General features: G+C 40.9%; 1 protein-coding gene across 2 annotated transcripts; it reads right to left on the reverse strand.

Moving 5' to 3' along the window:
* Window positions 1-5290: 5290 nt before the first annotated feature.
* LOC148039929 (P-loop containing nucleoside triphosphate hydrolases superfamily protein) lies at window positions 5291-38449 on the reverse strand. Of its 2 annotated transcripts, XM_087695312.1 has the most exons (5): window positions 38189-38449; window positions 37684-37772; window positions 6164-6295; window positions 5821-6012; window positions 5291-5737 (listed from the first exon to the last, which is right to left on the reverse strand). In XM_087695312.1, exons 2-5 carry the CDS (start codon window positions 37723-37725, stop codon window positions 5399-5401), a joined length of 705 nt encoding a protein of 234 aa, XP_087551438.1. In that variant the 5' UTR covers window positions 37726-37772; window positions 38189-38449; the 3' UTR covers window positions 5291-5398. The 2 variants fall into 2 exon arrangements, with proteins under 2 accessions (XP_087551438.1, XP_087551436.1); XM_087695310.1 differs by having other exon boundaries at window positions 37684-38449.
* Window positions 38450-72089: the final 33640 nt, after the last annotated feature.

A 72089-nucleotide genomic window follows, 5' to 3' on the forward strand; every position in this document is an offset into this window, starting at 1 on the left:
CATTTCTCACTTCCATCTCCACTTGACCTTGTGGCAGCCATAGCCAAAACAATACCTACCTACATTGGAGCTCCTGGATCTCTCAAGGTAAGCCATATGAGCTCACGATTTCTTATGTGGATCTCTTCATTACTTTAGGGCGCTCCTCCTTGGTACGTCACAGTATGACATTGAGCCTCCCTAACTCCAACATTGCATGGATTGTCTGTCACTGTCTGAAGTGCGCCTACTAACGTTCATACCATCGATTCTCTCCCTACATGGTGCAATTCACTCTGCTTAGGGATTTGGAAGGCCTAGACATAAGCTTCTCCTACACGGAATATCTTGCCGAATGATTTTATGTATGAGCTGTAGCAGCCTGAAAACCAATCGGTCGTGATTGTCAAAAACCCCACCTCCATAGCTTCCTCACTTCAAGCTCTTTCTTCATTTCATTTCCTCACTGGTTTCAACACATTGAAGCCTCTTACACTCGGATATGAAGTCTTCAGCAAGTATAGACCTTCAAGAAGAAGATTTGGAGCATTCCTGAAGATCAACCTACCCACCTGAAGATCAAGCAACTCACCTGACATCAAGTATCATCAAGCTTGATATAAAAAAAACTTCAAGCTCATCTTTTACCCTTACTCCCTTTAGCTCAAGCTTGTCAATGCCACTCAGTATCCATCAAAGAAACCATAACAAATCAGCAAGCAAGTGCTCCAACATCAAGATTCAACTTGGAAGATTCAAGAACAAGCTCGTATCTCTTGATACTAAATAGTGTTGTTTAACACTAAAGTTTATTGTGCCCTTTGACACAATCTTTTCCAACTCATCTATTGATTTATCTCAATTGATTCTTAGCCATGGAAATGCTAAACATAAAGAACTATAAATGGATACTCCTCTTGAAGAGTAACATGGCTCATGTTGCTCACTTACACTATATGCAAGATTTGGTTGACCCACTTGTAGGAAGACATGGAGATGTCTACATAAAAGAGCAATCAATGATCTTATTTGAAGACCTTGAAGACATTTCTACTACCTCAAAAATGATGATACCTTTGCTTGAGGGGGACATGGATAAGAAGAGCAAAGTCAAAGTCAAAGAAGATGCAAGCGAAGTAAAGAGTGACAAAGCAAGCAAAATGAATGACAAGATGTATGATCTTAGAAGAAAATTCAATGTAATGTCAAAGCCATATGAAATCCCAAAAGCTATGTATCACAAGATAATGAAGAACAAGTCAAAGATGAAAAGCATGAAGACCAAGGAGTCCAAGAAGATCAAAGACACCCAGAAGATCAAGAAAAGCAAAGGATGCCAAAGAAGCATGAAGAAGATAAAAGAAATTTCTGCTGCTGTTGACAACAAAGAATTTTTTCCCATAGTGGATCTTTATTTCCCTTAGTGGGCCTTGTTTTCCATGGTGGATATAAAAGCCTTTACCAAATATGTAAAGTTTGAAGCCTTAACTTGACTAGGTTGCCAAAGAGCTAGTCTCCCGGGCCATGTCATCATGTAGGGGTGGCAAAAGCCAGCAAGGGTAGAGACTCATCATTTGACGGGGGGGTGTTGAGAATAGCAAATGATGCTTGCCTATAGAGGCTAAGATGTATGCCTTGAAGAGGCTAGAAGATAGACAAATAATGTATGCTCTAGGAAGAGATGTTCAGAATCCCATATGCACAGTGAGGAGAGTGGTACTATCCAAAAAGCTATAAAGACATGTACTTGGTTGACACTTATTACAAGGTAATGGTCCTATAATCAGTTTGAGTCATTGTCAGTGCCATTGTCCATTTTACATAAGAATGTGTTTATGAGTCCAAGCTAATCTATATTGGAACCTAATTCACCTGTGTAATAGTTAGTCTATTTAAGTCTATGTCATCATGAGTTGTATATTCATTTTTCATCCTCCATAGCTCCTGCCATGCTCTAGATCCATGTTTTTAACAAAGAAGAATGGTACACTCAAGTTTATATAGGAACTTCAGTAAGTTTACAAAGTGACCATTTGGTATGTGGGTGCAAGACCAATGGTGGATGAATTTGTAGAAGCATTTGCATGCAAAGCTATTTATTCTTCATGAGATCTATACTCAGGATATGACCAGTTCAATTTTGCATTGGAAATCAGAGACTTGACTAGGGGGAAGACTATATTGTCGTAGGGAGCAATAAACTCTGTGGCTCATATGATGAATGCCATGAACAAGGTACTTAGGGATTATATTCCAAGTCTCACTATGCCATTCTTGGATGATGTGCCCATCAAGGGGTGTGCAGAGAAAGAGAAAGATGAAGAGCTAGGTGAACATGCTTGTAGAAAGTTTGTTAGAGATTATCTATCAGATTGTGAGGAAATCCTTACCAAGCTAGCGGAAGGGAATCTTACCCTCTTACATTAGAAATCAGTGTTTGGGGTCAATGAAGACTATATGTGTGGGCCTTATGTAAGAAGGCCTTCTACGAAAGTGGATGCAATAGAGAAGATAAAAGAGATATGTTCATGGTGTCTGAAGTCAGAAGGTTTCTTGGAGCTTGTGTGTTTAAAGTTAATATGGATTCTTGATTTTGCTCACATTGTAGATGACTTGTACCAATTGTTAAGAAAGTGACATAAATTCTTTTGGGACAAGAGACATCCAAAGCTATAAGGAAACTAAAGATGCTTTTGAGGACTACACCAGCATTGGGAAAAGTACAATATGCATATGGTAAGCCTATCATTATTATAGTAGACACTAGTCCAATTGGAATTGGTTGGGCTATAGGTCAAGGTGATGAAGAAGAGAATAGATATATAGTGAGGTTTGGTGCAAAAGTTTTAAATAAAAGACAAAGAAGATAGCCATAGAGCGAGAGAGAGAGCTATGGGGTGCTGCAACTACATTAAAATGTGATAAAGAGTACTTTGTGTGTGCTCTAGTGATAGTAGAGACAAACTATTTGCCTCTGCTAGGCATGATTACAAGTTGCTTTACTTTAGATATAGCCATGTTAAGACGGATTGCTTATATAAAGTTAATGAACCCAAAATTCAGACATATTGCAAACAAAGAGAACATCATAGTAGTCACCTATCTAGAGCGAGATATGAGGATAAAGAAAGTATTTTAGTAGAGGATGATGAGACCGAGATTTTAAGCACAATGAATCATGGAGTTGTATGAGGGTGAATGGCTACAGATTGGCTAGTACTTGAGTCCCTTGACTAAGAGAGATGAATGGACAAATATAGAGTTCAAGAGGATTAGAAGGAAGGCTTATGGCTACATCCTGAAAGATGGTTTCTTATGGAAGCATCTCAAGAAGAAAAGAGGATAACCATTAAGGGCAGTCTATGATAAGGATACATAGGTTCACGTTATGAAAGATTTCCATGAAAGCTTGTAGGCAAGACATAGAGAAGTAAAAGCTACATTTGAGAAGATTAAAGAGCGCTACTAGTGGAAGGGAATTTACAAGGATATATCAAAGTATGTAGAGTCTTGCAAAGAGTGCCATATGTACTCATTAGTACAACATAGAGATAAGTTACACCTTGTGTATCCTTTATGCATGCGTTATAAATGGGTTGCTAACCTTGTTACTATGCTTATAGAGTTGTGGCAAATGAAGTACATAGTGCAAGAGAAGATATGACTAACTAGGTTGAAGGGAGAGCATTAAGGACCAAGACTACTAGTGTGATATGTAAGTTTCTTTGTCAAGATGTCTTTTGCAACTATGGATGTATAGAAAAAGTGATTGTAGACATAGGAGAGTTAGATACAAAAGATGCTAGAGAGTTCTTTTCAAGACTAGGTATAAAGCTCACATTGACTTCAACTTATAATCCAAAGGTAAATGGAAAGAGTGAGAAAGGGCATCAGCCCATAGTGAAGGCCTTAGCAAAGGCTTGCAAAGGAAGAGTCTAAAGTGGCCATGGTTATTGCATTTTACTTTATGGGCTACCACAGGTTATATACTGATTGAGCTTGTGTATGGGCAACGCAAAGTGAGAGGATTGCCAACAATGAAGGCATTGCTGGTCATTGACTTGCAAGACGTAGAAGCAAAAGAGACCATTGGAGATGCGCAAAAGCTAGGGACTACGACTATACCCCTTCCAAAGAAGCAATATGATGGGAGCACCAAACACACATGGAGGCAACGATAGTTGCGTCTCGCTTCAAGAATATTGGAAAGCATAGCAACTTATTGCATGCCTTCCCAAAACACATGCTTAAAATAACAAAAGCATAAGGACCCAAAATGCAAAAACCCACGTCTACACCAATAATTTGTAAAATGTGTGATTAAATTTTATTTTTTTTTGAAAAATGAGAAAAAGGATAAAGAGAAACCAATATTTAGCTGCATGTGTAATTATTAATAGAACTAGTCCCATGCACCTCAAGCCCTTACACAACAAGCGCTTCAATTGCAATTACAAGCAACACGACAACTTCATTCAGGGTGAAACAGCTAGTATAGTACAAAAAACCAAAACTAAAACCATCATGCCTATCCAAGAAAAGTGCTGAAGGGGGCCGCACAGCACACACTGCCAGTGCCCCAAGTTCAGCCACAACCTCCCCTGTTGCCCCCACCAGTAAAGCAATAGATAACAACCTCGCCGCTAATAATCACACAAGAACCCCCAACAAAGAGAGAATCGTTCGATGACACGTAAATAAACATGCAAATGAAGGCCCAACTAGAGCAGATGCATACGAGACACAAATGCATACAACAAAAGTGAAAATCAACATGGACAAAAACCAATGCAAGCACATCGAGGAAAATTTGTTATTTACACTCCTCCACATAACAGACAACACAGTTAAGGCTACAAAAACAAGCCACAATAATACAACACTAGAAAACCAGACGGCCATTGCAACACTGCACTTGAAGAGATGCAAGCTCATGTAGTAACAAACTAAGATAAACACCAATAACACAGACAAATCTTGATAAAACATCTTTCTGATAAAAGTATCTTCTCTCCTCCAAGCAGTAGCATATGAAAGTTGATGAAGAAAACCACAATTGATGACACTCCTAATAGCACACCGTTTTGACCCTAACATTAGCTAAATATCTCATGCTGGTTGAGCAGGGGACCTAAGGATTTGGGTAATCACAATCATAGTATTAACATTATAAAAGTCATCCACATTTAAATACCAATATATATGATGCAGGACCTGAAAATAATTCGTGTACCGATAGTCCTTCCAACACAATGCTCTGAGACGAAGAAAACTAACCAGTTAAAACCAATTCCAAGACTACTGCAAGACATGAATTAAAACATATTTACTCAAATGCTACAAATGGTACAAAAAATCAGGTGTATAATATTCTGGTTCACCAACACTAATAATCATGACTACAAATGGGTCAACTTCATCACAAGCAGGCCTCTCTTTGCTGCACACGAGCCTTCTCAGCATCAATAATGTGGCAAACTGTAGAAACTGACTTTTCTAATTCCTGGTCAGCATTGACCACTACATAATCAAATTCCTCCATCCGTTTCAGCTCTTCTCTTGCTGTAGCAACCCGGAGCAGTAGTTTATCTTTGGTCTCTGTTTTCCGCTCCATCAGCCTCTTGACGAGGGCAGCTTCACTCTCAGCAACCAGAAATATAAACACAGCACCTGAGCCAAGAATTGAGCGGACAGTTGCAGCACCTTGCACATCTACTCGCAAGACCACATCTAATCCTTGTTTGAGGCACTCCCGGACCTGCCCAAAACAGAGGCTATCTAAGAACATGACAATGCTACCAAAAAGAAAAAGACTCTGATATGACTTACGATAATACCAACCTGCACTTTAGGAATCCCCTTGTAATCTCCATAAACCACTGCATATTCTAGAAGTTCATCCTTTTCTATCATTGTTTCAAACTGCTCTTTTGTGACAAAAAAGTAATCCTTGCCATGGATTTCACCTGGCCTTTTTGGGCGTGTCGTTGCTGTGACAACAAAATGAATGTCTTTCCTAACTTCTTTAAGTCTCTGTAATTCAGGCAAAAATTATATATCAAGTGAAAATCTGTATCTTGCCGAAACGTTCAAAGCCCCATACTTCAAAACTGTGCAAGCAAAACTCTTCCAGTGCTTCAGAATGCTGTGGCATGTCCCATGTGAACCAGGAAAGTGAAGGCACCTTGATCACAGCATCTTTGCCAACACCGCTAGGTCCACTGACAACCATCACCAAAGGCCTTTGTGGGGGTGCTTGGGGCCCAACTCCAAGAGATGAACCTAAAGCTTCCTCTACTTCCTTCAGAACTGGGTCCTGCGTGTTAGCATTTCAGCATTAGCACTTCAATTTTAACTCAGTGAACACAACCGGATCTTCCAACTATCTTGCTTTGCTCCTTTAGCTTATGAAGCATTGCCATGAAGTACCTGATCCATTCATAAAGTAAAACCTTTTGTAATTTGATTCTTTGGATCCACAAAGCATATGCTAAAGGCAGCTTGCATGGTTATAAAAGCAACTTCATGCTAATGTCAAAAACAAAATCTGCTTTTTAAAATCCAAAAGGCAACTTGCATTAAAAATCTTAAATTAAATCTACTTAGGTTGTGCAAGCCTCTTTTTGGGCTTCCTTCAGTGACCCTTATGTTTAAGCATCCATCCATCTTCAGCACTTCCTCAAGTTTCTCTAGAGATTCAGTCTACAGTTGCCTAGTAGCTACCACTCTTATACAAAGAAGCCCATTCTACCTCCAACCAAGATACTCAATTCAATTGACAATGTGAGAATGTTAAAACTGGAGCATAAAAGACAGCTAGAAGATGATTTTCGCAGCCTTTGTTTGCTCAAAACAAAAGGTGAAACCCTTTGTGTCTTTCTCCTCATAATTTCCTTTCTTCTCAATTGCAGCTCCACATCGTACCCATTGACCGAGCTTTTCGTGTCTGCCATGCATAGAGCCCAATGTGGATCGCTGAGATCAGATGGTGCCAAGCTTGGATCTTTCGATCCAATAGTACCATGAGCTCCTGGACTTCCAAATGATGAGCTTTGACCATGTCAATTTCCTTCTTCATAGCCATGGTTGTTTTATAAATATTCTTCTTTATACATTGACTATAAAACTCATGTGCTGCCTTTTGAACTTGACGGTCACTATCATGTGATCGAGGGTTGTTTACCCTTCGAGATCACCAAAACTTATGTACATATGATATCGATTTTGGAATTTAGTAAGCATTTTTATGATCCACATTTAACACACATGCTAAAGCTAAGAAGCCATTACAAAATGATTGTAATGCATGGAATAAAGTCTAGAAGAGAGTTGAGGAGCAAGACCCCATCTGAATCAAGTGCAAGCAAGTCAAGGAGGTAAAGTGTAAGAACTCGAGCTTTTAGCTACCTCTAATTAAGCTACACATTAATCACATAAAAGTGGCTAAACTATTCATCTAAGAGACTAGTTCCTAAATGCACAACTCACAAAAATACAAGAGAACCCAAAAGAAGGAAATGATTCTCAAATCTAACATAACAGCAGTAATAGGAAGATTCCAGTCCACAATTCTTAAATCCCTCACTCACTCATGCACCTTCATAGGCTCACAATCTCACCATGAACTGTCAGATGTTAGTGCAACAATGGAAGCGTAGAAGACTGTAAGAAAAGAGAAACTAAAGAACACTAGAAAGAAGAAGAAAAAGATATGCTCAGGAAATGGAATCCATATACCAAGTCATGAAACTATCATGTACGATAGTGAGTCACCAGCTATGTGAGCACTAGTACTGGCTCTCTCTCTCCAATAGGACTTGCTTGTCTGCAAAGGCCAACAAAATAATGAATGAAATAATCAATCAGCCAGTTGGGGAGCTCAGAAAACAAGGACCAAAAAGAAATGCACAAATAATAATGTGCACAACCCATACTGCATGCACAGACTCACTCATGAGCTAATTAATTTACTAACATACACTCTCTGATCATGAGTGATCTGGTACAATACAAGGATAGAATGATAAGGACTCATCATATTACAGCAATGACACTTAGATAGGACCACGGATACCCAAGTAGTGGGTGTGCAAGCCACCACCAACGTGCCTTGGAAAGAACTTGATGTTGATGTCAATCATACGAGCTCCTATAAAGAGAAGAATTATAGCAACTCTCTATGTCTATCATGTTGAGCTAAAATATGCATTACTTGCTGATTAGCCTCTTAAACAGCCCCAAAACACACTAAAAATGCTCTTTTAGAGTAAAACCCTAAAACGGAGAGCAGTTCGAGAGAGTTCAGTGGAAACCCTAAAACGGGAAGCGGTTCGAGAAAGTTTAGTGAAAACCCTAATTTTTGGGGCACCCTTCCACATCTATAAATAGACAGGCTGCTCCCATTCAGCAATTATCCTTGTTTTACAGGTTACACCATCCCACAAACCCCCTGCTGTTGTTGGTGCCCAGTTTCCAGCCTGCAACCCGCCTCCATCTGCTGTCCAGCCATCATTGACTGCAGCCACATCATCTTTAGCATGTCCATTGCTGTAGGTGACAGCTCTCAGCTGCTGGTGATTGCTCCAAACCGTCCCAGGCTGCTGTTCAGCCTGCTGTCCATCATCTCCAGGGTCAGCCAGTCTGCGTTTTCAGCATTGCAGGCCCTGGCACTCTCAGACATCGTTTCAGCCTACTGTTTACAGCAGACTGTGCAAAGTTTCCAACCACCGATCGGTGGTACACTGCTGCGTTTATCAATTTCCAGCCTCCAGACTGCTGCGTTTTGGTGACTAGCCTGCTGCCATTCACTATTCAGCACTCCTACACTCCGACTGGTGATCACAGACTTGGGATCCATCTTCGGTGGACGTCACACTCCAACATTGCTTTGCCCTTGAGCACACTGTACACTCTTACATTCATTTACAGCATTCATTCACTTCAGAGTTGTGTTCTCTCTCTCCCTTCTTCTGTTTGTGTTTGAGTTTTTGTGTTTGAGTTTTGAGTTTTGCATTTAGGGTTTGAGTTTTGAGTTTTGCGTTTAGGGTTTGAGTTTTGCCCTTTGTGTCTGTGTCTGTGTCTTTGTGTTTCTATCGTGGTCGTACACTCTGTGTGTCCTCAGAGCAAACCCTAGCAGTCTTCTTAACATGGTATCAGAGCCAGTGCTCTTGTAGAGAGTATCCTGCAAATATTGTTGAGAGCTAGTCTTTGTGCAAGGCACACAATACAACTCGTAACCGAATCACAATGTCCCAAACACCTTCTTCTCCAGTTCCTATGATGTCTTATCAGGCTTCTCCATCATTGGAGGCCTTGAGATGGCATTATGGACTCAGTGAGGAGGACGACACTCCACCTTCACCAGATTTCACTAACATGACAGAGGAGGACTTTGAGGAGTACTATCGCAATAAGTACGGTGATGTTTACACCCCTCCTACCAGTTTTGCTACCACATTCGAACCGGTTGATGAGGCTGGCCACCTCTCCGATCATGGAGGACATACGGCATTCGGAACGTCTAGCGATCCATCTTCATCATCTCCGCCAGGTCCAATGTCAGGTTTATACAATTCTTTTGTGTTGCATGAATCAAAACCCTCGCATGTTTCTTCTTTTGAGGTACAGGATCCAAATGGCTTTGCATATGTGAACTTCAATAGAGGGGGCTCACGAAGCAGACGAAATTCAAGTACATCTACAGCTTCTGTTTCATTTTAGTATATTACACACACTTCTCACTTCCCTCCCATCCCACCCTCTTCTATATCACACCTTGATCATCTCTCATCATCTTTCCAAAATCTTGGATTATACTCCACATCTGCATCACACACCCTAGGGGTTGGATCTACCATCTTCGCTCCTAGCACCTTTTCCTTCTCCACCCCATTCTCTATCTCTTTGCACCATGGTACTTCGTTAGGGGGAATGCCACCCTTTAACACAGTGCCTCTCACCTTTCAGCAAATAAGCATATCCATAACTCCTAGGTCGACTATAATGGGCATCCCCGTCACTATCCCCAGCTTCACATCTCCCATGACCACTCATACACAGGGGTTTCCATCCTTAGCTTATGGTGCATCTTCACACTCTCCTTGGGTTACACCTACGCAAGGATTCCTATCTTTTGCTCCCCGTGTTCCCATCCCACCTCCTTGGGTTCCTCATGTGGCTACCATGCCCATGCCTAGTCAACCCATCCCTACCTATGGATCCACCTTGCACACTATCCGCATCCCTAGTGGGCACTCTGGGGCCCATTCCCAAGTGTACTCCACTCCCCCATCCTAGCCTCACTACACTTTTTTACACTATCCATCTCCGAGCACTACCACTCCTATTGCAATGGCCAAGAATGCCTTCACGGATAAGACACGTTTTAACGGGTCAAATTTCACTACTTGGTCGAATTTCATGCAACAAGTGCTTGAGTCTCAAGGTCTTTGGAACCTCGCCATTGGTCTAGAGCCTATGTCGGACCCTCGACTAACTCACCCTGACTACATCCGTCAATGGAGAGTCCGCAATGCTACAGCCAATATTAAGCTAATGTAAGGATTGCTTCTTGAGTTTCACTCTCAGTTGCAGCACTTCCTGCTCGCGTCAGAGCATTGGAGTCATCTTCTCGACCACTATGCGGCTTGTGATCATACTCGGCGCATCAATCTCGACTTTGAGCTTCAAGAGTTCTCTCTTAAGGAAGGGGATGATCTCAAAGTCAAGATGGCTGACTATAGGCAGTTACATACCGAGTTCGCCACTATTGGCTCTCCAAAGTCAAATGACGATCAAGTTACATTCTTCTTGAATAAGTTGCCCGCAAAATACTTCAATTTCATTCAACACATCATCTCCCAACCTCGATTGCCAACCTTCTACGAGTTTGAGTGCCAGTTCTTGCATTACGCAAGGCTGCATGATCAAGTCCACAAGAAATCCTCATCACAGCCTTATTCAGAGCAGAGGGGGTTGGTTGCTTCTTCTTCGGGAGAAAAAACCACTAGTGGCAAGAACTCGCTAGATGCGAAGACAAGCCAATCAAAGGGTGACTCCTCTTCCTCCGATGGAACCAAAGAATCAAGACCTATTTGGCAGCAACTCCCTAAGAAAAACCAGTTTTGCACACATTGCCAAAGAGTAGGCCATGTGGACGAGGAGTGTCGCTCTAAGGCCAAAGGTCTTCCACCTAAAAAACCTCAGCAGACCGCTGCGACTTCACAGTCCAGTGGGGCTACGCCTTCTGCTGCTGCCCCATTTGCTCCTCCAGCCCCCACAGCGACTGCTGGACATGTGGCACCCGGACAACCTCAGCGGCCATCCTTCTCTACTCCTGAAGGATTGGTTGATTGGTCTACAGGTTCCGATCCCGTTGCACTTCATGCATCTATCTCACCTTCCTCCCCACCTCGTCAGGCATTCCCTTGGCAGAGCCCTGCTACTGGACGTACGCGATGGTGGCCACCTTCTTAGACTAGTATGTCTCTAGGTCCTTTCGGATACCCTAGGTCAGTCTAGCATTCATTTTTCGCACTCTTAGAGTCGGGCCCATAGGATTTTTATCTCTACATTTTAAGTCTTCCGCTGTATTTACTCACACACACATACATATTTGCATCTTTGCACTTGTTCCTTTAGTTAGCTTTTCATTTTTGTTTTGTTTTGTTTTTTAAGCATCTCACTACTGACCTCTGTGATTGCAGACTTTGATCTCCTTTGTTGGTTTTGTTTTCAGTGTAGGGCTAACATGCAAGTTTGCCCAGTCCTACCTGGACTGGAGGCTTGGGATGTGCGTCGTTCCTTCATGGTTTCACCATCCTTGGAGTTTTGCTCTTCTACCAGCATGGAGGCTTCCCCTCCCGAGGTGGATCATGCAGCATCTCTCTTGATGCTATCATAGCGGTGACTTCTACCTAGCTCTTCCAGTTGAGATGCTTCCTCCTCCTCTTCATTCCTTATGGTTATCGACACCACACGAAGACCGACATCAGGCTCCTCCTCCTTCTTCAGCATCTACATCAAGGTTGAGAGGGGGTTCCTACCCTTCTTGGTATTCTACAGGCTTCAGCACTCGGCTTCTCCTTCCTGTTGTACCTTACCCTTTGCATTGCATGATTTCATCATCTTTGTACTAGGGCGCTTCGTCAAGTGAAAAATTTCCCCATGAAGAACACTGTCCAAGTGGCACCTGCTGCATGAGCATTCTTCAGCATGTAGCATACTTTGCATCTCATTGTGCAGAGCACCACTTGAGCAAATCTTAAGCTGTTTCCACCAGCGGCTGCTGTTACCACACCACCATTCTTCTTCATCACATGGATACCTCATCACCTACTTTTCCTCATCATCAACACCCTGAGTGGATGGGTTAGCTTGTACTGTTTTGTGATGTGTTGGGTGTACCCTCCCTACTCTCGTCTTCTGGGTCACTATTCTTCAATCGGCCACATTCCATAAAATTTACCACAGTTATTCAAAAAAAAAAAAAAACACACAAAAAAGTTCCATGTAGTTCCATCCGCCTTTGTAGGGCTTGGTAGGCCACTGGGCAGTCGACGTGCACCCTTTGTCCAATGCCCTGTTCTCTCTAGGGTGACTACTTGGATTCCCTTGGTAAGATAACCATCGCCTCTGTAGTCTTGGTAGGCCACTGGGCAACCGACGTGTACCCTTTGTCCGATGCCTTGGCTGCTTTGGGGTGGGACGCCTAGGGGTACATCAACATCACAATGGCTGGACTAACCTTTTGGCTTAGTCTTGGGGCTGAGAGGGGGTGTTGAGCCAAAATATGCATTACTTGCTGATTAGCCTCTTAAACAACCCCAAAACACACTAAAAATGCTCTTTTAGAGTGAAACCCTAAAACGGGGAGCAGTTCAAGAGAAGTCAGTGAAAACCCTAAAACGGGAGCGGTTTGAGAAAGTTTAGTGGAAACCCTAATTTTTGGGGCGCCCTTCCACATCTATAAATAGATAGGCTACCCCCATTCAGCAATTATCCTTGTTTTGTAGGTTACACAAGCCCACACACTCTCTGCTGCTGTTGGCGCCCAGTTTCCAGCCTGCAGCCCGCCTCCATCTACTGTCCAGCCATCATCGACTGCAGCCACATCATCTTCAGCATGTCCATTGCTGTAGGCGACAGCTCTCAGCTGCTGGCGACTGCTCCAAACTGTCCCAGACTGCTGTTCAGCCTGCTATCCATCATCTCCAGGGTCAGCCAACCTACATTTTCAGCATTGCAGGCCCTGACACTCTCAGACACTGTTTCAGCCTGCTGTTTACAACAGACTGTGCACAGTTTCCAGCCCCCGATCGGTGGTACACTGCTGCGTTTATCAGTTTTCAGCCTCCAGACTGCTGCGTTTTGGTGACCAGCCTGCTGCCATTCACTATTCAGCACTCCGACACTCCAACTGGTGGTCACAGACTTGGGATCCGTCTTCGGTGGATGTCACACTCCGACATTGCTCTGCCCTTGAGCACACTGTACACTCTTACATTCATTTACAGCATTCATTCACTTCAAAGTTATGTTCTCTCTCTCCCTTCTTCTGTCTGTGTTTGAGTTTTTGTGTTTGAGTTTTGAGTTTTGCGTTTAGGGTTTGCGTTTTGCCCTCTGTGTCTGTGTCTATGTCTTTGTGTTTCCGTCATGGTCATACACTCTGTGTGTCCTCACTGCAAACCCTAGCAGTCTTCTTAACATATCAAACAATGCCTCATAGTAGCATACACTTGGTTGGCCCCAAAAATAGTGTCCCTTGTGGTATCTCTTTAACTTGTATTGCTAGAGGTTGAAGTACATTGAGATCCAACCTGATCTCCTTCAATCTTCAATACATCTTGCTGTCCATAGCAACCGATAAGTCTTCAAACCAATTTGCCCCTTGGTTTGCTCGTGGATTGGCCTTCAATTTGCTCGCGATGCCTCTAAGCATACATAACCATGGATACCCTGCCAGACCATCAAAGTGTCCCCTCATGTCAATTCGAACTAGGAGCCAATCTTAGTCTTTGTCAAAAAACAGCCCATCATAAACTTGGATGTCAATCCTATCTCTAGGATTTCAGAACCTACCAAACTTCAGTCGATTCGTTAGGGAATAGCCCTCTCTTGATCCTGTGCATTTGTATACCTATATAGATAAGGTGTATCTGCCCCACCTCACCACCCTCTCATACCCACTCTTTGGCACTAAAGAGTCGCGAGGGATGACCACATCACCAATACTGCAAAGTAGTAGGAGTAGTAGCCAAGCCCTTCTCTCGGTTTGAAGAAGAGAACCCCTTCCATGCCTAGGCCTTCGCCTTGGCAGGAGAATCCAAGTGAAAGTCAAAGAAGGATGAGAATGGCATTCATTGAAGAAGTCTATATTCTGTTGCTTCTTCTTCTTCTTCTTCATCAAAGCCACCAACTCCTTGCAATCCTTGCATAGGCATCCCTTCTTACCACAGTGATAACATTGAACCTTCCACTTCTTCCTATCACCCTTTTCTGAAGTTGCAAATGTCTCATCTTGGCCACCATGTCGAGATGGAAGCCTCCCCTATAACCTCGAAGATGCCTTGTGCTCAAGCAACATTGAGGACATGAGTGAAGCTCATGGGCTGTGAAGAAGCATTAGCTACTCCATTAAACTCTGAAGGAAGCTTATAGAGCTTTTCATAACAGCACTCCATGTGAGGTTGTCAAAGCTATGAAGTTTATCATCATGAGTTGAGCAACAAGGAGCATCTTATATTTTAATCACGTCTACACTTGCACAAGAGTGTCAATGATCTGCACATAGGACACTTGGGCACTTTTTACTCTTCGTAAGTGAGGTTTTTCCCCCCAGTCACATTATTCCTCATATGTGTATTTATGTTACACATTTTGGTCACTTAGCGCATATTACGCACATCTATGTGTGAACGCACTTTAAGTCACTTAACAACCCTAAAGTCTAAGGGTTGTATTGTACAAATCTCATCTTTCAATCAATCAAGTGTCGAGCAGTGACCACACTCTCTCTCACTACTATCGTGTACACTCACTTTGAAGCTGAACTGCTGCTGTCCATCACCAACAAGTGGTATCAGAGCCACCTCGGCCACCCTACAGCCACCTCGGCCACTGTGCCAAATCTGCCCGCGGACACCACCCTACAGCTAGTTGCCGACCTATGCCAGGCACCGCCGGCACAATCAATTGCCGCCCTATGCTTGGCACCGCTAGCAATTCTGCCTTCCAACTCCACCCGCCTTGTTTGCTACAGCTCCACCGGCTCCGTTCCCCCAGTTTACTACAGCTTCTCCAACTCTGCCTTGCCATGTCAACATCCTTTCGGCTCGTCTTCAACTACCACATGTATATTTTATTATTCTATTCAGAATATCAGAGCCAAAGCAAAGGGCTTTTGCAAGGATAGGTCAAATTCTGCTTCAGCAAGTATTTCAATGCACAAATTGCAGAAATTTGCAAGCATTTGAGTTAGCAAATTTGGGGCTTTTGTATTTCTGGCAAACATTGGCATGTGTATTGAGGTTTCAGTCTAAAATTGACTAAAATCTTACACATTGGATAGTCAAATTTTGGGGCTTTTGTGTTTTTAGTGCTGCCGAGCACTGTGATTGCATTGGGCTTGGTGTTGCTTGCTGTAAATCTGAAAATTTTCAGCACATTGAGGCAATAGTGGTCAAGTGTGACACGATTTAGTTGATTACAGCTTGGCATTTGTTGTAATTTCTGGAAATTTGAGGATTTCCAAGTCAGCCAACTTTTGTTATTGCTCTTGTGCATTTGAAAGAGTGACATTTACCATGGAAAATCAAGGACAAAGTAATGTCTTCACTTCTGTATCAAAGAGGATAGATTGGATGGCAACAACTATTCTCTGTGGTCCTTCATGATAAAGAATGTGCTTGTTGCAAAAAATCTTTGGGATTATGTCAATGGGGAAGAAGTACATATTGGTAATTTGGCTCCTGCAACTCCTCCACAAGGAGTGTGGTCAAAGGCAAGCTGCCGTTCAACCACCACCCCAAAGAAAAGCTACATAGAAGGTTTGGGACACTAGGGATGCCCAAGCATTGTCACTTATTGCATTGGCTGTTCAACGGTCAATAATCCCGTTTATCAATTCTGTTGCTACTTCACGAGTAGCATGGCTTACACTTGAGCATATGTTTGCTAGAAAAAATGATACTCGCATTTTTTTTTATAAAAAGGAGCTTGAAAATGTGAAGATGGAAGAAGTTGATGATATGCAAGATCACCTTAATAAAATTCAAGACTTGGGCAAGCGGTTGATGAATGTAGATGAGTATTATTCTAATGCTCACATGATTTCTACGACTTTGAACTCTTCACCACCTTCTTATTTGACCTTTCATACGGCATTGAATCTTACAATACAGATTTCTATGCAGCCACTTACTTTTCTTCAGTTGGTTAGCTTACTACTACAAGAAGAGCAAACAAGGAAGAATTATGGGATGGATGTTGTAGCTTCTGAACACGCTTTTATGGCAAGACAGAAGGGGAAGGGCAATCAGTCCAAGAATGCTCCGCAAAGTTCTGGAAGTACTAGAACTTCACAGAACAACAAGAAGCAGGGGGGTACACAAGCCAAGAAGAGCAAGTGCCATTATTGTAAAAAGCCAAGTCATTATATCACAAAATGCAAAAAACGCATTGCCAAGGAGAAAAAGGAGTCTGGGATGGCAATTTCAAATGCACCTTCTATTGTTGCTGCTATGGAGACTGCAACGTTTATCATTGACCATGACCACTGTTTTTATACTTGCAGTTATGACTCTTCTTGGGCAGATAGAGCATTCAACTCTATAGAGGATGCTAGTACTTGGTTCTTTAATGATGGTGCTTCTAAGCACATTATATCCCGCAGGGTTTTGTTTAATTTTGTTGTTGGAGCTTCTACTGGCAAATCAGTGCAATGTGCCAACAATGCATGTTATCTTGTTAGAGGTGTTGGAGAGTGTTTTGAAAGCCATTGATGGCTCTACTCTTTGTTTGCAAGATGCTTTATATGTGCTAGGGATAAAGAAGAATTTGCTGTCTATCTTATCTTTAGCAAAATGTGGAATGCAAGTCACTTTTGATGATAATAAATGCATGGTCAGGGATAAGGAATTCTTGACTTTGATAGTTACTAGCACATTATATCATGGACTTTATGAGTTAGATACTCACTTGGTTGATCAATCGATTTATTTGGCATCTACTATTACTCATGCTATGCCATAGGCTGAGTTATGGCATGCTCGTATAGGGCATGTGAATTATGACGTACGCAAATGTTGACAGGCTTATTTCTCTTTGGAGAGACCTCCTAAGCACATTTGTAAGGGATGCATTTTGGGAAAAATGCATTGGTTTTCTTTTCCTCGTGATGTTGCCTTTAAAGCTACGGCCAGGTTGCAAATTATGCATTCAAATGTATGTAGACCCATGCAGGTAAAGTCATTGGGTGGATATTATTATTTCCTCACCTTCATTGATGACTTTACAGGTTTTTGTTGGGTTTATTCATCGGTTAAAATGTCAAAAGTGTATGATGCAAGTCACTTTTGATGATGATAAATGCATGGTCAGGGATAAGGAATTCTTGACTTTGATATTTGCTGGCACATTATGTCATGGACTTTATGAGTTAGATGCTCATTTAGTCAATCAGTTGATTTATTTGGCATCTACTTCTCTTGCTATGTCACAGGCAGAGTTATGGCATGCTCGTAAGGGGCATGTGAATTATGGTAGTTTGATGCTTATGCAACGTACGCAGATGTTGGAAGTCTTATCTCTCCTGGAGAGACCTATTGAGCACATTTGTAAGGAATGCATATTGGAAAAAATGCATCGGTTTTCTTTGCCTCGTGATATTGCCTTTAAAGTTGCGGCCAGGTTGCAGATTATGCATTCAGATGTATGTGGACCCATGAAACCAGCCTTCCTTCCATGGATGGGTAGTAAATCCCTGATTATAACAGCAGCAAATAGTTAATGCAAATCTGAAAATACAAATTTACCTACTGATCTTGGACAATGCACACCCGATTGGCCCCAAAATTGGTGCCCCTTTCGGTATTTCTTTAGCTTTATTGAAGAATAAGTTGATTTACAATGGGATTCTCCCAATCCCTTTCGGTATTCCAACTCCCCTTGCTATGATGAATCACCAGCAAGTCTTTAATCCGATTTCCCCCTTGATTCGGGAAATCAATTGGCCTTCACCCGCTTTGATGGAGATGGAAAATGCCCCAAATTCAATTATTTGCTGGTCCCTCCACTTGAATAGGCTAAAAACAGCTTTAGCCCTGTTGAATCCAAGTCTTGGAGCTTCTAATTTCTGGCACGCTTCCCGAGGCTACTGCTAAACCCTAATTCCTGCTCTACAGATTAGGGTTTACAGCAGATATATCCAAAATTCCTCAACCTCCAAGGGTCGAAATGTTAAGATCTTTGGAGCAAGGCTGAGAAATGGCTGGGAGATGAGAGGAAAAGTTGTATAGAGAGGAAATTCAGAGTTTTGTCGTGAAGAATGACTGAAAATTGGTCAAATACAGCTGCTGCCCTGCCATAACAACATGTGGATGCAAAGAACTTAAGAAAATCAATCATTTACTCCTGCTTCCCTATCTCAACAGCCTGTAGATGTTGTCACCTGCTGTTTACTCCTGTTGCCCTATCTCAACAGGCTGGGAGATGAGAGGGAAAGCTATATAGAGAGGAAATTCAGAGTTTTATCGCGAAGAATGACTGAAAATCGGTCAAATACAGCTGCTGCCCTGCCACAATAGCATGTAGATGCAAAGAATTGAAGAAAATAGTCATTTACTCCTACTGCCCTATCTCAATAGCCTGTAGATGTTGTCACCTGCTGTTGATTGGTCTTCTTCTGCCCCTAGCTACCTCAAAGGGTCCTCCAATGGCTACAAATCAGACCAGCAACCTATCATAAAAATGCTTCTCTCCAACCTCTAAAGACGTTTTTCAATCTTGCATGGGCATTTTTGACAAGTGGCAACCTTCCCAAATGGTTTTTCCAGCATTTTTCATAATTAAATATTAATTTTTAGCCTTTAAATACTAAAAATTAATCTAATAATTATTTCAATGCCCTGAAAAATCATCTGACTGGCCAATAATTAAATTGGCTAGGCAACTTCCATTCCCGAGTGTCTCTGTGCCATCTTTGGCCATCAATTTGGCGTTAGATACTATTAAACGCCACTTCTCCAGTATCACCAACTGACAGTTATGGTCAAATGAATGACCTAGACCAACAACAACTGACACTAGATACTACCAAGTACCTGTGCGGCATAACTTATAGCAACCTTTGCCTTTGACATCCCGTGATTTCTTCGGGTCCTGAGCTCGTAAATTTACTTTAATCCCAATTGCACCTCACATGTGTAACATTTACTTAATCATGTGATTAAAAATTAATCCACTTGTTAAGTGAGGTTTCAAAAATACATGTCCTCATGACAACCCATGCAGACAAAGTCATTGGGTAAATATTATTATTTCGTCACCTTCATTAATGACTTTACAAGTTTTTGTTGGGTTTATTCATTAGTTAAAATATCAAAAGTGTATGATGCATTTTGGCTTTTACTGCACTTGTGAAAAATCAATTTGGCTATCAGATTAAGACTCTCCATTCGGACCAAGGGAGGGATTATATGTATTTTTTACTTAATAATTATTTGAAGCAAAAATACATTGCACATCAATATAAACTATATATACTCCACAGCAAAATAGGGTTGCAAAAAGGAAGAATGGGTTACTCAAGGACACTCAAGATCCATCTCCAGTGAATGCCACACTCTTAACTACATTCATTGCTTTGCCTTTGGGCATTCTGTACACTCTTTCCTTCATTTACAACATTGATTCATTCACTTCAAAGTTCTCTTCTTTCTTTGTTTGTGTTTGTGTTTTCGCATTGCGTTTACGGTTCTATGTGATTGTCTGAGTTATTGTGTTTTAGTCATGTTCGTACAGTTTGTTTTTTCTCAATGCAAACCCTAGCTTATCTTCACATGGTATCAAGCTAGTGCTCTTGTAAAGAGAATATTGTGGCTATTGTGGAGAGCTTGGTTTTGTGCGAGATACACAAACGATGTGTAACCAATTCACAATGTCTTAGACTCCTTCTTGGGATCATGCTATGTCTTACAAGACTTCTTTGTCATTGGAGACCCTGAGAAGGCATTATGGACTAGATAAGGAAGACAATGCTCCGCCTTCACCTTCTTCTTCTTGGCCAAATACACGATTCATGATAGACGAGTTCCAAGAATACTTGTGCATCAAATATGATTGTAGCTACCACTCTCCAACTCTTGGAAGTCTTGCTCCTAATTCATCTAGATTGGTTGATGCAATTGGCCACCTCTATGATCAGGAAGAACATATAGCATTTGGGATGAGTGGCAATCCATCTTCTTCGTCACAACCAAGCCCAATGTCAAGTTCATCTAACACTTTGTTGGGATTAAAGACGCCTCCGTCTAGCCGCCCGTGTATTACTATACTGACAATACCCGCGCTTGCATACTACAGGCGGCGAGCGCTCGTCACCATCACTTTATTCTTTATTCTTTTAGTGACAGGTGAAAAAAGGGAAGGCCGGTCACACATTGTGATTGTTGGAGTTTCCACATTATGAATCTCTCTCTCTTACTCTTGCTCTCCTACCATAGCTCTCTCGTGCAAGCTTCAATCCTTCTCACCTTTCAACTAGTATCAGAGCATGGTTGCTTGAGCATTCGAGCTTGGTCCGTGACTCCTTCAGCATTCATTCGAATCCCTACACCATTGGTTCTCACTCTTAGCAACCATATTATAGGGACCGGTTAGGCACGGAGATCGAGGTAGACAGTCGTTACGCGCAGTAAGAGACAGAGAGAGTGAGAGAGAGCAGAGTAGAGAGTGAGCACGTTTTTAGGTACAATGACGAGTGTATACCTTTAGGTTTTTAGATAGATATATATATGTAAGTACAAGTGCTAAGGGTGTGTTCACACCCGAGCATATTTAAAAGGCACAAGCCATATTTATCCTAGAAACAAGATCCATTAATACTCCATACCACCAAAAAAGCATATAAGGAGATTCTCACAAGGTATGAGATGTCTTAGGGAGATCAAGAAGGAAATGAAAGCTTTTGATAATGCAATTCTAAATCTACCATTTGAGAGGGTAATCAAGGAGATCTGTGACATGCATAGCTTCAATGTTTACAAGTGGACAAGGAGTACCCTTGCTTGCATCCTAGAGACTACAAAGGATTTCTTAATGGAATTTTTTCAAAATACATACATGTGTGCTACCATGCACATAGGATGACACTTATATCCTACAAAGATTGAGATATAGATTCTCCAAGGTTTTAGAGCTAGTTTCTCTTACATTTGAGAAGACATTTTATTTCCAACAACCTTCCACCTAAAGGCAATGTGCCTTAAGAGGAGAAAAGAATCAGCTGAGTCTAGGTATGTACAAAGCTGAAATACATATATCTATTCAACTCCCATCATTTGTCGGCAATGAGCAAACCGCTTTGCTGGAAGACCCTTCATGAGAAGGTTTGTAGGGTTATCATCTATATGCACTTTGACAAGCTCAATGCTTTTGTTGTCAAGTACATCTCCAATGAAGTGGTACTTCACCTGTATGTGCTTTGTCTTTGCATGAAAGACAAGATTCCGTGCTAGCATGATAGCACTCTGACTATCACAATGGAGAACAGGTAACTCTGTGATGCCAAGCTCTCCCACCAAACATGAAAGCCATAAAGCCTCCTTGCATGCCTCAGTGATAGCCATATACTCTACCTCTGTAGTAGACAATGCAACACACTTTTGTAGCCTTGAGATCCAAGAGACTGCTTCTCCTATGAAAGTAAACACATACCCAGAAGTGGACTTCCTGTAGTCCGCATGACTAGCATAGTTTGCATCCGTAAAGCCAACAACAGATACCTTCTGCTTTCCAAAGCAGATGCACAACTCCTTTGTGCCTTTGAGGTATCTCATAATACCTTTCACTGCATCCCAATGCTTCTTGCCAGGGGTTGTCATGTATCTGCTAACCACTCTCACTGCAAAGGCAATATTAGGACGTGTAGCAACCATAGCATACATCAAACTGCCAACAGCTGAAGCATATGGTATCTTGGCCATTTAAGCCTTCTCATCATTAGATGTAGGACTGTCCTCTGCACTAAGTTTCACATATGGAGGCAATGGAACCCCAATTGTTTCCCCCCTCCCCTCTCCATATTGAAATGCTGCAAAACTCTAGAGATATACTCCTACTGAGATAGATAGAGTAAGCCTTTCGATCTATCTTTGAGTATTCGCATGCCAAGAATGTGATTTGCATCACCAAGATCCTTCATGTCAAAGTTGCCATGAAGACTTTGCTTCAATGAATCCAAGGCATGAGTATCCCTGCCAGCAATCAGCATGTCATCAACATACAAAACCAAGATAATCAGGCTCCCATCTATTGCCTTCTTGGTGTATAAGCAGTGATCCACTTGACTTCTATGAAAGCCTTGGGACTGCATGAATGTATCAAACTTATGATACCATTCTCTTGGTGCTTGTTTCAACCTATACAAACTCCTTTTGAGTTTACATACCATCTTTTCTTTCCCTTGTTCAACAAACCCTTCAGGCTGCTGCATATGTATGTCCTCATGCAGATCACCACGTAAAAATGCAGTCTTTACATCCATTTGTATAAGCCCTATATCCTTAATTGCAACCAAGCCCAAAATGGTTCTCAATGTAGTCATCTTGACTACAGGAGAGAAAATCTCATCAAAGTCAATTCCATGCTCCTGCTTGTACCCCTTTGCAACCAATCTTGCTTTGTACTTTGGTGAGGAACCAGAAGTGACCATCTTGTAGACCCATTTGCATCGAAGGGTTTTCTGCCCTTTAGGCAACTGCACCAAGTCCCAAGTGCCATTGTTTTCAAGAGATTCTATCTCTGACAGCATAGCTTTATACCATTTCTTGCTGTCCTGTCTGTCCATTGCTTCCTTGAAGCAAGACGGTTCACCACAATTTGTCAACATGACATAATAATTATTTGCACCAAGAACAAACCTGTCAGGTTGTCTAGTAGCCCTAGACAATCTCCTAACCCAATGGTCATTGTTTACTGGCTGTTCTTGCAAATTTCCATTTTCAGCATGCTATCCTGGCAATTCAGCCTACAAATCAGTATTGACAGCTTGTTGTCCCGGTTGTTTCTGCACATGTAATGGCTCATTTTCATGGGCAATAGTTGGCTGATCATTTCCAACATCATTTCCTACATTTACAGATTCATTTACATCAGGTATTTGCTGCTGTACAGCATGCACATTTTGCTGTCCAAAATGTATTTCTTCCAAGAATACAACCCTACGGACCTCCTCAGTATTTTCGGGCTGTTTGTGCATGCGATCTTCCGGAAGATAACATCATTACTGCGTACTACGTTCCTTTTCTCGAGATCCCACAATCTATACCCCATTTCACCCTCGTCACCCTATCCTAGGAAAATGCATTTACAAGACTTTGGCTCAAGTTTGCTGTGTTTTTCTTTACGAATGTGCACAAAAGCCTCACATCCAAACACTTTCAAATGAGTATATGAAGGTGGCTTGCCCGACCATGCTTCTTGGGGAACTCCGCCCCCTAAAGACCTGTTTGGTGACCGATTAATCAAGTGAACGGCTGTCATAACAGCCTCTGTCCAAAAACCATGGGGTAATGCAGCATGAGACAGCATCGTACAGACCTTATCATGTATGGTCCGATTCATACGCTTTGCAACTCCATTTTGGGGTAGATTATGAGGGGCAATGAGCTCCCTCTATCCCTTTGCTTTCACAAAATGCCTGAAAGGCCTTGAACACATATTCCCCACCATTATTAGAGCGAAGACACTTAAGTGTCTTATTTGTCTGATTTTCAGCCAATGCCAAGAATTGTTTAAACTTATCAAGCACTTCATCCTTGCTACGAATGGAATAAACCCATACCTTCCGTGTAGCATCATCGACAAAGGTGACAAAATATTTCTTTCCCCCTAAAGATAATCTTGCCATTTGACATACATCCGAATGTACTAACTCTAAAGGAGAAGATTTCAAAGAAAGAGACTTTTTGTGAGACATCTGTGCATGTTTGCCATAAATACAATGATCACAATGCTCAAAATCAGCATAACGAAGACAAGGCAAGTAACCCAAACGAGAAAGCACTTTCATTTCTGTTTGACTCATGTGTCCCAACCGGCCATGCCACAAAGAAACGCTTGGCTGCTCGATCACGGCAACAACATCGCCACGCACACTAGATACACGAAGTGGATACAAAGTATCACTCTTGCAACCTCTGGCAATAACCCTAGATCCCTTACAGATCTTCCATTTTCCATCACCAAAGGTGGTATGAAAATCATCATCATCTAGCTGCCTTATGCTAATAAAGCTCTTCTTGAGCTGAGGTACATGCCGTACATGCTAAAGTGTAAAGACAGAGCCATGCTAAAATTATAATTGCACACTGCCAATACCTGCAATCTCACATGCATAGTTATCCCCAAGATGGACAACACCATGTTGACCCCCTGTATAGGCGGAAAACCACTCACGATGAGGGGTGACATGAAAGGAAGCACCTGAATCAAGAATCCAGGTATGCATGTCATCATCTGTATCTACAAGTAAAGCATGTGCACCAAAGTGTGAAGAGACAAAGAGTACATCACTCCCACTGTCACTGTCATGAGTGACTACATTCACCTCTTCAATTTTTACACTGCTCTTCTTAGGCTGACTATCCTTTTCCTCCTTGCTATCATCTGTCTTCTTGCCTTTTCCTTTCTCTTTCTTCCATTTGTAGCAGTCACGTTTAAAGTGACCCTTCTTTCCACAATGATGGCATTCAATATCTTTGCCACGTGATTTACTACGTCCCTTGCCATCATATTTGCCCTTTTGTTGTGATCTGCCCCTAGTATGCAAAGCACTGGAAGACTTACTGGATGCATTGTTCTGCCGATTCATCTCTTTCATAAGTAGAGCACTCTCTATATCAGCATACAACAGGATTACATTAGAATTGCTCATAGCAGTCCTAAATGTATCCCAACTCTCTGGTAGAGTGCAAAGCAAGAAAGTAGCCTTAAATTCCTCATCAATCATGAACTTCAAGGCAACCAGCTAGCTAAAAATGGAGTTAAACTCACTCAAGTGAGTAGACATTGCTGTACCCTCTTTCATACGCAAATCCATAAGCTTTTTCAGCCAATACACTTTGCTTGCAGCACTCTTTTGTGCATACAGTTCTTCCAGTCTAGTCCATATAGCATATGCAAAATCCAAACCTTCAATGTTGAAGAGCAAGGCATCAGAAATCGATAGCTCTATGGTTGAGCGTGCAAGCTCATTTAGCTCATCCCAATCATCCTAATCCATGTCCGCGGGCTTTGCCCCTTTGGTTTTGATCAGCTTTGCCTCCTTCTTTTGTAACAGGATATTGTAGCACTGCTTTTGCCAAACTGCAAAATTATGTGCGCCTTCAAGCTTCTTTATGTGCATCAGATTACTGCTGTCATTGCTGCCAGTCATGATTTTCAGCCCAAATGTAACCAAAAAACCAGCAAATGCAGGCCCAAACTGTCACCCAAGTGACCAAGGTACAAACAAGTACCAATCAGCAATACATGACCACGCAAAAGCACAGATTTCAGATCTGTAATTAAATTTTCAGAAGCACCAAACCATGTGCTACAGCATTGTCCAACTGATTACAGCTGTTCCAAGGGCATGTGCATCACATTACATGAGGAATCCCAAAATTTCAGCTATAATTTCTGTCGTACATGTACCCACGGGCATAAAATTTGAACGAATGGTCAAAAGCCCCAAAATTTTGTGCTCAAAGCATCAAACACACATCTGCATTTCCTCTGTCATGCATAGGACAGGCCAGTTTTGCCAAAATAGAGCAATTTCGGCAAAACCCCCAAATTTTACCAAGTGTTGATGTCCAAATTGCGCGGAATTCAACCTGCATGTACATAAAATGCCCAAATGTTGCATAGATTTTGCCCAAACTGCAAAAGCCCTAAATTGCACGGGATCCAATGTGCATCAATGTCGAGAAATTGGGTAAATTTCAGCCCAGTTTGCGCATGTACATGAAAAGCCCCAAATATCGGGGACAAAATGTCACAAATTCCTGCAATTTCTAAGACAAATATGCTTGTCCTGCATCACAATCCCCAAATTTGGGAAAAGCCCCAAATTTTATGGGTCCAATGTTGAGAAATTTCACTCATATGAGCAAAATTTCAATAATTGTGGCGAAATTCCCAATTCAAATGCGCACAATGTCTACAATTTTTGACATAGATGCCTCAATTTTGCATGAGCAGTACTCAGTCTAGAGAATCCTTAAATTTTTGGGCCAAGATTGCACAGATTTGGCCCTTTTGTGCCTAGCGTGCGAAACCCTATCAGTGGGTAAAAGAAATTTCAAAAAAAAAGGTTGAATTTTATAGAAATTTCTGACAGGTCCGATGACCTGCCAGGCGTCGCGTGATTGACGGCCCGCTGGCGGCCGTCCCTTGCCTATCGCCCGTCACGTGTCGCGTCGTCAGTGCCCGCTGCAATCGTCATCAACGAAAGTCGTCCCGCCAACTGCCGATCAATGCCCCACCGGTCATCAGCGCAGCAATAAAGTCACTGTCACCAAGCTGTAGCGCTGGACACGAAGTCCAGTTGTCTGCGACTGCTGCCCGTCACACCTGCTGCTGCCCACTGCTGCCCTCTGGTCCACGCTGGACCAGTCGCCTGGTCCTGCCCGTGTTGCTGGTCACCTGCGATTGTTTCCTCTCTCCTGTCTGGCGACGGACACACACTCAACTGCTGTACATGAGCTGCCTCAGCTGCTATTCGTGAGTTGCCTTTGACCTCGGGGAGCATGCACCCTGCGCTTTGATACCAGTTTGTAGGGACCAATTAGGCATGGAGATTGAGGCAGACAGTTGTTACGCGCGATGAGAGAGAGAGCAGAGTAGAGAGAGAGCATTTCCAAGTACAATGACGTGTGTGTACCTTTAGGTTTTCAGATAGATATATATGTGCAAGTACAAATGCTAAGGGTGTGTTCACACTCCAGCACATTTAAAAGGCACGAGGCCTTTATTCCCAACACATATCCGACTCCTTCAAGCTCCAATCACTCCCAGGCTTCCCAAGCACCGACCCATTTGGGCACCCTCATGGCATTCCTTCAAAGGTATTGAAGCATTATTTTGAGTGTTTATTTCAATTTGCAAGGTATAGCAGGAAGGGGCAGCCAACCATTGGAGCTCCCCCATTTCATATCTTGGCTCCTGCCACATTAGGCTTGACAAGGCTTTGTGTAAGCCTTCTTTAGGCCCTACTTGAGCCCCCCTCCACCCCATTAATGCCACGTGGACCAACAGCATACCCAGCAACATCAGCCCTGTTTGGGCCAGCTTGAAGACCTGCAAAAAAATTCGTTTTTTACTTCAGCCCTCCCTTGGCACTCATTGGCAGCTTGAAAACACTTCATTTGGCACTTGGGAACACTCCCTTGATGCTCAGCATTGGTGGTTATCATTGGCATTGATTTGTGGACTGATTTACCTCAGTCCACAATTGTTTTCCACAATCCTCAGGCAGCCACAAACAGTGTTACATCAGTACTTTATGTTTATGCTTGGTTGACATTGACATTTGATGCCCAATTGGTCCCTGAATGTTAGGGAATGTATGCCTATTGATTGGCCATCATTTGGAGCTCATTTAGTGGCCTGAAATACTCAGTTTTACACAGTAAATCATTGTTGTACACTCCAGGGCTGAAGCTTATTTAGTCACTTTATGCTTTGCCTATTGGTCACGGGTGCTTCCCGATGTTTCATATGACTATTGGGATGCAAATGAAGGTTGGCAAATGCGTTGGATGGTTTCAGAATGTATTTTGAGCCTTGTTTGAGCTCCGTATTGATTGGCGTTTACTTGACATTGGTCTACACTGGCATGCTTTGTGATAGAGGTTATACCTATGGTCTATGTATGACCCATTGTCAGTACATTCTTGATGCTTATATTACCTTCTGGAGCTTATTCTGGTCTTGCTTTGGCTCGTCAAAGATTGATTGGGATTGTCTTCATGACATTGGATGCTATCATTGGATACTTGACCGGTCATATGCTCTGGATGTCTTATTGATGTATGATCTTGGATACTCCGTCACACTAGTGCTCTTACATGCTTTGTTTGAGCTTATTTGCTTGACACTTACGGCTTTTGTGCCAATGGGAGTGTCTTTGTACGCTTATCAGACATTGAGCACAGTGCGGGTTATGCATGTTGAGCTTTTGGAGCTTTGAGACCGGGATCTCGTGGATGATGTATGGTTGATATGCCTTGGTTTGTGTAGATGTGCTTGGGCTGATTCTGCTTTGTATTCGCTGAGCAGACACCGACTTGTATCAAGTCTTGGCAATGGTATGTACATTTTGCCCTGTTGATTGGGGGGTGTACTAACTTTACTGACGGACTTTGTCTGACATGCTTGGGTATTGGCTCATGTCAGTTAGGACTGTTACATGCTTGTTGATGCCCGCTTGATGCTGGTTTTGCATTGACAGTCAGTGGTTGACTTGGAATATTGTTTTTTGCCTATTGTCAGCTCTCATTGTACACAACTGTAAATGATTACAGCAAGCATATATCTCCGGAATGTGATGTATTTTTCATGTTGAATCATCCTGATTTGATGTACTTTTGATGGTGCTTGGTGGGCGGCATCATTAAGTACTCGTTTCTCACCATTTTGCCTTGGTTCTGGTGGTTTTTTGGTCATTTTCTGCAATTTACAGGAAGCAATTTTGAATTGTCTGCACTGTTTCAGCTTGCAATATGGCATCTTCTTCCACTGGCAATGCTATCTTCAACATCAATAAGCTTGATGGTATGAATTATGCCTATTGGAAGAGCCAAGTTTAGCAAGTATTGGTGCAGAAATCGTAGATAAAGCCACTGAGGTTGAGTGGAGAGCAGCCTGAAACTATGACTAATGACGAATGGATGGAGCTTGATGAGTTATGCAAGTCTACCATCATCTTGTCTCTCACTGAACACGTGCATTACAATGTAGTTGAGGAAGCACAAAGTGCTTGGCAGCTTTGGGATAAGATCAAGAACCTCTATAACAAGCAAAGTCCTGCAAGTCAAATATATTAGCTGAAACAGCTTATGGATCTCCGCACGAAAGAGAATGTGACCATGTCAACTCATCTGAGCCAGTTTCATGCTATTCTTAAGAACTTGGTTTCGCAGGGCATTGATTTCAAAGAACATGTCAAGCCGTTGTTCTTGCTTGGAACTCTTAATGAGTCTTGGGATATATTCCGCACTACCTTATGTGCTTCTGCCACTACTCCAAAGCTATTTAATGTTGAGAGCTCTCTTTTGCAGGAAGAGATAAACCGTAAGAATCTGAATGCCTCTCGTGTGTCTCATGCTTTAACAGTTAGAGGCCGACATGATGGAAATGCAAAGAATGACCGTGGTAATGGCCGTGGACGAGATTCGTAGAAATCTCGGTCCAAGTCGCTTGGCAAGTCACGCAATAAGTCTCGTGGGAGAAATGCAAATCTAACTTATCATCATTGTGGGAAGAAAGGCCACATAAGGCCACAGTGTCATGACTTGCGCAATGAAAGGTGCAAAGACAAGGGGAAAGAGAAAGTGCAAGAAAAGTCTTCTGATCACGGCATAGTACCTGCTAAGTCAAGTGTTAAAATTGAAGAGATCAATGTTATGCAGCCCGAGGATAGTGATGGGGATTATATCCTTGCAGCAGCTTCATCTAGTGCTTCGCAGATGACAGAGATACACTCTATGTATACACAGTACTGGCTCTTGGACTCAAGTGCGTCCTTTCATGTAACACCTTGCCGAGAGTGGTTCCATTCATACCGTTCTATTTCAGGTTCTGTGCGCTTGGGTGATGACAGGTCTCTTGACATTGTCAATATTGATGATGTTAGGCTACAATTTCCTTCTAGCAGCAGTTTTGTTATGTACGATGTACATCATGTACCTACATTGGCACGCAGTCTCATGTCCGCTGGACAGCTTGATGATGCAGGATATCATGTATCTTTTGGAGAGACTACATGGAAGATTACTCGTGGCAGGCTTGTGCTTGCAAGAGGTGCCAAGGCTGGCAACCTCTACCCCTTAGTTGTTTTTGGACATTGACAGTATCCGCGCTTGCACACTACAGGCGGCGAGCGCCCGTCACTGTCACTTTATTCTTTATTCTTTTAGTGACAGATGAATAAAGGGAAAGCCGGTCACACATTGTGACTGTTGGAGTTCCCACATTGTGAGTCTCTCTCTCTTGCTCTTGCTCTCCCGCCATAGCTCTCCCGTACAAGCTTCGATCCTTCTCACCTTTCACACTTTTTAGTTATTAGAATCAAAATCCCCCCTTATTTTTCCTTTTGGTATGTAGGATCTGGATAATGACAAATTTGAGTATGTAAATGTTAATTGAGGAGGCTCTCAAAGCAAACGTACTTCCATAGGTATATCTAACTGTTCTATTTCATTTCAGCATGGTATTGGTAGTCATTTTTCTCAAACTCTTTCCATCCCTGCATCTTCTAGTCAAAATATAGATTTTCTTTCTTCTACACATTTTAGCTATCCACAAGCGAATGCCACTCTGCACCTTGGTACATTGTTAGCAAAAATTCCAACTTCCCAACAACCGCTGATAATCCTTCCAACCTCAATCTACGCTCTTTCACACTCAAGCATCGTCCCACAATCAAAATCTTTTAATAGTGTACCTTACACCTGCAAGTGAGCACACTGTCTATCCTTGGATGACTATGATGGCTATCCCCCTCACTACCCCCATTCATCAACCTCTCAAACGCACAAATTTCCATCCTCTGCCTATGTTGCATCATCCCTCACTCCCCCTATGCATGGATTTCCATCCTCTACTTAACATGTCCCCATTCCTCCTCTTTGGGCTACACATGCGACTACCATGCCCACGCTAGCCATCCCATACCCACTTTTGGATCCACTGTGCACACATCCCACATACATGGTGGGCACTCCAAGGTTAATCCCCAAGTGTACTCCACTTTTCCATCCTACCCATCCTATTTCTCATTCAACACTACTACTCCTATTGCTATGGCCAAGAATGCCTTCACGGTTAAGACTCGTTTTAACAGGTCGAGTTTCACCACTTGGTCTAACTTTATGCAATAAGTGCTTTAATCATAGGGTCTTTGGGATCTAGTCATTTGTCTAAAGCGGAGAGCTCAAAATGCCACAACCATTGTTGAGTTGATGCAAGGATTGCTTCTTGAGAGACATTCTTGGTTCTAGCACTTTCCCCTCGCATCTGAGCATTGGAGTCATCTCCTAGACTACTATGCAACAAGAGATCAAACCTCACATATCAATCTCGATTTTGAGATTCAAAAGTTTTCTCTTAAGAAAGGGGATGACCTGAAAGTCAAGCTGGCCAAATATAAGCGATAACTCACTGAGTTCACCACTACTGGCTCACCGAAGTCAAATGACGATCAGGTTACATTCTTTTTAAACAAGCTGCCTAAAATTACTTTCCTTTACCCAACACATCATTTCATTGCCTCGCTTGCCAGCCTTCTACGAGTTCAAATGCCATACTTGTGTTATGCAAGGCTGCAAGATCAAGTCCACAGGTAGTCCTCCCTACATTCTTATTCAAAGGGGTTTGGTTGCCTCTTCTTCGTAAGGGAAAATTGGAGGTGGCAAGAACTCTCAAGGTGTGAAGGCAACCCAAAACAAGGGTGACAACCCTTTCTCAAATTGAAACAAAGAAACAAAACCCATCTGGTAACAACTCCCTTTAAAAAATAATTTTTGCACATTGCCAAAGATCAACCCATGTAAACAAGGAGTGTCATACCAAGGCCCATGGTCTTCCAACTACGAAAGGACACCAAGCGACAACTGCATCCACTTCCCCTGGATAGTCTAGTGGGGCTATGCCTCTGACTACTACCCTATTTGCTTCTCTTGGCATAGCTACTACTGGACATGTGGCACAAAAACAGCCTCAACAACCCTTGCCTTTTAGTACTCTTGAAGAATTAAGTGATTGGTCTGGTAATCCCTCTCCCATTGCACTCTTTGCATCCATTTCGAGGTCTCCTCCTCCACCCCGACCTACGACTATTCCCCGCCTCGACATGAGCTTCATTGGCAAAGACTTGTTGATGTCCCGTGCGCAATGGTGGCCATAATGAGTCGGGCCCAGAGGCTACTTTATCCTTAGGCTTTCTTTCCTTTGTCTTCCATTGCATTCACTTGTTCATATGCTCATTCACTTTGTTTTAGCTTTGCTTCGCTTTGAAGCATCTTCCTACTAACCTCTATTTTTGCAAAATTCAATCTCTTTTGTAGGGCTTTGTATTTTAGTCTAGGACTAATATGCAAGTTTACAATGGTCTTACCTAGATTGGAGACATGAGAAGTTCATCATTACTTTACGGTTTCATCCTCCTTGGAGATTTGCTCTTCTACTAGCATGGAGGCTTTCCCTCTAGGTGGATCTTGCGACATCTCTGGTAACTATCACAACAGTAGCTTCTCCCTAGCTCCTCCAACTAGGGTGCTTCATCCACATCCTTCATGGTTCTCAACACCACACAAAGACTAACATTAGGTTCCTCTTCCTCCTTCAGCGTCGTCATCCATGGTTGAGATGGGGTTCCTATCCTTTCTTGCTATTCTACAGGTTTCAACATTTGTCCTTGACATCAGCCTTCCTTCCCTGTTGTACATCCCCTTTGCATTGCATGATCATCATCATCCTTGTAAAAGGGCGCTTGGGCAAGTGAACGATTTCCCCACGAGGCACATTTCACCAAGCTTGTTGTTACTAATTATTGTTTGATGACGTGCCATACACAATAGGGAGCCCACCTCAATTAAGGAGGCTTTATAGTCAACGCATTAGCAAAAGGCTATGGAGCAAGAGTTAGAAGCAATTGAGTGGAATGGTGCTTGGGACCTTGTGCCACAACCTGTTTATAAGAAGGTTATTGGAGTCAATTGGGTCTTCAAGACCAAATAACATAGTGATGGCCCTCTAGACAAGCATAAGGTGTAGATGGTTGCCAAAGGGTTCGCATAGCAGCTAGGAATGGAATTCAATGATACCTTTGCCCCCACTGCTCAAATGGCCACCATTAGGGCTGTTCTTGCATTTGCCATCCATAGGAGATAGCTAATCTATCGAGTAGATGTTAAATATGCCTTCTTAAATGGTGATCTAAAGGAGAAGATCTATGTAGAGCAACCTCCTAGCTTTTCTTCCTCAAATGGCCACGTTTAGAGGTTGAACAAGGTCCTTTTAAACCTTAGGCTCCAGATGCTTGGAATGAGAAGATAGACTCATTCCTTTGAGAGAAGTTAGGGTATTTGAGATCCACTACCGATCCCAACCTGTATGTCCATACTTCAATTGGAGTATGTGTTTTGTTCATGCTATATGTGGACGATCTAATTCTAACAAGTGACCACACGATCAAGCAGACAAACAAAGCACTACATCCGAAGTTTGAGATGACGAACATGGAACTTCTCCACTTCTTTTTAGGTCACGAGATATACCAAACTAAGAGGGGAACTTTTCTCTCTCGATAGGAGTACATAGACGAGCTCTTGACCACCTTTGAGATCGAGGCGTGTTGGTCTATTTCTATTCCCATGGATCCAAATTGGAAGACTTCCACCCATGCATATTCACCGGTGGCAAATATTACCAGTTACGGGTAGCTGATTGGGTCGTTGGCATGGCTCTTAAATATAAGATCGATTTGTGCTTCCCCATTGGTTTTCTTGCAAGGTTCATGAGTAAACCCAAGCGCGTTCATTGGTAGGCTACTTTGAGGATATTGAGGTTTCTAAAGGGGATCCTCGACCTACACCTTTTCTATCCAGCCTATGTAGGAGATACAACCTTGGTACTTTGAGGCTAGACCAATTCAAATTGGGCTAGAGATGTTGACCACAAGTATCGGTCTATTCCTACTTCCATGGATCTGAATTGAGTACACCCATGCGTATTCACCGATAGCAGATGCTACCCATTACAAGCAATTGATTGGGTCATTGATATGGCTCGTAAATACTTGGACTAATTTGTGCTTTCCCATTGGTTTTCTTGCAAGGTTCAAGAGTGACCCCAAGTTGATTCATTGATAGGCTGCTTTGAGGATATTGAGATTCCTGATAAGGACCCCCGACCTACACCTTTTCTATCCAGCCAATGCAGGATATACAACCTTGGTACTCTAAGGCTGGACCAATTCATATTGGGTTGGAGATGTTGACCACACTAGGTCAACGACAGGTTATTGTTTCATTTTGGTTGTAGGTGCTATCTCTTGGAGTAGTAAGAAGCAACCCATAGTTGCCCTATCGTCTATAGAGGTTGAGTACCGAGCAACATCTTCTACCACGAGACTATGGCTTTTGTGGTTGTTAGGATAACTTGGCTGCTTGTAGACAAGTCCTACTACACTTCTATGCGACAATGAGAGTTGCATAGCTTTGGCACAAAATCCTAAATTCCATGACTCAGACGAAGCACATAGAGAAACAATATCCATGGTGTTCAACACTTCAACCCAATGGATTCGACAATCAGTACCCCCCTTCACATACGGCAAGGAAACCGTGGAAGTGGTCCAAAGATACATCTATCTAGGGATTACATTTTCAGGACCGAGATTCACTTTGAGAAAGGCAGCAGAAGATAGATTGACACGAGGCTATGCAGCCCTCGGATCCATGGAGAACCAATGCGCCTGCATACAATTCCAGGATTTCCATACAAAGCTCTAGTTATTTGACACTCTAGTCACACCAGCACTATTGTACGGGGCTCCCATATGGGGATCCAATCTCTACCACACAAGGAGGGCCACACAGGACCAGCCACTGCCTCAGGAGGAGGCCATCTATGAGGGATGGGAGCAAATGGAGAGACCCCTAGTACTTATGATCTCACAGATGATCCGAAGCAAGCCCTCTGTGCCACACGAGATCATCAGAGCAGAGATGGGGGCACCGCCCATCGTAGCTAAGGCCCTCTTCCAAACAGTGGCCTTCTTGCACCGACTATGGCACTTGCCCTGCCATCGGTACCCTAGACTCGCCCTGGAGTCGTCCAAACAGCTAGCACTACAAGGGGACATTGAATGCTGGTATGCCCGAACAGAGACCTGGCTACGGCCACATGGCCTACACATGGACCACCTCCCCCCACTACAATATAGCCTAGATTGCCCCCACCTGGAGCTCAACCGGGAGGAGGTGAACCGTATCATCAAAATGGGCATCATTCAGCTACACACGGCCAAAACATAGGTGACTCCTACAGAAGACCTAGGGACAAAGAAGGCTTTCTACCGGGAGCACTTCCTGCACATATCTCCGGACAACTTCATTACCCGCCCAAGCTACATGGACACACACTTGTCCCATGGAGTCAAAAGCCCATCGAACAGATCCGTACATCTTCACACCAGGGGTCGAGACAGGTAGATACGGGGCCCACCCCCTCTCCCTAGAAGATCGAATCTGCCAAATTTGCCAACTCAAGCCGGAGACAGAAGAACACTACATATGTAGGTGCCCAGCATACTACGAGATCCGAGGACGCTTCCATTGCCTGTTCAAAGAAGGATTCGAGCCACTCTCTAAAGTGATGGATTTCAAGGACCAGAGATGCCTTGGACTCTTCCTGTTGGAAATACGGTGCCACAGAGACCACCTCCTCCGAACCTCGAAGCAGAGACAGAGAGCTGCCCAACGCCTGCTCACAGAATGCTACCAAGAGACAACTACCACCCCCCCTGAGCCCCCACTAGCCCCATTGACCTCTCGATCACGAGGAACCACCCTAGCCATTGCCACAACAAGAAGCAAAGCATGGCGCCCATACCCAACTAGCCCCCGCTCCTGCAAGAGGCACATGTTGAGGATACAAGGGATACTATGCCACCAATGGAGGGCCCTGCCCCGCCGATTCAATCTCTCGATGATAGGTAGACCCATGCGAGACATTTTAGGATGACCAAGCTCCATAAGCAATTCCACACCATACTTGGAACATATATGAATTGTACCCAGCCTATATACCATTTTGTACCTACTCAATTAGTTTATCATAGCATTAGATGGTAGCTTTACTGGGACCTGGAAAGTTTCCCAGACATTTTGTATGTGACGTTTTGGTCTCATAGGCCAACTTGGCCTTTCGTAGACGTTAATATAACTCTCGTAGACGTTAATATAACTCTCTCTCTCTCTCTCTCTCTCTCTCTCTCTCTCTCTCTCTCTCTCTCTCTCTCTCTCTCTCTCCATCCATATTTTCCTTTCAATACGGTCATATGCTTCCAAATTCGTTGCACTTTGACACCTTGGTATATCCCATCCCGATTGCCTCACCCATCTCATATAGGCCATTATCCATCCTCCAATAGCTACTTTGGTGGTTTCATTAAACCCTCGATCCCTTTCAAAGGGGGATATTGATATCAATTATGTGGTTTTCAATTCCCTAGCCCTTCTTACTATTCAAAGAGAGATTTTCAAGATCATGAGGAGTCCTTTTACAATTTACCATTTTCACTAGGCCTTTACATCATGCAAGAGCTACTTTTCCTCTTCCTCAAGCTAGGCTTCCTTGCTACTAGCATGTCCACCCCATGCCCTTTGGAAATTGGCCCCTAATGTTCATCCATATGATAGGAGTGGTGTTTGACACCTTCACTAGCTCCTCACTATCATCCTCTGGTCAAAACGATGGCTTGCCCATCCTTCACTACTTGTGCAATGGTCACCATGGCCATAGCCACAAGTACCAAAAATTGAACTATTACTTTAAAATATTATGTGAACTAAATTATTTTACATTTCATATTCATATGACATCTAAGACACTAAGTGCTACTTCACTACATCTATCAGCCCAAATGCATGGTAGCTCATATGAGAAGTGAGCATTGGCTCTAAAACCATGCAAGAACAAGTGGGCTAATCAAGTACGTAAGAACTGAACGAACTCAAATATCAAATGAATGTGTAGCTCTATCTCCTACAAGAATGTATTACGAGGATGAAAATGAAGAAGAAGTACAATGAACCTCTAGAAAGGTGATACAATTTCGTACAAGGAGCAATGATAAAGATGCCAACTAAGGCTTGTTACACATTGAGTAACGAACCTCTGATCCTTGCCTAGAGTGGAAAGAAAGACAAAGAGTTCTATCCAATCTCAATAGTCTAACAAAGGGTAGAGGTAGTTTGTTGAATCCAAGCACAAGACATTACACACATATATTAAGCTATGCTACCTAGGCCCTCATGTAAGATATGATAAAACAATATAAATAATGTAGCTTCCCTAGTGTAGCATTATTATTCCAGTCTTGGGATGAAATATCTGATTATATTCGCAAAATGTTACTTCTAGTTTAGGGGAAGACGTTATCTTATTTTGCAAGTTTCGAACAGGAAAGGTTACAGGAAGAAAAAAAGAGAGCACCTGAGAGCCACTGGGTTCGCTTCCTTTCTTTGCATTCTCCATTGTTCCAACAGTTCCTGTGGCAGGTACGTCGCTTTGCTTGGCGAGCCCTGAAGAACAATTTGAAGAAGAGAATGAAAATACTGTACGAGAAGGAAGCCCCCTCTCTTCAAAGAAGACAACCCCTTCCCAACAGCAAGTGTTCCTGTGCGGCCTGCGTATCATGTCCCTCACATACTGGGGATGCGGTTGCGACCTTAACAGGATACGACGACTACGAAATGCTCGGGGAGGTATGTTAGGGATGCAATGCGAGGTTGCGGCAGGCCTGTTTGAAATCATGGCAGTTCTCTGTGTTGAGATTGATGATGAAGAGCTTCTCCATGCAGAGCATAGTTCCTGAAAGCATGGTAGCTTCAAGCAAGGCATCTCTTTCCAACAGACGCCTTGCTTGCGCTGGGGGAATGAGGCACTCTCCTGTTATTTTAAGGGAGTGTGACGATGGAATGTCCTTCCAAGACTCTACCTGAGTCTCGATCCTATGCTGAAATATGGCAGCGTGCTGCGCATAGAATCCCACGGCCGCCGGAGCAGGGTTGATCACGCCATGCTGACAAGCCGCCGTAACCAGACACCCTAGCAGTTAAGCTGTAGTGTGGTGGCTTTGGAAGATGTATGGTAGCCTGTAGGGTACTAGGACTGCAGGTCTGTAAGATTTTTCAATGAAACAAAAAGAATATGTAACATTAAGGCTTAAGGCTGGTTAGTAGACAACGGATGCTCTCAATCAATGTCTGGAGTGTGGGCATACAGTTTTTCAAACAAAGCCCAGATATGGGCACAAAGCCTTTACACACCAAAAGGATACATTTAGTAGAAAATAAAAAATATTTTTTTATTGGTTGCAAATGCAAAAAGTGCATTCTTGTCCATCGCTTTATAATTTGGGTGGAGAAGACTCTCCATCCAAGAGAAGTTCAACTGTTTAGCAAGTAAACAAGTTAGGTCCTCTTTAGTGTGTAAAGAACTACAAACACCCAACCCCTTAATAAGTACTTTGATTGGCTTACACTTATAAAGTAGGCTTTCGCTATTTAGTGTGTAACTAGTCTAAAGGACCAACCTCTAAAGCATCTCAAAATTGTGTGCAAATTATCGCTGAATAATAGTAAGGCCCATTTGAAACCAATTCAGACAACTTCTCGCCATAAGGGCATTCTGTTTATACATGGTATGTAGAGAAAAAGAAAAGATTGTTTATAACTAAAAATTGTGATCACCATGGAGGTGACACTCAAGTCTTCCCATGTGTGTGAAAAGTGAGGCTAAAGGAGTTGGAAGTGCAAATCCCACCTGTAAGCTAATAGCTTGGTGCCAATTGTAAAGCCATTCGTAAATGAATATATTCTTGTCAATCAAGTGTGCCCATCGGTCATTTATTTAGGAGGCACTAGGACCATTTGAACGAGTTTGAAACAGAGAAGACATTGAAGACAAGGTAAAGGAAGAATATGGAGCTCATACAATAGGGTAAGGCGGGTGTGAGTAGTTGAACCTTAGACCTTTCACAACTCTCTGCACACTCCTAACCAATTGGGCTACTACCCACTACTGAGTAGCACTAAGTTTGAAAATGCAAACCCTCCTCAAGTCTATTGCACATGGGCATTTGAGAGAAAGCAAGATTTGGGATACATGGTTAAAAAACAAGTGCACTTTTTGAATTAACCATGTCCATTTGTCGAATTATTATATCACACAAGTCAACCAAGATGCACAAGTAAACTATACTATTAAAACATAGACGTGCCTATAAAAAATTTGCACTCTTAAGAATAATTGTGTTAAAGGTAGCTCTCAAAACTATCACGTAGTATGTGGTCTAATCGTTAAAAATCTAGGTAACAATGCTAAGGTCATGGATTCTAGCCCTCTTTAATTTTGTCTTTTTCCTCCCTAAGGGCTTTCAAATTCTCATCGAACTAACATTCATGGAATAGGTTTGGGCTTCTCAAAAAACAGTGCCATCATTGAACCCAACTCTCCCCTCAAATGCTTAAAATTTGTCTCAATAGTAACATTTTCATGTGCATGTCTCTCAAGGTCTTGAAAAATTAAAGTCCAAATGCATTCCAAAATATTAACTTAGGAAAATTTTGTAAGGATAAAAAGTTAATGGGGGTTTGAGCTCATGACCTCAACTTTATTAGACCACACACTATACATTTATTGTGAAAGCTACTTTTAACATTTTTAGTCTTACATCTCTCTTTTCCCAATATGTGTGCCTATTTTTTGATGGTTCTATTTTACATGTGTGACTAAGTTTACATGCACCTCCTAGTTAACTTTGTGTCTTAGTTTACACATGCCTTCTAGTTAAGTTACATGATGTGACATTTTAATGAATGACCATAATTAATCCAAGAAGTGCACTTCATTTTTAGACATTGATCCCATCCCTCTCCTCTTTGAGATGCCCATGTGAGATAGTTTGAGTGGGCTTCAAGATGTGTTTATCATGGTCTCATCCTAATGGATGACTTGATTAATAATCAATAAAGACCATGCATGAAACACATGCATTTATAAGAAAATCTCACCAAGCTAAGTTTTCTTACTGGTTAAAAATCATGGTTAGAAGAAGAGCCTAAGGGAATAAAGAGAAAACATGTAGATTTTTCTTATCATTTCCCAACCCAAAACTTTCATATAATATGTAAGATGAAACTATTTTTAAATGTTACGTAGTGTGGTAGCATAAATTGTTTAGAAAGCTTTCCAATATGCTTTGGGATCTACTTAGTCCATTCTTTCCTTATTAAAGATTTGCCCTCAACACCTCAAACAAAAATGACTAAAAAATGAGCTCAACAATAGTAGTATTTCCATAATTAATGAGCTTTTTCATCCCATGAGCATTGCATAAAAATCCTCATGTTATCATCTTAATGTGTGGGTGTAACGTGTCCACTTGTATGCTTGTGGGACACGTCTTAGCAGCCCATCGACGAGAGGAGGGTCTAGAAGGCTCCGCCTGGCACTTGCAAGGAATGACACAGGGTTTGCGATCTAGGTCTTCCCGAGTCTGCCCCGAGCGAAAGTGTCCAGCTGTTCCCACTTGGGATTGACCTGAGGTCAGTGTTCCTTTCCTATCAGCAAAGTCTCTATGAAAAAGTTAGCGTTGAGCTCCAGATATACCACTTTGTGTAGGAACAACAGAGTTGAAGCGGATTCATGCTGCACTTGGTTCATGGAGAATGGGACACGAGAGGGATGCAAAGCTCAACCTCTCTACCATACAGCATAGTCCCATTCATTTCCCCTAAAATAGAATAAACTGGGATTCTACATCTACTGACACTAGCTCTTCATAGTCTTATTATCTTATCATTTGAGAAAAGTTCCCAGCTAACTGGGACCACCTTCCATAGGATGGACCTAAGTCACGTCCACCGCACTTTCCTCCGTTTGCTTTAGTTATCTAATTACCTACCACATTATGTTTTGACATGCAAAAGCAGCTTCCTTAATTAATCAAATTAATCACGGGTTCCTTCACACAACTTAGGCACTGACACAAGAACAATGTCAAGCAAGTTCCTTTTTCTCCAATATCTACTCTTTATTTATCAAAATCCTGGAGTACATCCAATATCACGCCCGAAGGCTATTCCAGCAATCTACAGGATTGTTGCTCCAAGTTCCGCACGTTGACTAGTACACGGGCCTCGAGATCCCATCTCGAGTCACATCGGCCTCTTGTGCGGGACCCGGAGGCAAGGGATTTACAGCTAGAGCCTCCCCTGGCACCCAAACGTCCTCCCGCTCCAAGTAATACCCATGGAGAGACCTCTCGCGGCGGGTTAGGTCCATATACCCAGCGCGGCTAACAACCCCCTTGGATAGGGCCAGGCAGACAATCGGAGGTAACTATTCCTGCCTCTCCCTCCAAGCTTTTAACCTGAAGCATTAAGTGTTTTTTTACCTAAGTTAGTTTCTTGAACAAAGAGATCAAATAATGTACCTAAGTGTACAATCACAAACACTTCGAAGGTCATTCGTACGACCAACTTGCTAAAGTGTGACTCCTTTTTTTTCGGATGCTCCCAGCATCCGATCCTGGGTCTTTTTCCCGAATGCTCCCAGCATCCAATCCTAGATCGTTCACGACTTGACGAGATCGCAATAACCTCAAACAAGATTATGCAAGCAAATGTTCTTGGTAAGTTAACTTATTTTGACTTGCCCTTTTCCCTTGGGTTTTACCTTATGGTATCCTAATCTAACCCAAGCATTAACTATACAATCAAGGTAACAGACATGCCTTCATTCGCAACCCAACCAAAGGTCTTTTATTCTTCTAGTTCTAACCAAGTTCGGTTAATACACTTGGCAACACAGGAATCTTCATTTAGGCCTTCAAGATACAGTCTAGATGCAAGTGTTCCTTCCATTTCTCTTAGTGTGGCTCTATGCAGAATTTTCCAATCAACCTTATCCATCATGCACATGGTGCGATTAGTATAGTTGTACATCCTAAACGACCTTTATCTCTCTTCATTCCTGTCAACGAGTACTTATTCCTGATGCACCGGATCACAGGTGACTTGCATATATGAAAGTCTAGGTTTTTGTCCACCAGTGCAAGTGTATCTCATGAACGGAAACTAACATTTCATGTGTTTCTTTTAGTCATGAATGCGAAACATGAATTCTAAATGACTATTCATGCACTGAATTGGTTAAAAAGCTATCATTTTATGTGAAGTAAGGCGATAATCTTATTATTTTATGTGTGTAAAAGCTATCATGCATATAAACTTATGCGAATTCCATACTCTACCATTTCACACATGCAACCTAGCGCTTAGAGTAAACAAAAAACCTAAGATTCGTTATTGTTCCATGCACGTAGCTAATCCCTTCATTTCTTCCACGAGAAATAATACATAATTAATTTTAAAGCTTAGAACTTGGGTTTGATTCGTGACCATAGGGATGTTTGTTGCGTTGGTCGCTCCACTCGCCTCTCCAGCATTACCGGTACTAATGGTAGCTTTGGCAACTACACTTCCCGCGACTTTCTTCTTGGGAGCCATTTGCCTCGCGGAGATTGGATAGTCAACGGTTTTCAGGATGACCGGTTCGGGAGGGAAAGGTCGCGGGAAGGGAATCCTTTGTCGATGAGGGGGTGACTTGTCTCCAACTCTCTTCCTTTCTCTTTCTCTTTCTCCTTCTCTCTCTCTCCCTCTCTTCTTTCTCCTCTCTTCTCCTTCTTTCTCTCTCTCCTTCCTCTTCTTCTTCTTTTTCTGCTTCTCTCTTCTCTCCTTCTACCTCTTCTTCATCACTTCATCTTCTCCTTCTTTCTCTCCTTCCCTTCCTCTCTTCTTTCTCTCCTCTTCTTCTCTCCCTTTTCTCTTCTTCTCCTACTCTCTCTCTCCCTCCTTCTCCTCTTCTCTCTCTCTCCTCTTCTCCTTCTCTTCTTCTTCTTCTTCTCCCTTCTCTCTCTCCTTCTCTTATTCTCTCCCTCTCCTCTTCCTCTTCTACCTCTTCTCCTTCTCTCCCTCTTCCTCTCTTCTTCTCTTCTCTCTCCCTCTCCTTCCTCTTCTCTCCTTCACCTTCTCTCCCTCTTCCTCTCTCTCCTTCTCTTCTCTCTCCCTCTCCTTCTTCTTCTCTCCTTCACCTTCTCTCCCTCTTCTTCTCTTCTCTCTCCCTTCTTTCTCTCCTTCTCTTCTTCCCTCTCACTTCCTCTCTTCCTCTTCTCTCTCTCTCCCTCCTTCTTCCTCTTCTTCTTCTCTTCTTCTCTTCTTCTCTCTCACTTCCTCCTACCTCCTTATCTTCTTCATCTTCTTCCCTCTCTCTCTCCCTTCACTTCTTCTCTCCCACTCCTCTTCCTCTTCTACCTCTTTTTCTCCTCACGGCCCATAGCCGGCTTGGGGGGGGGGGGGGGGGTGGCTTGAGTTGTAGGCCCAGGGGGGGGACCCGCAGCGATCGGCGATCGAGGAGGGGGGTGGCTACAGTTGAAAGCCCCAGGGGGGGCATTGCTACTGCGAATGGAGGAGGGGTGTCCTTCAGTTGTCAAAGGCCCAGGGGCCCACGCAACAACTGCCGCAGGGAGAAGGTGGCGACGTAGGGAAGGGGGGGCGCAGTCTCCATTTGTCCCCGGGGGAGGGGAGGAGCCGCCCCTTATATAGGGGGGGAGGAGGTGGGTGGCATGGCCAACCCTCCCACCTGGGGGGCTGCATGCCCCCCATCACCACCACTCCCTCTCTCTCCCCGACGTGTTGTCAGCGGGGGAGAGAGAGGGGGGTTAAAAATTTTTGAACTGATGATAATAATTATTATTATTTAATTAAAAAGGGGTGTGTTCCTATGGGGGAGAAAACATGGGAAATGTTACAGTGGGATCTCATATAAACTTGCAAAATATAATGGATTGAAACACTTTATGAAAAAATGAGTGGTTTTTTTTTTTGCAAACTTCAACCAAAATGGAGGGTCATATTTGGGCATCTCAACCATGTATGAGAGATATTTTGGCAAAATTTGGAATCTATAACATGCTATAAATAATTCCGCAAGGAGGAGGGGTACTTTAATACTTGTCTCTACAAAAAAGGAATCAAGAATGTCAATGTAAAGTTGTAAATTGACATTATAGCCTTTCAAGAAAATATTTGTGGTTTGCCATTGAGTAATCTTAAGCAAGCTCTATATATTGTCTTATGTAATCATTTATGCAAAACAAGCATATCTTCTTTTAAGATCATGAGTAGCTTGAGAAAGCATTCACAAGGGAGTCGAAGAAATCATGATCTTTGCTACATAGTGCTAAGACCTAGGAGGAGGAAACTAAGCATATGCAAGAAAAGAAAAAGCATTGGTCCAAAAGGCAGACTCTGATCTCACAAAAGTCGTGACAAAAAGAGACTTATTTTAGGAATAAGAGGCAATTCTCAACCATCTCATGTTAATATGCAAGAAAAGAAAAAGCATTGGTCTAAAGGGTAGACTTTGATCTCACAAAAGTCATGACAAACAGAGACTGCTTTTAGAAATAAGAAGCAATTATCAACCATCTCATGTTCATTCCATAAGGCATGCATCTAAAGGCAAGCTAGGTTGCTATAGAGTTAGACAAGGAGGAGGACGTAGAGAGCTTGAGGAAGAAGCTAGCAATAATATAAGCAACTCTCTAGTACAACTTTAGCACTATGCTACAAAGGACAAAAGTTTAATGCACCTAAGAAGATTTAATTTGTACTTACGGAGATGGAGGCTACACAATCTAGGAAATCAAAGAAATGGTATTATAGTTAATAGCTGAATCTCAATGACTCAAAACCAATGCTCAAAGTTAATGGTCAATGCTGGGAGGACTAGTAAACAATACCAAAGTCTTTGTCCAGGATTGATTTAGCAAGCACAAGTGCTTGAAAATGGCCACAGCTGAAACAACGTTTTTGTATTTCTAGCCTTGAATACTGAGCTGAATACTCCCTAAAATAAGCTCAATGTAGGCTCAAGAATGCCCTGAGATAGCCCCAATAGGTCCTGAAAAGTCCTAGAGCAATGAGAGCTCAATATGAACCTCAAGAGGTGGAGCTGCCAATGGTGAAACCTTGCTATAGATAACTAGAATGAGGGCTGAAGCAATGCCAGATTGAGCTCAAGCTTACACAAGAAGAAAGCTCTGATACCAATTAAAGGGAGAAGCCCAAATGGAAGCATGAGCAAGCGGAAGCAAGAGAGGTGTGAGCTATGGCAAATGGAGCAAGAGAGCAAGATATGGAAACTCCAATAGTCACAATGTGTGATCAGCATTCCCTATATTCAAATGTCACTAAAAGAACAAAGAATGAAGCAATAGTGATGGGTGCCCACCACCGCAGTATGCAGGTGTGGTGCGAGTACTATCATTATAGTAATACACGAGTGGCTAGGCACAAGCGGCTTTACCCTTAACAAAAGCATATGAAGATGACTTTTTAAGAAATAGCCCATAATGTGCTTAGTCAAGTAAGCTTATCTATACTTTTGGATTGAAGTAGTTACTACTGTCATTCATTTGATTAATACATCCCCATACATGGGTGGTAAAGTTACAGATGAGGTATGGTTTGGTAAACCTCCCTCGTATACACACTTTTATGTGCGAGGCTTTCTACCATATTTCCAAAGACAAATGCAATAAGTTGAATCCAATGTCCCTCAAATGTATCTTTCTTCGATATGGTGATATAGGTGAGATGAGCTATCATCTATGGGATCCACATGCATGGAAGATTATCCATAGCCATGATTTCATATTCCACTAGGAGAAGCTACATATGAGACTAGAGTAGATAGTTGAGATACACAGCATGATCTTTTTGAATGAGCCTCTTATTACATTACAACCAACCCTAGTTAGATAGCATGCTACAATTGCTGATGATGTACTGGCCCAGGATCCACCTATTGTGCATGATCATGATGTTGGAAAAGAGATGATAGTTTGGACAGGATCCACAACCAGTCTTGAGATACTTTATTAGAACCTCACATTCTCCTAATCATTTTGAGCCCTTTATGCATTATGTCATGGTGACAAATTCTTGTGAGCCCCTTACTTATGAGTAGAAGGCTATACACAGGTGACAATCACTCTTGGGAGAGGGACATGCAGTCTAAGTACGATTCATTGTAGAAAAAGCATACATGGGATTTGGTTCCTTACCCAATTGGGAACATGCATTGCCATGCAAGTGGATGCATAAGTTAAAGAGTACCCTTGGTCACCTTAAGTAAGGCCATATTGGTTGCTAAGGGTTTTAAGTAGCAGAAGGGAGTTGATTTTGATGAGATATTCTCTCTTGTAGTCAAGATGACTACCTTACACTTGATATTAGCCTTGGTTGCACAGATGGATCTGAACTTGTACTAGAAAATGGCATTTTTTCATGGAGACTTGCATGAGAACATTTATATGCAGTAGCCTAAGGGCTTTGAGAAAAAGGGCATAGAACATGTAGTGCGTAAGTTGACAAAGAGTCTTTATGTACTTAAGAAGGTGCCTAGGAAATTGTATCATAAGTTTGATGCCTTTATGAATTCACAAGGTTAATCCTATAGTGATATGAATCCGTGTCTTTACACAAAGGGCCATAATGGTAGCCTTATAAACTTAGTACTATATGTTGATGGCATGCTGATTGGCATGTAATTTGGTCTTTCATGTGAAAACCAAGCATATTGAGGTCCATTATCACTTCATTAGAGAGGTGGTTGAGGATAAGCAGATAGAGCTTGTCAAGATCTTGATTGATGGAAATCCTTTGGATCTGTTTACTAAAAGTCACCCAGTGGAATGTTATGTTTTCCTTAGGAAGATGATGGGCATAGGATGAGATGGCATCTATTTCTCATCCAGTTGTACCTATATGTACACTTTTTACTTTGCCACTTTTTTCTTGTTTACTCCACACTCAAGCACATTTGCCTTTAAGTGGGAGGTTGTTGGGGGTTAAAGGTCAATTGTGCCTAGCTGCCTACATTTACTTATACTTACTGTCTGCATATCTATGCACCACAAGTGGTGACTACCTATCACTATCACTCATTCTTTATTCTTTACATGACAATAGAATAAGGAAAGGCAGGTCACACATTATAACTATTAAAGTTCCCACACAATCTTGCTCTCTCTTGCTTGAACCTTCATAGCTCTTGCTTTTGCTTGCACTTCCACTCTTGCTTCACTCAAAATCTTATGCTACTCACACCCACCCTACCATGTGAGCTTTTATTTAAGGAAAAGGATAAGTAATCTCAAATAGTTACACGCAACCAAAAAAGTTGAGTTTGCACAATCCGTAAAAGTTCTGACAAAAGCATTGAAGGACAAGACTAGGTCCCTAGGTTTGAAACAAGTAAGGAGTCTCATGGTCCTTAGTGTTGACATTAGGAATCTTTGGAAAGTTGTACCTCTAGTGCTTCTTAGAATCATATGAATCTCCATGACACCTAGGATAAGGGCAACACATCATATGCTCATTATGTTGCAATGGTTTTGCAAAAGGTAGGCCAAGTATAGCCATTGGTGTCAAGAATATTGTACCTCAATGTTGGCCAATCTACATATGTCCCCTTGGGTTTCAATGTATACTTTGCATGCCAAGCCTCACTATTCTTGCACACCAAAACAAGAGTGACTTTATCTATTTGCTCAAACCATCTTTTGGTCTATAGAGATGCTATACTTGATTGTGAACTCTTCCAAGGTTTTGAGGAGTGACAAAGTGAAAGGAAATGGATACATGAACTTTGACATGGGCTAGAAATCCTTTGTAAGTGCTTTAAAATCCACTTGTTTTTTGACCTTGGTACCTTGAATGGGATGTTAGGCACACTTTGCCTATAGATCTGAATGTTTGGATCATCTTCATATCAATCACAAGTTTGCTTGTGGTATTTAATGCTAAAAAATGGAGTCTCTTCCCAAGGGTAGTTCAATATGACCTTGGGAGTGTTCTTTTGATTCCATGTTTGATAGTTGTTATGCACTAGCAATGGAGAAGCTATGCAAGGTGGTTCTAATATCACATTTGAAGCATGTTGTCATAAAATAGGAACAACCATATCTTCAATGTTTGGAGCTCATATATACTTCTAGGATGCCTCTGTACCTATGTTTTATTGTCAGATGCTTGGGGAATCATATGTCATTGGTTTGAGATGCTATTGGATTGATTTGAGCACTCTTTTAGCTCAGTTTTCTCATAGATATCACTATTATTATAACAAGGTTAAATGCTATTTGTTTGGGAAATGTTATGCTCTTGGCTTATGTGATGCTCTCGGGATGCTCATTTGATGCTGGACACTTGAAAATGTTTGGTCAATGTATTGGAATGCTTTTGGACTGATTTGAGCCCATATTTGGCTCAATTTTACAGCCAAAATTTTTGTTGCTATAATAAGCATGACTAAAGGTTATTTTATCAATGAAAGCATATGCCTATTATTTGTTGATGCTTCCTAGCTACTTGGGATGATTCATTGATGTCTATGGTTGATGCCACATGCTTGGCCATGCTCCCAAAATGCTTTTGGGCTTCAATTGAGCTCACTTTTTCTCAGTCTTGACTATCATTTTTCTGCTATACATAAAATGGACAACAAGCTTTTAATAGGGACAGTTTACGCCTAATGCTCTTTCATGCTATTCAGGCATTCTATCGGATGTATTGGTGCATGACATCGAAGCTCTATGCTTGGTTATGCTATTGAATGCATTTGAACTTTGATTTGAGCTTAGGACATTTGACATTGGTTGTCAGTTACCTTCTTGGATGCTTCTGAGGTCTATGACCTTACAGGCTCGAAGCTTTTATTGGGTCTTATGCTCCCGACTATGTACTTGATGTATCTTGGATGCTTGGATGCCACTCACATGAGGATTTGAGCTTTGTTTACTTGTCTTGTATCTAGCTTTTGTTCAAGTGGGAGCAGCTTACTTAACACTTGGATGTTACATTGAGCTGGATGTTATTTGCAGTTGAGCTTGAGCTACTTCAACCTCTACTCATGTGTTGCAAGTTGTTTTGTATCAGTGATTGCCCCTGTTTGGCATCAATTTCTTACTACTATACCTAATTTTTAGCATGCTGTAATTGCATACTGTTGTATTATTAATGAGAAGAGTCCCCTCCATTTGATGCTATTTTGGTCATAGTTTGTGGACAACTCAATTTGGTTTGTACCTCTTGCTTTTAGCTTGTTTTGGCAGTGGTTTTGGGCCTGTTTGTAGGTATTACAATAGCCTGTTTGGTCTGTACAGTGTCTCTTTTTCCTATAGTATGGCTGGTCATTCAAATGACAATGCCATCTTCAACATTGAAAAGTTGGATGGTAGCAATTATGGCTATTGGAATACCAAAATTTGGCAAGTTTTGGTGCAGAAATCTTAAATTATGCTAATCAGATGCAAGAGCATTAAGCCTGAAGGTCAAGATCAGGATGTATCAGATGACTTAGATGAGCTTTGTAGGTCCACAATTATCTTGTCCCTTAACAAGTAGGTTTACTATAATGTTGTCACACAGATGGGCAATTTGTATGGGATCTTTAGGAGAAAATTCATAGTTTATATAATAAGCAGAGCCCTACTTCTCAGATGTATTGGCTAAAGCAGCTTATGGACCTTTGTATGAATGAGGGTACTAGTATTTCACATCATTTGAGTGAGTTTCATGCTATCATTGGCCAGTTGTCATTGCATGGGTATTGACTTTAAGGACAATCTTCCACCTTTGTTCTTGTTGGTCACACTGCCTGAGTCTAGGGATACATTCTATACTACCATGTGTGTAAATATGCCTGAGAATGGGCTAAAATCAAATAAGAATAATGTGGATGCTTCTCATACTTCTCATGCATTGACTATTTGGGGTCGCCATGATGGCAAGAGTGGGAATGATCATTGTGGTAGAGACTTGTAGAAGCCTCATTCTAAGTTCCATGGATAGTCTCACAGTAAGTCCTGTGGATGTAAGTCAAATTTGATATGCCATTATTGTGGAAAAGTAGGACATATCATGCTACATTGCCATAAAATGCATGATAACAAGACCAAGAAAAAGGGAAAAGGGAAAGCACATGACAAGTCTGATGATCGTAGCATTATCCTTGCTAAGTATAGTGTTAAGATCGAAGAGATTAATGTAGTGTAACAACCTGACTCTGATGATGAACACATACTTGTAGCTTCTTCTTTGGATGAGTCATAGTTGTGTGACTGATGCCTCGCTTGGTTTTACTCAGTGTTGGTTGATGGATTTAGAGGCTTCCTTTCATGTAACCCCTCATAGAGAGTGGTTCCACTCCTATAGCAGTATGACTCGATCTGTTCGTTTGGGGAATGACTTGGCATTGCAGATAGTTGGTATTGGTGGTATTTGGTTGCAGTTTGGTTTAGGCATTATGTTTACTAGCACACTGGATGATGAGGGTTACTTTGTTTCATTTGGGAATTCTTCTTGGAAGATCACTCGTGGGAACCTCATTTTGGCATGTGGTGCCAAGTCTGGCACTTTATATCCCTTGGTTGTATCTGGATCCGTAGATCATGTTTTGTTTATGTTGTTGCATAAGAAGTTTGGCACTCTGTGCATGGGTGAGCCTTTGGTTCTTGTTCATTCTGATGTTTGTGGACTTATGCTCTATAAGTCCTTGTTAGGAGACATGAAGTATTTTGTCACATACATTGATGATTACTCATATAAGGTCTAGGCATATCCCATAAAGTTGAAATTTGATGTTTTGGCTACCTTTCAACGTTGGCTTGCATTGGTTGAGAATGAGTCTGGGTATAGGATAAAATGCCTACAGTCAGGTAATGGGGGTAAGTATGCCTCTAAATCCTTTGAGGAGTTTTGTGATGAGGGGGGTATTAAGCATCAGTTGACCACCTTGTACACCCCACCCCAAAACGGTATGGTTGAGTGAATGAATAGGACACTACAAGAAAGGGTCTGTAGTATGCTTAGCCAGGTAGGCTTACCACAATAGTTTTGGGATGAGGTAATGACTAGTGCCGTACACTTGATCAATTGATCTCCTTGCAGTACTATTAACTTTCTGATTGCAGAGGAGATGTGGTCTAGAAAACTTCCCTCATATGCTCATTTGGGTTTGAGACTTTTTGCCATGTATCCAAGGACAAGCACACAAAGCTGGATCCTAAGTTTGTAAAATGCATCTTTCTTGGTTATGGGGATGTAGTTGAGATGGGCTACGACTTATGGGATCTATTGGCTCAGAAAGTCATCTGTAGTCATAATGTAGTTTTCCACGAGGAAAAGATGCATAAGTAGCCTGAGCGGATAGTCAAGATGTGCATGGTTATATTTCAGGAGGAGCCTCTTGCTCCCATATAACCAGTTAGATAGCGTGCAAGAGTAGGAGTTGATGATCTAGTAGCCCATGATTATGATGTTCGATAGACGGTGTAGGCTCCTTAGCCTACCTTGAGACACTCTGCTAGACCCAAACCTTATCGAAGGGTTTTCGAAAACAAAGCCATGTCCACAAAGGACCTTGACGAATTTCAAGATAGAAGATCAATCAAGCGAATAAGCAAGACAAGAAAATGATGCCAAGACTCTGTTTTATTTCAGCCAATAACAAATACAAGGTACAAGAAGAAGAAACCCGAGCAACCTCTGAGCTTAAGTAGACAAGATCTTCAAGAGAGATATGTTGCTTGTGAGAGGTATTTGACCGAAATGCACTCCAAGTAGCTACACCATATGCTATAATCTTTCCTGCTTGCACACATTCCTCAAGACCAGCAAATGCACTCTTTACCCGATTGAGCATTGTTTGCCGAGGGACAACTGAGAGCTGAATCTCTAGTAGACCAACATGTTGATGCTAAAAACTGAGGCACAGAAGTCGGCCAGTGCTTGTATAAGAGTCCCTAACTGTCTCTCCCTCTACATATAATCTCTGTGTCTCTCTCTCTGAAGAACTATATTCATCAAATGAGTCACTGTTACTTGTACCATAGAAGCCTACGGTTGTGGCATTAACCAAAACAGATGGTCTCAACTCCTTTGTTGTCCAATTAATTGCTTCATCCACCCTCTTAGTAGCTTGTACCCTGTTGTTAAGAATGTCCTCTTTGACTTCAGGTGTCCATCAGGTGCTAATAGGAGTTCCAGCCAGATTAACAATTGCAGTGGATCCCACGAAAAGTATTGCATGCATTTGAAACTAATTGTGTTAGAATCCGAACTTTATGACCATTTGATAGAAGCCTTGCCACTAATTTTCTTCCAATAAATCCAGTTGCTCCTGTGATGGACACAATCATCTTTTTTGACTTATTGGTGCTAGACTGATCTGCTTCAAATACAATGCCAAAACGCTTGTAACATCTGTGCCGTCCTCGTTTCTGTCCCCCACTTCACCTTCCATCGTCGTGTTTCCCTGTAAATTCACTCTTGTCAGAGAAGTAGAGCCTCTTCTTTGTCATCTTCATCATGACCCATTCTCTCCGTTGCAGTTTGTGATCTCTCAGGTTAGTCGTTTGACTAACGTCGCTATACTCTTTCTCCGTCCTTGCACAGAGATGGCTTCCTGCAATAGGTTGAGTCCCTTCGTCACCTTCTCTCAGACACAATAGCTTCGCCGAAGACTTGAAGCTAACTTTCACTCGTTTCGTCCTCTGAAGTCGCAAAGCTCCTTGACTGATCGTTTTCAATTCTTGTTTGCCTTCAGCAAATTAGCTCGTTGATGCTTCGTCCTCCCAATTCAATTGTTTTGAACTTGAAGTCTATTTGTCGAATGTTGATTCCTCGGTAACATCATAAACAAGGAGGACTCCGCATAGCTCCACGATAATATGCAGTTTTTATGGTGCGGAACCGTTCCTGCCCAGCGGTGTCTCCCAAATTTTAAGCTTGACACCCTTCCCTTGTGATTCTCTCCATCGCCTGACGACCTTCCCCTGATGCTTTTTTTTTTCCTCCCCCCCCCCCCTTGTTATTTCCTTGCTAGAGACTAATCTTGGCTATTAATATACAGCTTTTCCTACACATTGATCCCGTTTGGGTCATGTATGAACTAGTACTTGTTGCCACTACAAACAAAGAGGGTGCCTTGGGAGTTTTTGCTCTCCCTTTTGTTAACCAATATGGCAACTAAGCCTATTCTCTCTCGTGTGATTAAGGCCTATGTTGCATCAGCCTTGTTCCTTGACTCTGAAGTTTGTATCTGACATTTTCTTTTCACCAATAGCAACTCTCCCTTCATTTCAGATAGTTGTTTTTCAAGTTCATCTTTAATCTTGTGCAAAGACTGCTTCTCCAGTTTAAAAGTTTCTATTGCCTTGTCCTTCTCTTGCATGGTTTCTGTTATCTTTTTTATGTCTTCATCATATTTATATCTCCAATCACCAGCTTCGTCCAATGCTTCATTGTACAATGTTTCAAGATGAGCCCTTCATACTTGAACTTGTTTCAGTTAGTGGCCTTTCACACCTTCAAGGTTTCTCAAGCTCAATTTTAACTCTCGGCTTCTTGTATTTCTTCTTATCTTAGATCCAAGATTTCTTGTACCACTTTGATAGCTTCAGCAATCTTCCTTAGCATCGGTTTTTTTAAAAATATTTTTGACACGCACACACACACAAGCATTCATTCACACACATGCAGAGATAAATGCACACAGATAATATTATTTACAATGGAATGAAGTCCCAGCACACACACGAGTTTGAGATGATAACTGGAAACACACTTACGGGAAAGCTAAGGTTCATACACACACAAACACGCAAGCCACACGTAGACCAAAATGCAAACACAACGACTAGGTATACACAAAACACGAATGTCACACACACAAACTTTTTGGTGGATTCCACACCTCGGACGCGCAGCAGCACAACAACGTCCTCTTGAGTTGTTTGAGCCCTCCATTGATTATGTGATGGTGATAGATATAGGTGAGCCTCTCACTTATGATGAGGCCATGCACCATGGTGATAGTCACTCTTGGGAGAGGGCCATGCAGTTAGAGTTTGACTCTTTACAGAAAAATCATATGTGAAAGTTGGTTCCTTTGCCTAATGGAAAGCGTGCATTGCATGCAAAGTGGTCGTACAAGTTGAAGAGTATCCCTAGTTGGATGCCCCAAGCATGCCTATAAGGCCAAATTGGTTGCTAAGGGTTTTAAATAGGAGCATGGTGTTGACTTTGAGGAAGTCTTTTCTCTTGTAGTCAAGATGACTATCCTATGCTTGGTACTAGCATTGGTTGCTTTGTTAGATTTTGACCTTTATTGGATGGATATTATATTGAATTTCTTACATGGGGACTTTCATGAGGAGATTTATATGCAGAAGCCTAAGGGCTTTGAGGAAAATGGCAGGGAATACCTAGTGTGTAGATTGAGAAAGAGTCTTTATGGCCTTAAGCAATCACTTAGGAAATGGTATCGCAAGTTTGATGCTTTTAAGCATTCACAAGGCTAATTTGATGAGCAGAAGGTCAAGATGGCCAAGATCCCTTATGTAGTGGGAGTTGTGGGCAATTTGATGTATGCCACAATAGCCACTCGTCCTGACATAGCTTTTGCAGTGGGAGTCATGGCATGCTATATGGCTACACCTGGAAGTGGCATTGGGATGCCGTCAAGGGTATCATGAGACACCTAAAGGGCACAACAAATATGTGCATATGTTATGGTGGCCACAATACAAGAGTCGTGGGGTACACTAACTTTGATTATATGCAGGACATGCAGACGGTAGGAAATCCGCCTCTGGCTGCTATGTGTTTACCTTTATTGGTGGTTTTGTTTCTTAGATGTCCAAGGTGCAAAAATGCTAGCCCTCTCTACTATACAGAGGTTTATTATATTGCAGCCATTGAGGATTGCAAAGAGGCTCTCTAGATAGGCCATTTGACCTTGGTATGATTGAGCGGTCCCTACACTACATTTGGATTCTATGAGTTCTATCCAATTAGCCAAGAATCTTGTCTTCCATGAGAAGACAAAGCACATTAAGGTATGGTACTACTTTATCAAAGAGGTCATTGAGGACAAGTCTATTGACCTTGTCAAGATCTCAACTGACCAAAATCTTGCAAATCTACTCACAAAAAGTCTCTCAACAGAGCGTTTGGCCTTCCTTAGGAAGTTGAAGGGCATTGGATGAGATGACCTCTATTCCTCATCATGTTGTACTCTATGCACACATTGTACTTTGCCATTTTTTTTCTTGTTCCCTCTTTACTTGACGCACATTTGCCTTTAAGTAGGCCTGTGGCCAGTCGCTCGTGTATTACTACACTAATACTACTCACACTTGCATACTGCAGGAAGTGGCCACCCATCATTGTCACTTCATTCTTTATTCTTTTAGTGACATTTAAATAAAGGGAAGGCCGGTCACACATTGTGATTGTTGGAGTTTCTACATCTTGAGTCTCTCTCTCTTGCTCCATCCATCGTAGCTCACACCTCTCTTGCTTCCACTTGCTTGTGCTTCCACTTGGGCTTCTCCCTTCAGCTTTGTAACACCATTCTAGGGTGGGGTGTATGGGGTGATTAACTGATGCTTAATACCTCTTACATCACAGAACTACTCAAATGCCTTAGAGACATATTCACTCGCATTGTCAAATCATAGGCATTTCAACTAGACTAGTTCTCAACCATAGCTAGAAAGCATTGACAGGTAGCCAATACATCTAACTTCTACTTTATGGGATAGGCCCAAGGCTTATGCGAATGATCATCAATAAACATGACAAAACACTTAGTACTACCTAATGATCGATAGGGCATGGGATCGGGAACATCAAAGTGATAGGATCCAATAGCTCACCCACACGTATGGAGCTAGAATTTTTATGCACGACATGAGCCTACCTACCATATAAACAATTATCACAAGAGTCAAAAATTGAGTAGTCAAGAGGCAACAAATACTATAGACAAGTGAGTAGTTTCATTTCTTTAAGGGACATATGCCTAAGATAATAATGCCAAAGAGATATGTGTGGAAGATTAGACACGGCCAAGACATGATCAACAAAGGCAAAGACAAAGCAAGGGGTATAGGTTGCCAACCTTAGCACCTCTAGCAAAAATGAGGTTTCCACATGTAATCTTCTAGGAAAAATCACCAAAAAAGACATAGTACTTGTCACCATCCAATTGTCCCATAGAGATTCTAGTAGAGATTTGGCTTTTTTGTCAAATCTAGGACATGACATACATCATAAAGCACAAGGAGAGCACTAGTACCAAACTATAATCTCACATCACCTATGCTAATAATATCCAATGTAGTGTCATCTCCCACTCTAACCAAACTTGCAACAATATGGCACGTGTAAAACCAATGACAATGTGGGGTAATATGAAATGAAGGCCCCAAATCAAGAATCCAATACTAAGAGTATGAAGATAGAGCATCGATCAACTGAGTAGCATCAAGTAATAAAATAGCAAGTATGTAAGCATTTGAGCTATCTATAAGTGCATGAGAAGTATGGGTAGCATCAATGTTCTTCCTAATTACTTCTTATGTAAGCAAAGCACCCTCTACATCCTTGAGCTAAAAGCCACCTTCAAGAGGGTTTGCACTCATAACACTACAAAATGTATCCCAAGACTCAAGCAATGTGACAAGCAAGAAAAGAAACTTGATATTCTCCTCAAACTTAATACCTTGCAAAGTAAGCTAATTGAAAATGGAATGAAACTCATTTAAATGAGTAAACATAGACATCCCTTCCTTCATGCAAAGGTCCATGAATTTCTTAAGCCAATACGATTGGGTTGTAGAACTCTACTTATCATAAAGACCACAAATCCTTTTCCATAATGATATAAGCACCATCCTCTATCTCAATGATATTGAAGTATACCTGCTTGAAGTAAGTGGAAATCATTGAAGCAAATAGTCACTACCCAAACACAACCTATTGAGCTCAAATCCAAGATGTAGAGCTCAACATAAGCATATTCAGGCATAAACATCAATGCCAAGCATCAACATACACCCAAATAGCATGTATCCATCAACATACCCATGTAGCATACCCAAATAGCATGTATGCATTCAATACATATGCATTCACTATGAATGCTTGTGTGTCCAAACTTTGCTATAGCAAATAACCCTTCAAATGTTGAGCTATTGAGCTTTAATCAATCCAAGGAGGTTGCTCAAGCATCAAATCAACATCCAGTATTACAAGCTTACCCCATAAGCATTGCGTAAGCCATATGCTTTCAAATACATGCTGCCCACAAGGTATTACAGTAGGTTTTCCTTGTTTTCACAGTCAATGGCCAAGCATATACACTTGAAATGCTACTCAAAACCAATCTTCAATGCCATGGAGCAATACCCAAGAGTGTGCTGAAGCATTAAAGACCAAGGCCATAGCTTCAGATGATCTATGTGAAGCAAGACATGGCTAGAAAATTCAGGGCGTAGCTTTAGATGATTTATGTGAAGCAAGACATGGCTAGAAAATGTAGGCGTAGATAGTGTGGGATATTCCTATAGGGCTAGGGCTTGCTACTTACTATGTGGGCCACAATAGACCACTTGACAATGCTCAAACACTCCCACAAAAGGCCTCAAACAACTTTGGAGCAAGTTGAAACAAGTCAAAACTCAATGGGATCAATGCATACCTCAGTGTATGGCTACCATGAAAGCTTCGAACAAGCTCTTCTTCTCGAGTTGAATGTAATGCTAACGAAGCTCCTTGAATACTCACTTTTTATACCAGTTGAAAGGTAGTGTAGGAGAAGAAGCATGAGCGAAAGCAAGAGAGTGAAAGAGAGAGCAAGAGGGTGTGTGGGAACTCCAACAATCACAATGTGTGACTTACCTTCCTTTATTCTATTGTCATGCAAAGAATAAAGAATAATGGGATAGTGACAGGGGCGGTTGTCACCTATAGTATACAAGTGTGTGGGCAATAAGTACAAGTAAATGTACGTGGCTAAGCACAGTGGCCTTTAACACCAATATCGAGTATAAGCCCTCCTCAAGACTATCTTCCATGAGTGTTTATGAGAGGAGATAGTTGGAGTTCACATCCAAAAATGAAGTGCACTTTTTGAGTTAATTGTGATCATTAATAAAAAATGTCACATCACGTGCATAAACTAGGATGCATGAATAAACTAGGATATGCAACTAAACTAGGACTACCAAAAAACACATGCACCAACTAGAAAAATGGATACATGAAATTAATTTATTGAAAGTACTTTCACAACTATAATATATATGGCCAAGGGTTCAAGTCACATTTATTTTTTTGACTTCATTATTCCTAGTTATTTTCAATTTCTCCTATAGTTAACATTGTTGGAATACATTTGAACTTCTAAAAAATCGATGCCATCATTGATCCTAACTCTCCCCTAGTTTACAAGAGCTTAAAATTTGTCCTAGTAGTAATGTTTTCATTTGAATATCTCTAAATCTCGTGAACTTAAAGTCCAAACCATTTTAGAAAAGCTTTAAGTCCAAAACTATTCCAAAAAAGCATGTTTAGGGAAATTAAAGAACAAAATTTAGGGATAAAAAGTTAAATGGTGCTTGAACCCATCACCTTAACTTTATTTCCTAGATTTTTACTATAAATTTCTTGTGAAAGCTACTTCTAACATATCTATACTTACAATTTTATTTTTCTAATAGATGTATGTCTTCATGTGGCCCTTCTTTGTTTGCGCATCCTAATTTATTTATGCATCGTCCCAGTTTACTTGCACAATATGACATTTTGACAAACAATCACAATTAATCCTAAAATCACACTTCATTTTCAATTGTGGCTTTGAACACTCTCCTTTGTTAAACATCAATTTAATTAGGACACACACAAGTAAACCAAGACGTATGAGTAGATTAGGATTGTTAGAAAATAGACATGTATATTAGAAAAATGGATACATACGAACGATCATGTTAAGAATAGCTCCCACAAGTAATATGTGGTCCAATTGTTAAAAATATAGGCTACAAGGTTAAGGTCATGGATTCAAGCTCCCTTTAACTTTTGTCCTTTTATTCATAATATTTTTAAATTTCTCTTTGAATAGAAATGTTTGAAATAGGTTTGGACTTCTCCCCCCCCCCCCCCCCCCCCCCCCCCCAAAAAAAAAAACCATCATTGGTCCTAACTCTCCTCTAGCTCACAAAAACTTAAATTTTTTCCCAATAGTGACATTTTCATGTGTTAGGCATGCCTGTTTTCCAATGGTCCTAGTATACTTGTGTGTTGTGACACTTTGACAAACTACCTTGCTTAATCTAAAAGTGCACTTTGATTTCAATCGTGGATCCCAACTCTCCCTTCTCATAAATGCATGTGTGAGATAATGTGAGCAAGCTCTAAGATGCATTTATTATCATTGAGAATGATCTCAACCTTATGGTCCTAAGCTTGACTCACTTAATAGTGACCATCAAAGGCCCACACTTTTTAAAAATCTCAAAAAGCTAAGTTTTATTGTTTAGTAAAAAATCATGGGTACAAGATAAGTCTAAAGGAAGAAATGGAAAACATAGATTTTTATTCTCGTTTTTTAAGAACACACACACACACACACACACACACACACACACACACACACACACACACACACACACACACACACACACACACACACACACACACACACACACACACACACACACACACACACACACACACACACACACACACACACACACACACACACACACACACACACACACACACACACACACACACACACACACACACACACACACACACACACACACACACACACACACACACACACACACACACACACACACACACACACACACACACACATGCATGCATGCATGCATGGATTGAGAGATTTTGTGAAACTAATGAGCGGTGTCTTGGAAACTTTAACCAAAATGGGAGGCTATATTGGGAATCTCTATCATGTATGAGAGGTATTCTAGAAGCTTTCGAAATTTATGGAGTCTTTTGAAAAAATCCACATGAAGAAGGGGCACTTTAATACTCATCTCTTGAGGACGAGAAGGTGATATAAATCATAATAACTTATCTCAATGTTAGGCATTAAGAATGATAATGTAAAGTTGTAAGTTGATTAAACATGGGCAAACATAAAGTCTAGTGTAGTGTCATTTAATACCAAATTGGTGTAAGTATGATCTAACAAGTAGAGCTAATGGCAATTATTTGTCATGAAGCTAGAAGACCATAATATGTTTCAAAAGAATTGTATCTTCGCTTTTAAAATTTCTTGGTGTTTTGGTTGAAAACTTTCCTTCCATCAATAAATCACCTAGATATGGTGTCTCTCCTCTCCATTTTTTCAGTCCCTAAGCTAAGTAAATCCATCTTAGGATTTTCATGGTGACAGTTGCATTGTACAATGGCATTAAGTTCAAAAAGTACAAACACAAATAAAACAACCAATTATGGACTAGTACCACCTTCTTGATAGGGCACCAAATGTAGTATTTACATCTGACCAAGTAGAACATAATGGGTTTATACACAATGAAATATACCAATATCACAATATAGTTTCTTGTTAGTCTCTTCAAGTGTTTCTAAGGATCCATGCCCTTAGGCACAATCTCAAAATGCAAACCCATGTTTGCATCTAGGTGCCCATTACCACCAACATTCTCATCCATTATAGGTCACTCTACCCCGCTTGTATCATCATCCTCATTGAATGTACTATAGTTGGAAGTTAGTGTCAATGCTCGTATGAGGGGTGGTGTGGATTTACCAAATTCAATCTCTTATATCTTCTCCTCAATTACCATACTTTGCATCACGGCAATAAAGCATGGTATAATTAGAATGACACACCAACTTTGGATTTGAATGCGCTAAGTGAAAGACATCCTAGCCGATAAAATTTGATGTGTTAGAAATATTAATTTAGATGGAAAACTATGTACCCATATGTTGTGATTCTTGAATTTGATCAAGTAGACAAGCATATTCATAAACACATGATCACCTCTAATATTTACCTTGATTTTTGTTAAGATCTTGTGGTTATTCCAAAACTAGACATGGATCAAGAAGCATCTGCATGCTAAATGCAAAATTGCTAGCCTGCATGATCGTATAGTAGTATACTTGCATGATTGCACAGAACAACATGTGTCTATATCATGATCTAGTGCCAACCATTGTAAGAAAAAAAATCAAGGATTCGTACATGCCAATCATATCCCTATGCGAATGCTCAATCTTTCATCATCATAAACTATATATGCTCTTCTACTTTGTGAAGTAACTCCCAAAGACAATCACATGTTTGATGGGTGGCATCATAGGGGAGAGCAATGTGGGGAATGAGTGACCCATATATATGTCTCTAGAGACCTCTGGCGAGTGTGTTTTGACTTCTTGTCCTCCTATATGGACACACCATTTTTATAGTGCATCACAATTAATGGGGCATAGCTTGTTCACCTTCTCTCACATGGCCTCATCCATCTATTTTTGAATACCCTTGCCTTGTAGCACATTGCCTTCCAACTTGCCATCATCTTTCATGCTCCATAATAAAGGCAACTTATGATCCACATGGTCCATAAGCACATGGCTCTTGGACAAGCCACGCCTTTGCCATTCTCATAGACTATTTATCTCACAATCCTTGAAGGTCTTCATGTACCAGTCTAGATGGAATGATAGCTTGGGCTTGCCTGGGGTTTGATTCAACTCTCAATTATGTACATGTACACTTCACATTGTACCACTCTAGATGGAACAATAGCTTGGGCTTGCCTAGGGTTTGATTCAACTCTCGATTACGCTACATGTACACTACACTCATTTTTTATTCTTTGAGGGATAAGTTAATAAAGTGCTGCTCACAAGAGAGCTATTGGAGATACCACAAGCATAGCATCTCTCCTCTCTCTCTCTCTCTCTCTCCAATCTTCATTCTCCTTACAACTCCAACAACTCATATCACAACATGAGGGTGTCTCTAACTAGTGTTGCCAACATAAATCTTCACGGTATTTATTTTGGCCAAGATTCAATGTGCATAAAGAGATTGAAAAATTCTCGAGGCTTATTCATAAGGGCTCAATCAGCTCCATTTTCTTGTCTAAGGATATTTTAGGCTTTGTATTTCATTTATAAAGCACATGCTATATCATCTTTTTCTACAATTCTATATAGGTTATTCATAAATTGTAAAATAGGTTAAGATTTATGATGTCCATTCTAGAAATGTTGTATAATGTTATTGGGCATTGGTAATTAGTGCTAGACTACTAGAAATAAACAATTTTAGGTTACAAGTAATTTAGCACATGTTACTGATTACAAATTTCACAATTTTGGAGGTTTCTGTTAGGTACTACTATATGTAGCAAGTGTTACAAGAATGGAGAATATGATCCTTAAGTTATGTAGATTGTCATACTACCAATGCATATTTGCTTGTGAATGAGTATGAATACTATTCTTTGATATATTGTAGCAAATTTTGGGAGATCAGTCTTCTAATGTACTTCTGAACAGTTGAACTAAACAATTGAATGCTATCATGTTCCTATATCTATGAGGAAGCATTGATATTGTAATGCTATGTTTTAACTAATTGCAGTGACCTTCGCAACGCTTGGACAATGATCCATGCACTATTATTGTGACTAGTGGTCCATTTTCTATCTTTATTGAGTGCTACTTATATTGAGTAGGTGTTGCAGAAAGTCTGTCAGTTTTGTGGTGTAGTTTGTTGATTTTTTTGATGTTGCTATCACTTGACAGTTGGTTGTACTTTTTTGCAAATGGATTTTTCATCTGCAACGGACAAGAAACTATATAATACCAAGTAATTTGATGGTACCAACTTTAGTTTGTGGAAGGAACAAATGTAAGAAATCCTTATTTAGAAGTAGTAGTCAATGCCAATTAAAGGCATAGATGGAAAACCAATAGACATGTCTAAAGATGATTGGTCAAAGCTTGATGCATTAGCTAAATCCACTATTAGGTTGTACTTAGCAATATCTATCTATTTTATAGTTGTGAATGAGATCACTACACGTGACTTAGGGAAGAAGCTATGTGACACTTATAAGAAAAAAAATGCCTTTAACAAGGTATATCTCATGAAAAAGTTGTTTGAGTTGTAGATGAAGGCAGGCTCTATTATCGCATTCCACCATAATGAATTCAATAGCATATTTAGTTAGATACAAACTCAAAAGTTGAAGTTTTGAAATGAGGATAAGATAATCTTTTTGATATGCTCCTTGCCTACATCACCAGATACCTTTAGAATAGCCATTAGTAATTGATATAACCCCTTTCATGGATTTCCTGTGTGGCACTTTGTATCCCCTTCATGTATCTTTTATCCAAAATCATATGGTTGAAGTAACTGAGGAGAAAAATATACCGTTCTGGTATCACCGATTTTGGGACATATGTCTAGAAAAGGAATGGAAATGCTATCTCACTTGGGTTACTCAGCTTCTCTTGATTTTTCTGTTTTATGAGCATTGTATATACAAAAAGCATACATGTTCAGCCCATTAAAAAACTTAAATAGCAAAAGGAACGAGCCACTTTACTTAGTATATAGTGAGATATGTGAGCCTATGCCTAGAAAGTCTATAGGGAGGCATCATATTTTATCACCTTCATTGATGTTGTAGCTAGGAAAGCATGATCTTTCACTATGGATAGGAAAGATGAGGCTTTTCTTGTTTTTAGATATTTTTGGCACTTGCAGAAAATTAGTTTGGTAAGAAACTTAAGTGTCTTAGCACTGATAATAGTGAAGAATATATCTCTCATGAGTTCAGAAATTTTTGTGAAGCATGTGAGATAAAAAGAGAGCTCACAATATCTAGTAATCTTATCCAACATAGTATTGCAAAGTATATGAATAGAATGATAAGGATGTTGAGTATGTTGTCTAATGTTGGGCTTACTCAAGGATTCTAGGTCGAGGCTATGGTGACTATTGTATATGTGATAAACATGTCATTTAATACTACTTTAGATGGTGGCATTCCTAAAGAGGCATGGTCGAGACATGAAGCCCTCTTATGATAACTTAAGGGTGTTTGGTTGTAAAGCTTATGTGCATGTGGAAAGGGAATAATACAATAAATTTGAACGAAAATCCATTGACCATACTTTTTTGGACTATAAATAGAGTGGCGAGAGGATTATCACCTTTGGGATCTAGAAGGTAGAAATATTATCCATAGTAATGATGTGATCTTCAATGAGAAGATGCAGAAGCATCCTCTTAAGGATCTGAAAACAAGAAAGGTTACTTTCTAGGATGCGGAGCCACCTATAAGTTAGAACCAAAATCCATTGAGTGCATTCTTTTGGACTATAAACAGAGTGGTGAGAGGGTTATCATCTTTGGGATCCAAAAGGTAGAAATATTATACATAGTAATGATGTGATCTTCAATAAGAAGAAGATGCATAAGCATCCTCTTAAGGAAGTGGAAACAAGAAGGGCTACTTTCCAGGATGCAGTGCCACCTATTATTTTGCTATGTATAGGGCAAGTGCTAGTGTACCAAATATGCAGGTAGAGGGCACAAGTGATGCTTTAGCTAGTGAGCACAAAGTAGGTAGCTTTATTGAGCAAGAGGTTGAGAGTCCTATGGTGCCTCATGAAGAAAGAGTGGAGGTTGAAATTCCCACTATAAGTCAGCCCATTGTGCAATATAGATCTACTCGTATTTCTTGTCCCTTTGAGAGATTTCAACTTGGATTGACTATGTGATGTTGACAGATTTAGAGAGCCATCTTTATAAAGAGGCCATGATTTGTGACGATAAGCTTAAGTGCGAGTTAGCTAGTTTTAAATGGATTCCATTATGAAGAATCATGAGATGTGGGCATTGGTTCCTTTGCCATCCAAGTGGATATATAAGTTGAAAATTACAAGTGATGCTAAAGCAAAGTACAAGGCAATGTTAGTGATCAAATGCTTTAAGCAAGAAAAAAGTGTGGACTTTGATGATATCTTTTTACATGTGGTTGTGAAATTGACTACTCTTTGCACTGCACTTGCCTTGGTGGCTAAGGATGATATGGATCGTGTACAATTGGATATCAAGACAACATTTCAACACAGTGACCTTCGTGATGAGATCTACATGCAATAGCCAAAGGATTTTGTGATGGCCACTATGAGTGTTAAAAGATCTTATTTCCTTTATGAAGAGAGAGAGAGAGAGAGAGAGAGAGAGAGAGAGAGAGAGAGAGAGAGAGAGAGAGAGAGAGAGAGAGAGAGAGAGAGAGAGAGAGAGAGAGAGAGAGAGAGAGAGAGAGAGAGAGAGAGAGAGAGAGAGAGAGAGAGAGAGAGAGAGAGAGAGAGAGAGAGAGAGAGAGAGAGAGAGAGTGTGTGTGTGTGTGTGTGTGTGATGATAATGATTATGATTAGAAAAAATGAGAATGATCAATTTGATAAGTGGAGGAGTAGGTGCATGGCTAAGAGATTATGGAAGAAGACAGATGCATTGTCTCCGCTTCCCCTCCTCCTCGCTAGTATAACTGATGGCGCTCTCTCTTCTTTTCTTTGGTTGACTATTGGCACCCCCTTTTGTGTGTATAATCAAGAAGATGGTTTTCTTTCTCTCCCTCCACATGGCAGTTTTACTAATGGTGCATCTCCCATCTTGCCTATCCTCATGGCCATTTTTCCTTTATGCCCTCTCCCATCCTTTTCCCCCAACCCATTAGCTTGCAATGACTTCCAATCTTTTTTCCTCTCTTCTTTTTCCTACCAAGGTTTTTTAACCTTTGCAATAATTAACCTATGTTACAAAGAACACCCCCCAAATAAAGTAATAGAGACCTTAGACTTTAGGCACACACCTTTACTTGTTCAAACTAGAATGATTTTATCTGAGAGACGATTCTGGACTACCTACATGAATTAAAATCAATCCGAAAATATCTCATTTTTTTCTAGGCAAAAATCTTTAATGATCTTCTGCAACACTACACCATTGCAATTAATACTATTCCCTTTTGGCAAGGACTCTATTGTTTTACCACCTAAGAAAATCTATCACATTTTTTCTTCAAGTCCACCCTTCTCTCATACTACAGAAGCTCCCTTGAACCCGAAATTTCATTTTTTCTGGTCTGCAAAAACATGTCCTTTAAAGACATAAACTACCATCACATATGTATAAAATTAATTCAAAAATAGGGTAATAATATGTAAGTACATACAAATAATTTAAAATTTTTGCAAAATTTTCATAGGTTTTAGGGGTTGTCATTCTCCCCCACTTAGTTGCGAAATGTCCTCGCAAGCATAGCTACATAGTGAACATTACGAACACTGCCACGAGCACCACTACACAACGTCGAAAAGAAAATCTACTCTCCCCCACTTAATTGTGAAGCGTCCTCACGTGAGCATAGCTACAAGATCTACAAAACAACACATAGAAGACTAGGAGATACTAAAAATGTATAAAAATACTTATGTATGTCTTATTATAAATTAAGCAAGACAAATGATTTAGTTGAGTTTCAGAACAACTTGTGTAAGCTAACATTCCCCTTACTCACTCTCCTCACTAGAGTGTGTAACATAGTTGCATCCAAAGCATGGAGCATACCAACTAGGAAGTATTCTAGAGCCATTAAGCAACAATAATCTCTATAGGCAATAAAATGCCACACTATCATCCTACTAGAAATATTGCTTCTGAAATAACATTGCATTGATAAGTTTAGTGGCTATCAAAGAACCCATACAAAGCAAGCTAATACTACAATACCAAATAGGGCTCGTATGATTTAACTATTAACCCTCCATGTTCTACTAGAATAACTAGTCTCAATGGTCCCAAACTCCCATCTTTCCCTTATTTTTTTTAATTTTCTTGCATAACTTGTTAGTCAAAAGAGAGAGAGAGAGAGAGTGTGTGTGTATTCCTTCCCAAAAGGTTCCACCTCAAAGAGATGTAAGGCATCAGATGCAGGGCACCGGTCAAGGAAATCCCTATAGCCTACCAGGACCTCAGAGGTGATGGTTATCATCTTTTGTTTGTTTTCCCTTTTAGTCTTTAAATTTTATTTTTATTTTTCTCTCTAGAAGAATAAATAGATATACTCTCTTAAATTTAATTTATTGTTAACTAGTTTGGAGTCTCTTGACTTATAAGAAGGACTAGAAGGCTATGAATTTATCACTAAGTTGAACTTTCAAACATTTTAGCTTAACATCTTCACTCAAGGAATCTAATCTAACACATAATATCAGTCACCTTGCCTAGGCAAATGAAAAGATAAAACACCCACTAGATCAGCATCTCTTATCCATGCTAATTCTAGTCAAAATTTCATGGTGGGGAGTGAACCTTGTTACTCAACTACCCAATATCGCTAAGAAAGTGATAAGGTTATGGGATCAAAATCTATTGGTTTCCTAGTCAGTCACCATATACAGTGAAATTCACCAAGTCATGTACATACACCATCCCCTAAATATCACTCCCTAGTGTGCTAGTGTCCCATCCATTGTGGGTGGACCCTCATATATATACTGAACATTTATGTTTCTTTCACTTAATTTCTTTAAATTTTTATTTTTTATTCCATATATAATTGCTTAGGCTTTTAAATTCTAAATTATTTCAGTCAACTAATATTTTCTTACTTTTTCATCATTTCAAATAAATATGTAGATAGCATAGATATGAAACAACTTGTACATGTACAGGGATATTGGAGCTCCAAGAATTGTCAAGGTGGTTACCAAATTTTCAAGTCATCTACACCGTCGAAATCGAACCTATTAGTTAACTACAAGATATAGGATACTCTTGAATGGCCTCAAGTGTAGGCATATTAGATGTCATAGACCCACTATCAAGTGCATCACTAAAGATCTCTATCATCTCATGGAGTAGAGCATTGGTTGCATCATCAACATAGGGCATAGGTGCCATTGGTGAACATCTCAAAGAGTAGCCCCTAGTCACGTCCATATATTGACAAATATAGTCCTAATAAAGATAGCTATCATCTAATTGAAGGTGTAGATATGATGGAGTAATATGGTAAACATCAGCTGATATCTGGAAAACTCCTATTGCTCTCTATCCATCCCTGGGTAGTAGTCATCAATGCCATGCTTAGGGGTAAAAATGCTAGCATAATTGTGGTATTGATAAGTGCCCGATAAGTGTAATCTATAGCTTCCTACATAGCAGTGGTACCATAGTATTGAAAATACGTTTGACACTGGCAACATAGTAGTTATGCGTGCTTATAAAGATGCCTCTAACATGGTCCACAACTAAAATGGGGGTGATACTATAAATAAAAGATAACCACAAAATGTACACCACAACTTCGCTCACCCCTCAGAGCATACAAAAACATATTATGTGTTTGAAATTGGGGAATACTGTAAGGTAGTGCATGAATAGGATCAGAACTATCACCATCAAATCGAGGTCTAAGTGCATCCATCCATAGAATCTCCATACTTACATCCCATTAACAAATATTCCCCCAAGACAAAAGAAATGTAAAATTCAAATTAGTTATGAGTAATCCTAACTCCTATTCTAACTAGAGATGGCTACCTCCAAGTCACAAAATGTTTGAGGTGTTAGCCATTAACCCTAAAAATCTCATTTTTAGCCTTAATATCCTGCACATCAATAGAGCCATTATCATAAACTTCAACAACCTTAAAAGGTCCTGGCCAACGAATTTTGAGCTTTCATGGAAATTTATAGTAGCAATTGTCATAAAATAAAACTAAGTCACCCTCTTTAACTTTTATATTTTGATAATGCCAAGCTTTACCGTGCTTTTCCATGGTTTCTAGACTCTGTAAAGCTAATAATCATACCTCATCTAACTTGACCAATTATAGAATCCTAAATTTCAATGATTTGACTTCACCTAATCTTAATGAGAGGGCTACCCACATAAAGTAGGCAGCTCTTGCTCAATAGGAAATATAGCATTAGTGCCATAAACCAAATTAAATAGTGTGTTTTGCACTATGAATTTATAAGTAGTTTTGTAAGCCCAAAGTGCCTCATATAGACGCTCATCCCAGTCTCGTCTATGAGAAGCAACCATCTTAGTTAAAATATAACAAATCATGCGATTAGTCACTTTTACTTGGCCATTCACTTTGGGATAATAAGGCATTGACTTGCAATGCTTGATTTTATATAATTTGGTCAATTCACTAATCAAACATTTAAGACATGGGATCCTCTATCACTTACTAACTCTAGTGGGCAACCAAAACATATTAAGATATTTTCATACATGAACTTAGCCACCTCAATAGCTTTATTTGTCTTGAGTGTTTTTGCTTCTACCCACTTTGTAATATAATCATTACAAATCAAAATATACCAATTAGATTGATATCTTGTAGGTGGCACAGATCAATTGGGCCCATAAAAGCAATTTTCCATTTCTCAAAAGATGTTAACACTAATATAGGTGTCAAAGGTATAGCAAAAATTTTAGAAGGTCGACCAATCCATTGACACACATCACATTTTTTGTAATAGTAATGAGCATCCTTGAATAAGGTAGGCTACCAATAACTGGGTAATAGAACTTTCCTTGCTGTTAATTCACTAGCAGAATGACCACCACAAGGGTCATCATGTAATGCCTTAAGAACCACTGGAACTTCATCTTCCCTTACACACCAATGATAGATAGCCTCTCTTGGAAAGCATTTATATAGATAACCCCCCTAATAATCCTAGGAGTGTGCTCGCGTCAATATTTGTCACTTTTTCCATTTATTTGCACCAGATGGATACTGAGTGATACTAAGAAAATTTGCAATATCAGTATACCATGGAATTTGTATCTCCACAGTAAAAGGTGGCACATCTAGAAAATCATCTTAACACCTTCCTCCTTGTTTGATATCAACAATCATGAAAGATGATTTGCTAGAACATGAGCTCTTCCAAGATGAATAACTATTTGAAAATCAAATTCTTGAAATAATAACATCCAATGAAATACACGTCTTGAAAGTTTTGCTTTATTAAGTAAATACTTTAATGCTTCATGATCGATATAGATAGTAAATTCATTCCCCACTAAATAATGACAAAGTTTCTCCATCGCAAAACCATTGATAAATATTCTTTCTCAGTGGTAGTATAATATCTTTCCACATCACTTAGATTATGGCTTGCATAATAAATTGGATGATCCACGTTATTGTCATTTGCTTGACATAAAACAACACCCACAATGTACATGGACGCATCTGCATGAATGTGGAATACCGGTGTAATATTTCCCCCCCTCGACTGCTCTGTGTAGGAATTCCCCCCCTTTTGATTAAAAATAATGGATTTTTAAAAAATCTTTTCGTCCCCCATTGTCGACGCCAAAAAGGTGGCAGAAGGGACCAAAAAAGGAGACGACGATGCCATTAATGACAAAGTGGGAGAGGAAGAGAATGACGACATCAATGAGGGAGAGGCCACAGGCCTACTACTCCTCCGCAGCACCATGCAGTCCGACACGTGGTGGGTGGGGGAGACCACCACCACTCCACCTCCTCCCCGCATTCCCCCCCAATAATAACCCCCTTCCCCATTATATAAACCCCCCCACAACATAAGGAAAGGAAGAATGAAAGGCCTTGACCCTAATCCATTTTTGGAGAGAGAGAGAGAGAGAGAGAGAGAATGTAATGAAACTAACCTAGCTTATCCATGACCAACCATGGATGATCAACAAGAAACCAACAAGATAAATTGAAAGGGAAGGAACTAATCTGCATTAATCATGGCTGGCAACCATAACTAAACTAGGAAAGATCATGCTACATTTGGCTGGCCTCACCTTTTATAGCTAACCCTAATCCTCTAATTATAGGGTATATTTACATATGTCAGCCCATTTTATGGCTATAATGGTATCCTAGATACATGGAAAATTTTCCTACATTACAAACCATCTCCTCCTGGAAAAGCTTTGTCCTCAAAGTTGAAATTACAATGAATACAAGGATGGATACATGTAATAGGAGAGAATATAGGAGACAAAACTCATGACGAACTCCAAAAATGGGTCCTCAATGAATGGTCTTCATAGGATAGGAGATCTGCCATGAAACAAGGAATCTGGGCTGAATAGGGTAGCTATAGAAAAATGATCATAACTTTTAGCAGGAGTATCCAAACAGGGCATGTGAACACTAAAAACGAAGTTCATAACATAAGCTATCAGCCCATAACAAAATTTTCCCTGTTTGATGAAGTTATACTGAAAATTAATATAGCAAAATGTCCCCTGTCTCCAGCCACATGAAATTCTCCAAAAATCAACCTGGATCGTACGGGATTCCAAAGTAATAGTCATCTATAGCCTAATGAACCCAATCCTCACTTGGATCAAAGGGTATTCCATTATATTAGCCATCTAGGGTAGGAAAATCAACATCAAAACTGTCAACACAATATTGATCACCACTTCGGTCAAAAGGATAAGAAGAGACCTACCCATGATTTGCATAATCAACCCATAGACCTCAAAGTCATCAATATCACCATCATTCTCATCAAACATGTGTGTACCGTGATAGTAGAGATCATCATCATCAATAGGATGATAAGCATCATGATGCACATGAGGCACCACAAGATCTACAAGAGTGTCACAGTCATATCCTTCTTGAAAGACAAAAGGATCTTGAGTGTCTTCAATGTCTTCTTCTTCTCCATGATCCCCTTCTTGATCATAATCTTGTTCCTCATTTATTGCATTGTCCTCTTCTTCATCTTCATCTTCTTTATCTTCTTCACTTTGTAAGCTGTCATGTACTTCATTCTGCATTTTCTTCAATGCTGCCCACCCT

The sequence above is a fragment of the Lygodium microphyllum genome, chromosome 2, assembly GCF_053477565.2.
Source record: "Lygodium microphyllum isolate KBCC chromosome 2, Lygodium_microphyllum_v1.1.10, whole genome shotgun sequence".
NCBI classification, from domain to species: Eukaryota; Viridiplantae; Streptophyta; class Polypodiopsida; order Schizaeales; family Lygodiaceae; genus Lygodium; species Lygodium microphyllum.

What these genes read in the sequence shown, in the direction of transcription:
- LOC148039929 (XM_087695310.1), bottom strand. Translation starts at nt 38,091, where the DNA reads ATGCCTTGCTTGAAGCTACCATGCTTTCAGGAACTATGCTCTGCATGG. An exon ending in GCGAACCCAGTGGCTCTCAG is followed by an intron (nt 6,296 to 37,683) that starts GTGCTCTCTTTT and finishes GCTAACACGCAG; the next exon opens with GACCCAGTTCTGAAGGAAGT. An exon ending in GCAAAGATGCTGTGATCAAG is followed by an intron (nt 6,013 to 6,163) that starts GTGCCTTCACTT and finishes CCTGAATTACAG; the next exon opens with AGACTTAAAGAAGTTAGGAA.